Below are 72,089 nucleotides of genomic sequence, written 5' to 3'. Positions count from 1 at the left end.
TCAAAAACAATGAACTGGAAGACTGGGAAGGGTAAATGACACAGAAACCCAGCCATCTTTTGTGTGGGTGTGTGTGCATTTCAGATGTGTCCATTTCTCCTGACAGTGGACACTTTAATCAAGTGTTTGCCTAGAAGTAGATTTGCTAAATCAGGGGTATTCATATGCTTAGGTTTAGTGGATTTTACCATGTTTTTGTTCTCAAATGATGGTGTCAATTTACACACTCATCAGCCATATAGAATTCTTTATATGCTCTTGAAAATTAGGAAGTTCTGAAGCTCAGTTCAGGTGTACAGAGGGTGAATCAACAGCCTCCTTTTTGGATTTCACGCATCCTAAATTTTTAGAGCTATCAGCTGTGGTATAGTAAAGAATATATCTGTTTTTTGCCTCTGGTTCCAGGTAAGGAATTTGTAAAACCCTTGGAATTTGGGTGACAGGTGTGTCTTTATTATGCTAATGAGGGGACTCAAGGTGGGGCTCCAGTTGGCTTCTGGATGGAGGCTGGTGCCCAGAGAGACTCACCCCCGGTTAAAGCGCTGTGACTTTGGGCTAGCTCAAATTCTGGGAAGAAGGGGGGGTTTGGAGATAGAGTTCCATCACAAGTCCGATGATTTTTTTTGTTTTTGTTTTTTTTTTTTGTTTTTTTAAGTCCGATGATTTAACAAATCATGCCTACATAATTCTAGACATGGAGCTCAGCGAAACTTTCCAGTTTGTGAACATACTGTGGCTGGTATCTTAAGTTGGCACATGTACTACGTGCAGCTTATTTGATCAACGAGTAAATACACTGATTCTAACCTGAGTCTTACATTGAGCTCTTGAGTAAATCATTCTAGAAGTATAAACACCATGAGCACAGGCCAGTCTAGGTAGGGCTTGATATTCTGTATATGTAGACAAATTCTAGAAGGTTATGGCTAAACAATAGGAACACTGTGTGTAGGAAGGCTATATATCATCATAGCAAATGACACCCTCTAGGACAGTAATTTTCAGTTCAAAGCAGGTCCAGACAATGGGCCCTGGCCTCTCTAATAGGATTGAGAGGAGGCCATTGTGTCTCAGATTCTCACAATATGGAGAGGGTTCTAGTCTATAATTCATAAATACTTGGTTTGTGAGGCTTAAACTCAACAAAATATTTATGTATTCATCTCTAGGGAATCAGATTGGCCCAAGAGGAGAAAAATAATCTAAAATCTAAATGTATTAAGCATTCACCAATAAACATTCTCAAACAGCACAATATCCTGCAATATCAGGATGATACTTGAGCCTTCATTTCCTAGGAGTAATTTTGGATAAAAAGAATTACGTTGGACTTGGGGTATCTGGCTTAGTTTGATTTTAACCTCTGTTCACGGTGCAGAGTTAAGTTTTGGTCAATGGAGTGAGAAGAAATGAATGCCACAGGAAAAAGGATCTAACACATACCCAGTGTATTGAGAAAGAGAGAAAATTGAAGATCACGATAGATGGCTACCAGACTTTCTCCAGATTCAAAGTTTTACTGAAAACTTTATTTTTTTTAAATCCTAGGGCTTACGCTCACTATTTACTTCTCCCATGCACAGAATGCTTTAAAAAACTGTTTTAATAAGAAACTTCATTTTAAGGCAGGCACACAATTTTTGAAGGACTGAGCAGATCTGACTATATTATGGAAACCCCACTGTTGACTTCCAGCCAATTATGAGTAACTTCAGTACCAAATTCAGGAATGAATAGGCTCTCCATATGGCCAAAGCAAAGACCGCAGCGAAGTTGAACAGGGAAGGAAGACTATTCTAGGCAATTGCAATCGGGGAGACACACCGGCACTCAGTCTGAGCTCAACTTCACTGAAACAGAGGACAGGAGGGAGCTTTTAAGTGCTGGTGTAAGAGGCAGAACAAGTCATCTGTGTTTGCTCATTGGCTTTACCCCAAAAAAGTGACAGGAAGTAGTTTTACAATCAGGAGCAAGGCACACATGCAAATTACGCTCCTATAGTCTCACAGAACCTGGGGAGTGTCAGGTGCTATCTTCCCCGAGGTTTTATGTTCAGAAAGATGGGATACAAAACTAGCAAGAGGCTTTTTAAAAGATTTATCATCTCAGAGAGGCAGGGGGAAAAAAAAAAAAAAACTGACAAGCTTTCTACCATAAATGTTAGAGAAAAGGAAGATCAGGTGCCTATGTAAAGTTTGATAAAGCTGAGGGTAATGTGAAGACCCTCTAGGTCAATGTATTTAAACGTTTTTAAAAGGACTGAAGCTGTCCTCTAGAGGGGCAGTCTCCTAGCCAGAGTTGTACAGAAAAACATAACCAATAGGATGTGTGTACGTTCCATTATACATAGAGAAAGAGATGGATTTAAAAGAATTGGCTCATGTTATTGTGAGGGCTAGCAAGTCTGACATTTATTTGCAGGGCAGGCTGGTGACTCAGGGAAGAGCTGATGCTGCAGTTTGAGTGTCAAAAGCTGTCTGCTAGCAGAATCCCCTCTTCCTTGGGAGACCGAAGACTCTGGGTGAGGCCCACCCCCATTATGGAGGATAATCTACTCTATTCAAATTCTTCTGAATTAGATGTTAGTCACATGTAAAAAATACCTTTGTAGCAGCATCTGGACTGGTATCTTATAAAATTAATCCTCACAGGCAGTGAGCCTGGTCTACAGAAAAACCCTCTAACAGGCTAGATGGAATTTTGATAATGTCTTCCTGTAAAGTGTCTGAGAAATATTCCTATCCTCTTCTTGTTGAATAAATCCGCTACTTAATGGGGGAAAATTCAGGTGAATGTCTTCCTGTAAAGTGTCTGAGAAATATTCCTATCCTCTTCTTGTTGAATAAATCCGCTACTTAATGGGGGAAAATTCAGGTGACTTGACATAGACTAGGTTCTTGTGAGTTTTTACAGTTTTAGAGAAGCAGAGACAATCATAATTAATGAAGCTTGCTTTGAAATATATGAGTATCAGAAGAGTGCCCTCAGGCAAAGAAGATGCCACTTTTTGAGAAAGGGATCCAATTTGGGAAGTAGGAACGGTGCTTCCCTGGCCATAAAGGTAAGGAGATTCTGACCTTCTGATGATAAGCGAATATTATTCCTGTTACTGCAGGGGACCCAGCACACAATCTGGGAAGTAAAGACATTTGCAATTTACATTTTCACTGTGATATGAAAAAAAAAGAGAGAGAGATGTGGAAATACAGCTTTTTGTAGAGTTTGTCTGGACACCTACCACCCAGACTAAGAATTAGATGTAGTTAGCCTTAAAAATGATGACTTTGTATATTGTGCAGGGCTGGGTACTTTGGGAGAGTAGCAGATAGAACAGAATAGAAGGATGCATTCAAGCACTAAATAGAGATGTTAAGAAAAGCTTGCAGCAGCTGAAGTTATTATTCACCTGATGTGTTGCTATCTCTCAGATCATTGGATACACCTTAAAATGCAAATTGTTCTTTTCTAGATATTGGCGATTTTTTCTCTATATGGAGGCCAGAAGATAATTTTGGCTTTCTACCCACGGCCTTATTTTTCAACTTTCAAAATTCTGTATAGAGGTAAAGTTACCTTAATCTGGTCCCATGGGTTCCTCCTCCTCCTGGAGTCTTCATCAGCCCATACAGTCTGCTAATGACAACTTCTAATACTAAGGAAATTAAACCACTCTCTAAGACATGGATTTATGGAGATGTATTTGCTAGCATTTACTTCTCAAAAATCAACAATCTGCATAACAACATTGAAAGTCTAGTTTTCAGAGCCCATACTCTAGGTTCCTTTTTCTTATTCCACCTTTTATTTAGTTGTGTTTTTTTGAGAGGAAGAGAGAGAGAGGGTGGAGGTTGGGGGAGAGGCAGAGGGAGTGGGAGAGAGAGAATCCCAAGCAGGCTCCATGCCCAGCATGGAGCCCAACATGGGGCTCAATCTCACAACCCTCTGATCATGACCCATGGCAAAAATCAAGAGTCAGATGCTTAACGGACTAAACCAGGTGCCCCTATTTTTTTTTTTTTAATTATTGACACAAGAGTAGCTGAATATACCACTTTGGCATAAGGATTATTTTGAGTTAAAGGCAAGTGAGAAGCAGAGACAAGAAAAGCTTTCTGTCCTGTTGTTTGCCTAAAAGCAGGACATAAATTTGTGCACGTGTCCCCCTCTCCCTTCTCTACCAGGAAGGACAGATATTAATCACTGGAGAAAACTCTAGACCCCAGTCAGCTCTGAGATGGCACAAGGGGGACCTAACAAACATTACTAGGTAGCCCTTAGCTTCTCACTCAAAGTCCTTTTCCTTTGTCTTGTCACCTCTCTGAAAAGTTACGGTTCTTTTTCTTCTGATGCTATATAATCCCAAGTTCTTCGGGTTCCATCTGTGGGAGATACACATGGTAATAAACTCCTGTTTTTCCATTGTCGATCTGTCTTTTGCAGAGCCCCAGCCAGACAGCCTAGGAGCGTAGAGGAAATATTATTCAGTTTATTTGAGGGGAGAAGAAAAAAACCTTCCTTGTATGGTGTTATAGTCTTTTTCTCCCCTCCCCACCTTGAAATGCTAAATATTTCATTCATTGAGTTCATAATTCCTAGATTCTAAACCCTATCCATGGTATGGCACTTCATAAATTTAATAACGTTGTGGGATCAAGCCTGATTTTTGGGTCTTAAAACTAAAACTCAGTATGATAAAACAGAAGTAAAGCAAGTTAATGATCAGCGGGAAAAATGGACTTCAAAGGAACCAGTACTGTGTGATTTCTTGAACTGAGTGGAGGTACCCAGGTTTTTCTTGTATTAATACTTTTATACTTTACATTTTATATACGTTATATTATAAATGTATGCATACATTTGTATATACATCTAGTGTATTTCACATACATAATTTGTAAAGACATCCACTTGCAATGGCGGATTTCTGATTTAGATGGAGCATGGGCTGGTCCTCTCCCTTGAGATGCGTCATTTTTAGTCATTATGTAGTTCATGGATTTTTTGCTTTTGAAATAGACTTTCTCCAACTTAATTTCTTTGGGAATAGACACTTTTGACAATATTCTATAACTTCTCCAGGATCATCTACTAGAAACCCTTCTTTATAATTGTGTAAAAGGAAAAATCTCCCCTTACAGTACTTGCCTAAGAGATCTCAAGATAAGAACGGTGTCTCAAAAATTATTCTATCCCACCAGCCTTGTTAAAGAATTTGAGTGATCTCACTGATGCTAGGCTGGCCTTGGACCTGACGAAGGAGCATGAGGATTTGTTTTAACCAATCATAAACAGACCTTTGGATGCCTCCTGCCTATCCAGAGGAATAGCTCTCAATCCCCCCATCTAACTACTCAGTGAGATTCTTCGCAGGTATCTTCTTAAAACTGCCTTGTTTTGTACAGGCCCCGGTTGCTTTCACAGTACTTTTGAAACCTACATTCAGGATTATTACTTGAATTTATGGTTTATAGAGATGTGAAAGTATACTTACAAGAATGAAGCCAAAGTTCTATGTAGTCAGTGTTTTATCTCATATTAAGTATTGCGATTACAAAATTTCTTAGAAAAACTATCCTATCTCTGATAATTTTGTCAGCACAAATGCAGAAACTCAATTTTTTCCCCTCCTTTGATTTTTTTTTTTTGTGCTCGTGCCTAGAACACCAGCAGTTTGCAGATGAGGTTTGTATGTGTGTGTTGTTGTGCTTGGAGCTTTCAAAGAAATTCCATGCCAAAACCTTTGTTTCATCCTCTGCTGCAGAGAGTACGTATCATGAATGTATCCAACTGAGTTCAATTTTACCAAACAAGCATCTAGAACTTGGGAAGTGGTTCTCTCTGTGCCTGCTTCCCCAAGAAAGGAAATAAATTGGTCTTTTTGTGGACTCAGTGTGGCCGTGGCAGGGGCCATGAGAAAGTAGAAAGCGAGGATTGGAGTTATATTTTCCTAACAAATGGGTAATCCGTCCTCAATCCGAATTGGTTGAACACTACAACCTTCATTGTTTCCATTTCATTTAATGCCCATAAAAATGAATTCACTTTAATTCAATGGCTGTAGGCTCAGAACATTTGCAGTGTATTTGTGCTGGACGCTAAGACCGATCTGTTTGGCTTTTTATTCGCTTTCTCAGAAATAAAGCAGAGAAGGATGCTCAGAATTGCATCACAAATTATTTTCAAAATTCTTTCCACTCCAAGCTCACATACTAATTTTATACAGCTATCATCAATGCTTTTATATGGTTATGTTAACCATGTATTTTGTAATGATATTTAGTGGGTACATAATATTACATCAGTTTCCTTAAAGCATTTTGTCATTCCGGGGAGTGCAAAGTGAAGCTGTTTTTACTGAAACAAATGATTGATTAAAATTAACCTGTTGTTTAATAGGAACGGATTTTCTCCATTGCCTTTTTTCTGAGAGAGAGGGCAGCAGGAGAGGGAGAGAGTCTCAAGCAGAGCCCCGGGGGGGGGGGGGGGGGTGCTTGACCTCATGACCCTGAGATCATGACCTGAGCCAAAATGAAGAGTTGGATGTTTAACCAACTGAGCCACCCAGGCCCCCTGCCATTTATTTTAGCATAAATTCCATGTAGTGGTCAAATACTATATACTGTTCCAATGACGCATTATGAATTTTCAAATATATACATGTATTTTTCTGAATGGCTTGAGCATCATTTACATCTCTTTTCCCACAAATAAAGTCCATGACTATTTTCCTAAACACGGCTTTTCTCTTATGTAATCACAATATATCACAACCAGGATACTTAACACTGATACAAGACTCTCATATATTCCACAGTTCATATTCAAACGTTACCAACTGTTCTAATAATGTCCTTCATAATAATTTTTTCTTGGACCAAGTCCAATCCAGAATCATTCAATTGTTAGGTACCTGTTTTCAGCCTTTTTCTTTTGTGACCTTATTGAAGGACACAGGCCAGTTAATTTACAGAATGTCCTTCCACTTGTATTTGCCTGATGTTTCCTTGTGACTAGATCCAGGTTATGCATTTTTAGCAGGAATACCACAAACCTGATGCTTTGTCTTCCCACTGCATTCTTTTAGAAGATGCAGGGTGTCACCTTGTCCGTTGGTTGGTAATGCTAAGTTGTTGATCATTTCATTAGATGATGTCAACCAGTTTTCTTCCCTATAAAGTTACTATTTTTTCTCTTGTGATTAACAAGTAATTTGAGGGAGATACTTTGAGATTATATAAATGTTCTGTTCATTACTATTTTATCCACTGTATTTAGCATCTATTAATGATACTTGCCTGCATCATTACTGTGATAGTTGCAAAAAAGCAGATTTCATAATAAACCATTATTTCTATATTTATTAGTCTTCTGCTCAACATGACAGCTTTCTCTTTCCCAACATTCATTTATTTCTATCAGTATGGACTCCTATTTGCTTATTTAATTCAGTGCATGTTCTGTTACTATCGATCATTTTATGCTCAGATTGTTCCAAATTTTGCCTGCAGGGAACCCCTGCAAACTGACTCCTGACATGTCCCCATAATATTTTTTTTTTAAGATTTTATTTATTTATTTGAGAGAGACAATGAGATAGGGAGAAGCAGACTCCCTACTGAGCAGGGAGCCCGATGCGGGACTTGATCCTGGGACTCCAGGATCATGACCTGAGCTGAAGGCAGTCACTTAACCAACTGAGCCACCCAGGTGCCCCCCATAATATTTTAAAGATTTTTTTATTTATTTATTTGAGAGAGAGAGCATATGAGAGGGGGGTGGGTCAGAGGGAGAAGCAGACTCCCTGCCGAGCAGGGAGCCCGATGCGGGACTCGATCCAGGGACTCCAGGATCATGACCTGAGCCAAAGGCAGTCGCTTAACCAACTGAGCCACCCAGGCACCCCCCATAATATTTTAAACACTGATTTACTTTTTGGCACAAGATGCTCTAGGCTTATCCTGAAGTTTCTCTATCTCCTCCAAGAATCCTTGATTCCTTTAGCGGGTATTGTCCTATAGAAACCAAGGTCTGTGGGCTTGGACAAAATAGTGAAAATTTGGGGCAGTTGACCCATGACCCACATACCCCCAGCTCCGTGTGGCAAAAGCACTACTCTGTGTGGGGCACCTGAAAATACAGGATTTCCTCTTCCTGTAGCTCACAGGCTAGGACTTTACCAAAGGAGTAAGTCACTAGCATTTCTGATTTCCTATAGCTCTGGATGGCAGAAGCTATTTTCCTAGAAGGCATAGCTGAGAGGACCAGGCTCCCTTTTCCCCACATAGGATGGAAGCCCTACTCCAAGTGTAACAACCCAAGCATTATTGATCCTCATTGTCTTTGCCCCAGCTGACTCTTAAGGTAGAATTTTCATGCTGGAGGAAGAAGCCAAGCCAACTAAGTTATACTAGCCATCCAGGACCTGCTTTTAGAGCAAGATATCACACAGGATAAGGGGGCCACTGTCCTTACCCGCAGCTCCTGTACAATGTCCCAAAACGGCAGGCTCTACAGATGAGGGACTCTGCTATTCTGCCTGAGGGGACTTTGGGAAAGAATATGGAGATATCCACACTCAAAGAGATTGACAAAACAATGGAGATCCAGGTGGAGTATTTAACAGGGAGCACATAGCTCCATGATAATGGTAGCCACAGCACAATGATGGGCACTTAGAAGTTGAACAGAATCCAGGTGAGACATAGCCATTAAGAAGAGCCATCCTGGGGCACCTGGGTGGCTCAGTCGTTAAGCGTCTGCCTTCGGCTCAGGTCATGATCCCAGGGTCCTGGGATCGAGTCCCACATCGGGCTCCCTGCTCAGCAGGAAGCCTGCTTCTCCCTCTCCCACTCCCCCTGCTTGTGTTCCTGCTCTCGCTATGTCTCTCCCTGTCAAATAAATAAATAAAAAATCTTAAAAAAAAAAAAAAAGAAGAGCCATCCTGGTTTCACATTCAACTTTGAGGGTCGAGAAGGCTGCACCCACTCGGGAAATTAGAACTCAGTGTGACAGAGGTTAGTAAAAACAGTCCCAGGTCACAAAGGACAGAAGCCTCACTGTCACTAGAGGATCAAGCACAAGTTCTAACCAAACACTGGCTGAATAATAAGCAATCCAGGGGAACCTTTAGGAAACTGGGCTTAAAAATAAAATCAACCATCCCTGGTGGCCTTGGAATATCGCAGTCATGCCCAAGACTGTGCCCTTCCAGGAGTGATTGGGAGGGATTTCCAAACTGCTAATCCCTGTCTGAACATGGGGCAAAGACCTAAACTTGAGCTAGAGTAGGAGCCTCTAAGCCATACACACATAAAACGGTACAGGCTAAAATCTGGCTGGCCAAGAGAGCTTGAGCACAGACGTTGAGCAAAATGTGACTGCTGCTGACCCAGGGGTAATGTCTAAGCAGCACTGGACAAAATGCAATGCTTTTCAGACTAAAATGGAATTTAAAAATCTGAGCACAGATATTAGACGTTACAGATATATTAGACATCAAAGATGTTAAAAGGCAAAAAGTTTAAAAAATTAAAGGAAGATATGACAATGTCTCAAGAAAACAGAACTTACTGAAAAGAAATAAATGGAAACTCTGGAGTTGAAAAGTATAACACAACTTAAAAACTCACTCAAGGAAAGACAATGTTAAGAGAATGAGAAGATAGGCCCCAGGCAGGGAGAGAATGTTTGGGAAAGACACATCTGAGAAAGGACTGTTATCCAAAAAATACAAAGAACTCATACAATTCAATAAGAAAACTACCTGATTAAAAAGCAGGACAAAGATATCAACAGACATCTCACCAGAGAAGATATACAGATGGCAAGTAAACATGTGAAAAAATGTTCCATATCCTATGTCCTCAGGGAAATGCAAACAGACCTATTAGAATGCACCAAATCCAAAACACTGACCACACCAAATGCTAATGAGGATGTGGAACAACAGGAACTCTCATTCATTGCTGATGAGAATGTAAAATGGTATAGACAATTTGGGGAGAGTCTGGCAACTTCTTACAAAACTAAACATATCCTAATAATATGTTTCAACAATCCTACTCCTCGGAATTTCCCCAAAGGAGTTGAAAACTATGTCCCAACAAAAACCTGCACATGGATGTTTATAGCAGCTTTATCCGTAAGTGCCAAAACCCGGAAGCAACCAAGATGTCCTTCAGTAGGTGTGGATAAATAAACTGTGGTCCATCCAGACAACAGAATATTATTCAGTGCTAAAAGAAGCAATCAAGTCATTAAAAGACATGGAAGAACCTAAGTGCCTATGGCTCAGTGAAAGAAACCAATCTGTAAAGACATACTGTATGACTCCAACTATATGACATTCTAGAAAAGACACAGTTATGGAGACATTAAAAAGATCAGTGATTTCCAGGGATTTGGGGTGGCAGGGGTGAATAGGCAGAGCAACAGGGCACAGAGGATTTTCAGGTCAGTGAAAATCTAGGATACTATAACAATCGATACATGTCATTATACATTTTTCCAAATCCGTAGAATGTATGACACCAAGAATGAACCCTAATGTAAACTATGGACTTTGGGTGGTAATGACGTATTACTCTAGGTTCATCAGTTATAACACATCTACCGCTCTGGTGGTGGATACTGATAATGGGGAGGCTATACGCATATAGGAGTAGGTATATTGTTACCTTCCCTCGAGTAGGGAAATTGCTATACCTTCCTCTCATTTTGTTGTGAACCCAAACTGCTCTAGAAGAACATCTATTTAACATTGTACTAGAGGACCTAGTCAGAGAAAGGCAACAAAAAGTAACAAAATTAATACAGATTGAAAGAAAGATAACTCTATGCAAAGATGCCATGCTCTTTTATATATAAAGTTCTAAGGAATAACTAAAAACACTATTAAATAAACTAATTCAACAAGGTAATGGGATATTAGAATATTTTAAAAATCAATTTTAATTTCTATACACTAACAATGAACAATCCAAAATGGGATTATTAAAAACAAAAATACATTCACCCAGGGTACTATAGGAAATTGCAATATTCAATATGAGTAGCCCCTAGGCTTAGGATGTAACAAAATATTTGCTTAAGTATGGATTTTGTTATTAAGATGATGCAGATGTCTCTGAAAAGTCAGCATCTCCTATGTAAGAAACTCTGAGTAACTACTGGATGAAATCAATTTGTTGCCAGAAGGAATCACACCAGTTTGGAAGGAAAATTAACAAATATTTACACCAACAAAGACAGACAACTTGTTTGGGAGTGAGAAGACCCAACAATTTAAGCATGTAAAAAAAAGATTGTTGGAGGTTTCTTTAGAATTCATTCAATCAGAGCAATTTTGTTAAAGGAATATGCTGTAGATATGGCCGAATCACTTCGGGATCTCTAAGAAATAACTAAAAAGCAGAAGCATGACCTTATCAAAAGAATCTGTCAAAAGATACATTTGATTGTACACACATTCTGTCTCTCAATCTAAAAAAAAAAAAAAAAATCCATGTCTCTTTAATCCACTTAGAAGTTCTAACAATGGGTAGAAACCATACCCTTGATTTGATCCTCACTACATAAGCTCTATCATCCTGTCTTGAACAAAGACCTTCTGAATTTTATCTTTCACCACTTAAGGATAAAAAGCACTTGCCACTTTCAGCTCTTCGTGTCCTGAAAATGGGTTCTGTGATCTTTTACCTCCCAAATTATTTCAGACCACACACAGTTTTATCAAAAATTTCATCATAGAATAAGATGAATGGCCATTAACACAGTATTTGGTATCAATTTACCTCCAGTCTGCCTATTAACTATCTATCGGTATTGATGCCACATGAAAGCATCCCCTCCTAGTCAGAATGGGCCAGGTGTTGGAAGACATAACCCCAAATCACAGTGGCTTGGTTAAATTTTCCTCCAGTCCACACAGCAGGTGGCTCTGCCCATCAGTCATCAGAGATACAGGCCAAGGTTGGGGGGTGGGGGGCAGCCATCTTTGCAACCATTACCAAAAGGGGAAAAAACTCTCAGGAGGGTTTCACACCAACAATTAAATTCTCTGATCCGGAAGCACTTCTGCTCATGTGTCATCACAAGTCACATGACTTCAGTCAGTCACATGGGTTTTTGGAAATGGAATCCCTCCATGTGATAACCAGTATTAACGGAGGATTTCTACATTTGTGGGGGATTTATTTATCCCCATAAAAAGTCATCAGGATTTCGGAAATCATGGTTAAATTGGAAAACCATTCTTTTGGTACTAAAACAGAGTATCAGACGGAAGGGTGTGCAGAGGGGCATGGCCTGAGAAAAATTTGATACTAAACATGCTGAAACTGGGGGGAAACGTGAGTGACACGGTACAGTGGAAAAATAGATTTCAATTTCAGTTTAAAGATACCATTCTTCCTCGTTCTTCTGCCGGAGCAATCACAATATAATAATACCTACGTCATTCAGCAAAACTCCCTCTCACTTATCAAGATTAATCATAACACTTTCATTAAACTGAAATGCTTACTATCTCAAGTCTGCAATGTCTGCCACACAGAAAAAGAGCTAATAATAGAGTTAAAAGGGATATTAAAGTCAATTAGCAGCATAACTGTAAACATTATTGCTCTTATTAACTTAGCCCCAGACTTCATAAAGCAAAAATGAGCAGAATTGTAAGTCGCTCAATGACCAAGTGGTCGTGCTGGGGTTAAAAATCAGGCAGTCAACTTCAGCATCACTGGCTTTGGCTAGATGCACTAGACCCTTTGATATGCCGAAGTGAAAAACAATAATTAATTATTAATCAAAATCAAAATATCAAACACCAAAGACTTCCATTCATAATAGCAAAACACGCTGTGAAGAACAAGAAACAATTTTTAAATACTACATTTTAAAAGACCACAGTATTCATAGATAAAGAGACCAAACAAGGGCCTGCTGACCTCAGACGCATACCCAGGTGTGTGTAGACCTGGTTTCTGAAAGAGGCAGTGTTAACAAATCACTAGAAATGATGGCTTCTTATTAAATGCTAATGGGAAAACTTAACAGCCAGAGGAAAAAAGTATATATATCCCTTGCTCATAGTAGATACCGAAGTCAAGCCCAAATATTCTAACCACCTCAATGAGTAAAGCTAATCTAAAATGTCTAGGAAATAGTTAGATAATTATCCTGATGATATGAGGGTAAAGAAGATTTTCTTAAAGCAGCACAATCATAAAGGAAATCCTGCTATATCTGCACAATAAAATAAGTTATAAACAGATTCAAAATCTAAGACACAGACAAGGGGTGTCTTTAGAGCTTATTCAAGTAGAAAGTAGCCAGTAGAAAGAAATCCTAAAAATGGGTTATGCACAAAATATGTATGAGCAATTCACCTGAAAAGCAATAAACACGTGGCAAGAAAATGTTCACCCTCACCAGTAATCAGGAAAAATGCAAATTGAAGCCGATATTTCCATCTTACACAGGAGAAACTGTAGTATATTCTGAGGAAATTGATCTTAGGAGAGAATCAACAGATTGTGTTATTAATGGCCAATATGACAGGAAGAGAGAGAAATTCATATTTTGCTTTGATATTATTTATAGGCTCTTTTTTTTTTGCCTTCCTTCACTACATCAGTTTTTCCTATAAATAGTCCAGGGACAGACAGCAGAGGGGATATAATCAAAGCATGCCAGAAAGTAATGTGTGCAGCAGTCTTGAAGGAATTTAGAGGCTTATAGCATCACTGAGTTGACAGCCCCGCACAAAACATACACCTACACAAGAAACGTAGCCTGAAGTAGAGACACTCTTGGCATATCATTTAACAGGGTACTAATTAGATGAGCAACAACAAGAAACATGCCAAGAAGATGCTTTTGGAGATTTTTTAAATGCTGAATGGATAGGATAAAATGCTAAATATTCTCATTTGAAGGCAGGATGTTTGGTCATGTATTGCCCCCAAACATAGGGGTTTCACACAACACTTTATTGCTTGTCATAGTCATGTGCGTTGACTGGGCTCAATGAGACAGTGCACACTTGGGGTCTCACTGACAGTTGCCATCAAATGGTGGCTGGAACTGGAGGCTCAAATGTCAGGCATCTTGTCTGAGGATGGGTGAACGTCTGAGGGGCGGCCAAGAATCCTTACACGTTCTGGTTTTCCCCAGAGCAAGAATAAGATGGAATCTGCTGTCTTCTTGTCACTAGCCTCCCTAAGTCCGGAACATCGATTCCATTACACTCTAGTGGTCAAGCAAGTCACGAAGGATAGCCCAAATTCAAGAGGGCTGGGGATGGGGGTAAATTGCATGCCATCTCTTGATGGCAGTTTGTGGAAACAGGAGGAAAGGAGGGGCAGGTGGCTCTCTTTGGAGAGTAACCACCACCCAAGAGAACTTCAACATCCCTTCACTCCTCGGAGTTTATTCCTAATATGATTCTGAAGGATCAGCCTCTCCGTGTGTTAGCACTATGTGTGAATGGACGATTCTTCAAGCTTTTATTTATCCCCAGGCACGCATGGGCACCAGCCAGCACCAAGAGAAGTCGGAGTCATGAGTGGCCCCATGAGAAACGGATCACATTATCTCTGTCTTCCTAAAATCACTCCTTCTGTGGCAGGTTGGTCACCCGGTTTTGTCAGGGGATCATCTGAATCACTATCAATCAAATCAAGTCTAAGAAAACAAATTGATTAAATTATCTTCTAAAAATAGTTTGTGTCCGAAGAAATTTCTTCCTTGGTATTATTTCACTCATGTACCCTTCACTTTCTTTAAAGTGAGATAAAATGGTGCTTTATTTCACTGAAAAGCAATTAATAGGTCAGAGGTTTCCTTCTGATACTCATTTTCTTTTTCACCTTGTCTTCCAAGTGAATAGTTAACTATCCTGTACAGCTAATAGCATGTGGCATTAACTCTTGTCATCAATAATTCATTCTTAACTGACTTTTGGAGATACTATATAATTTCTCACTTACGCAAAAAACACCAAATTCTTCCTCAAAATCTCAGAATTTGAAGAAAACTTTTATAATTTATCACTCACTACATATATTTTATTACGTGCATGATTCAGTATTGTTGACTATAGGCCTAATGTTGTACAGCAGATCTCTAGAACTTACCTTGCATACTTGACACTTTATGCCCATTGGTTAGCAGCTTCCCATTTCTCCCTGCCCTCAGCCCCTGGCAACCACCATTCTACCATTTTTATGCACTTGACTATTTTAGACACCTCATATAAGTGGAATCATACAGTATTTTTGTCCTTCTGTGTCTGGCTTATTTCACTTAGCATAATGTCCTCCAGGTTTATCCATGTTGTTGCATATGGTAGGGGTTCCTCCTTTTTAAGGCTATCATTCCATTGTAGGTCTATACCGCACTTTATTTATGCATTCATCTGCTCATGGACTTTTAGGTTGTATCATATTGTGGCTATTGTGAATAATGCTAAAATTAACATGCGTGTGGAGGTAGCTCTTCAAGGTCTAATTTTAATTATTTGGGGTATATACTCAGAAGTGGGATCATAGGGTAGTTCTATTTTTAATTTTTGAGAAACTTCCATACGGTCTGTGTTCCATAATGGCCGCACCATTTCTCATTCCTACCAGCAGCGCACAAGGGTTCCTTTTCTCCACATCCTCACCAACATTTATCTTTTTTGATAATAACCATCCTACCTGGAGTGAGGTGATACCCCATTGTGATTTTGATTTGCATTTTCCTGATGGTGAGTGATAGTAAACATCTTTTCATATTCCTCATGGCCATTTGTATGTCTGCTTTGGAGAAATGTCTATTCAAGTCTTCTGTCCATTTGTTAATTGGCTTATTTATGATTATTTATTTATCTTGCTATTGGGTTGTAGAAGTACCTTGTATGATTTGGACCTTCACCCCATCAGAGAGGTGTTTGCAGATATTTTCTCCCATTCCATAGGTTGCGTTTTCATGGTTGATCACTGCACAGAAGCTTTTTAGTTTAATGTAGTCCCACTTGTCTGTTTGTCCTTTTGTTGCCTGTGCTTTCGGTGTCCTGTCCAAGAAACCATTGCCAACACCAAGGTCATGCATCTTTTCCCCTGTTTTCTTGTAGGAGTTTTTTAGTTTCAAGTCTTTGTTTGAATCCTGACTCTCTTTGAGTTGGTTTTCCTCTATGGTATAAAATAAGGGTGAAATATTTCATTCTTTTGCATATGGATATCCAGTTTTCCCAGCACCATTTGGCAAAGAAACTTCAGGAAAGAAGTCATTCTTATTTTTTAAATCGTAATTTCAGTTCATTCACGTCTTTTTGCTCTCAGAAACTTTCTTTTTCTCATGAAATTCAGGGATTATAATTAAAGTTTAGCCACACAGTTCAGCTTTTAGACATCTCAATCTTGCAGGACTTCTGATCTTGAGCAATTCTGAGCTCAAAATACTTTTTTTTTTTTTGCTTAATTTCTTTTTGTCGTCAATCAAGGATCTCTTCTACATTATAAAAGACTATTCTTTACTGAGAATGGTTGAGATTTAGCTCTTGTCTTTAATCCTTCCCTCTTTTATCTAAAGCTTTGTATCTCAAAGACTAAAGTAATATCCAAAATGTAAACGTGCTATAGGACACTGGGCTGTAATCCTGGCATGAAGGACAATTCAAATGATCACATCAGTCTCTTTGTATAATTAAAGCTATTTCACAAAACAAATTAATGAACTGGAAAAAAATCTTATTTCTTTATCTTTCAGCTATATTTCCTCAAGTGTAATCTGAACAATTTTCTCCAATCTCAGTGTCAAACTTTTCTCCAAAGTGGTTGTGTGAATAAAATGCTCCCATAAGCAGTGGGGTAGGGCTTCTGTTGTTTCGTGTCCTTACAAACACTTGATTTTGCCCAATTTTTAAAAGTGTAATTCTAGCATTATCTGTGATAAACAGAAATTCTTGACTCGAATGTAGTTGAACTTATTAATGATTTGCACTCCATAAATATTGGAAGAAATCTATATTTTAATGTAGGAAGAAACAAGTATCTAAAGTATCAAGAATTTTGGAGTGTTCATTTTCCAAGTGTTTATATAATTTCATACACTCTAAAGAAATGCATATGTGTGTGTATATATGTGTGTGTGTGTGTGTGTGTATATATATATATAGCATATTATCTCTATATTGTGTTATCCCTAACACTATACTATACAAGGTCTAATATCTACAGATCATGCCAAATAACTCCAGCCACTTGACTACCAATGTCCTCCATTTTAAAAAAGGCAAACCAAATTACAAGGGTAATTCTGCAACATCTTGGGGAAAAATTATTTAACTTTGCATTACAGTACTTATAAGTGTTTAGGTTGGTTGGTTTGTTTTCCATAAGAAAGTGCAGTAGGGGCACCTGGCTGGCTCAGTCAGGAGAGCATGCAACTCTTGATTTCGGGGTTGTGAGTTCGAGCCCCACATTGGGTGTGGTTAGGACTTAAAATCTGGGGTGGGGAGAAGAAAGTGCAGCAGCTTTACTTTAAAAAGTTTGCATTTAGGGACTGTCTTGTTCTGAAGGGTGATGGATGTTGTCACAGAAACAACGATAAGTACAAGAAAATACTTATCCTAAAATCTGCTCTACTTTCTCCTTGTTGTTGAGGAAATGAGTTATTTTTTAGGAGCAAGTTTTCTATTTCATGAGTATGTAGAGGATTATTGACCTTCTAAGTTTTTCACTCCCAGGAGGCATTTTTTGGGCATCTCGAGGCTTAATTTAAGTCAGTGTCCTGCATCCTAAACATTGCTGAAGACCGTGCTGTCTCCTCACAAGATTGATTTTAGAAATTGTGTGATGGAATAGAAGAGGCTATTGTTTGTGTTTGAGGGGTAAAAACACCCATGATATTTCCCAAGGCAAGTAATTATCTTCAATAATATTTATCCTTGGTGTATTCAGAGTTAACAGAAAAGCAGAGGAGTAGAGAGACGTGTAAATACCGTGTTTGTTTTCTTCTGTCTGGAAGTTTACCTCTTCTTCTTCTAATGAAATGATGCTTTGATTTTATTTAAAATATCAACCTCTTCCTATTCCTAACTCGTTCTAATTTTGTCTCCGTGACCACCTTATAAATATTTTAACAGTTGTGTCCAATGCTTAAAAATATGTATCCTAAATATGTTTGTTTTAAATGTTTATATTTAATATAATATATATTTATTTCTAAAACCAAATCTATATTTCTTTGTATTTTAAATGTACATATGTTAAAAGGCATTGGACACAATTTATTTACACATGTATCTTTTCCTGATGGTTTAAATGTTAGTTATCCAGGGGCACCTTGGTGGGTCAGTGAGTTAAGCGTCCAACTCCTGGTTTCAGCTCACATGATGATCTCAGGGTCATGGGATTGAGCCCCAAGTGGGGCTCCATACTTAGCAAAGAGTGTGCTTGAGATTCTCTCCCTCTTCCTCTGCCCCTCTCCCCGCTTGCACGCTCTCTCTCTCTCTCTCAAATAAATAAAATCTTTAGATAAAATAAAAGTTCTCCTAGTTTCTTCAAAAAGTAGGTTTATGGCAACTTTCAAAATATATAAAATATGATAAAATTAAAACAATAAAAAACTCAAGTGGGGAAATTCAGGTAAAGTTAAAACAAAGGCACAGAATACAAGATGAAATCTGGTTCACATAAAGTTGCTAGAAGGGACAGTTGAATTGACTTTGTTTACTCCACCAATCAGTATACTGAGGCAACCCTATCGCTTGGCCACATCCTAAAGATGCCATCAAAATCAGTGCTCAAAGAAAACACAATTATCCTCACTTCTGCTGAGAAAGACTTTCCCCAGGAGCATCACAGACCCTGGGTAAAGCACATGATGTTGTCAACATTTTACACTAAATCACATAGGTTTCATCTTACATGTTAAAACATCCCTCAAAATTATAATGACAATGATGGAAAACTATGTTTTAGGAAAAGTGTCCCATGATGGTGTCAGAAGGCTGGGTTCCTGGTTCCATCCTCCCCTGGGTCAATATAAGGACAGAGTTTAGAGCACCCAGGGAAATGGACAGATTAAACCAGTTCAGGTCTAAGTGTGTCATTTCACTCAACTACAATCTTTGTAAATTTCAAGGAACCAAGTTATATTTACTGATAATAGTTGGAGGGCAGGCGTTCTATTTTGCCCTTTCTAAGGATATTCTTCCAGCTAGCCACAAGTAGAATCCCATTCTTTGTCAGGAGAAGACGCTCACAAAGCCACAGGCCGTGTATAAATCAGCCTTCTACCTGCCCATGGAGGACCTGTAGGCAGAGCCCACTAGTGTCCTACACATACGCATGTGTACATGCACACACACACACGCTCGGTAGACCGAAGCCTCAGAACTCTGTCATAAAGCATAGCCTTGGAAGAGTGTAGAGCAGACTTACAAAGGCCATGAATCTCTGAATAAGGACCCAAACAATAACAAAGTCTGAAAATAAATTTCCTAGTATAACCAATACCAATTAATGTATGAAAAATCCATCCTATCCTAGGCCTGTAGCTCTTGGACTCCTGGATTTAAAAAAATCATTACATAGTATACACACACACACACACACACACACACACACACCCTTACTCTGGCTCCCACTGTCATTTAAAAATATGAAGGTTATTTTAGGGGCGCCTGGGTGGCTCAGTCTGTTGAGCATTGGACTCTTGATTTTGGCTCCGGTTGTGATCTCAGGGAGATGGGAGTGAGCCCTACCCTCAGGGATTCTCTCTCCCCCTCTGCCCCTTCCACCCTCTCTTTGCGCTCTCACTCTCTTATTCTCTAAAATAAATAAATAAAAATATGAAGTTTATTTTAATGAATCAAAAAAGTCAATTTGCTACCAGAGGATAAGTCAGTCTTAGAGAATTTTGATTTGTGAAATTTTTTTTCTAAGATGAATTTCACTTATTTGTCACAGACTAACACAAGCATTTGGACCAACGTTCAGGAAGTTCTGTCTTAGGAAACTGAATGAGTGACTTTGCTGGGTGAGGTTCAGTTAGTTGTTTGCAAGCTGCGGCCATGAAACAGATCCCGTGTCAGACACAAAGCATAGTCTGATAAACAACGAACAGATAATCCCACCAGTGACGAGGACACTTCACTTCCATCAAGTTCTGTGAATGAGCAGTTCCTGGCGCAATGAGAACTCGTAACAGTGACCCCTCATCTGCTCGGCCACCTCCTGCAGGCTTGCTGGGGAATAGCACAGTGGCAGGGAGACGTCCTGTGATGTTTCTGCCATTGCTGTTTGATCCTAACCCGACGTGCATTCAGTGATTCGACAAACTTCTTGAGGACCTACTGTTTTCCTGGGACTTTTCTAGGTGTTCCAAGTGATCTGATATTCAGTGACAAACACATTAGGAGGTGGCCTATTTATTACTTGGCTCAGTTTTCCTAACCCCTAGACTATGAATTTTTTTTTTTCCTCATTAAACATCTTAGAGAACACTCTCAGTTATATCCAACAGAAATGACATGGCTTCATCAGCAAAGAGAAAGTTACTAGGTTACCCTTACATTCTTAGTTTACAATCATTCTATCTCTATTATATCTAGCAGAAAAGCCTCAACATTATCATTTTACTTCCTATTAGCCTTGAGTTTCCCTATATTCTTACCATATTCTGAACCTCCTTTGGTAATGTCCATCAGGATGCAGGATGCAGGAAAAAAGAAGAGAGAAGACAGGATTCCCATGCTAACTTGACATTCTCCCAAAATTCCACAGAAGAATGTAAAAAATATATATACTCATATATAAAACTGTAGTTAGGGCCAGATTTTAATATCTTTACATTTTAAAAGTTCAGGGAACTCCATGAAAATTTAGATGTGGACACACCCAATGTCAGGAGGTGAATTTAATGGTCTCTTTCTCTATATACTTGATGATGATGATAGTAAGCTGAAAAATTGATGTTTTTGTTTGTTGGATTTATTTATGCATTTTTAGGAGATCGCTATTGTGTTATTCCTTACAAAATTGATAACAAATTAAATGTCAAAACATCCAGTGTGTCATAATATAGTTACGTTTTTCCCAGATAGCTTGGTCTCTTGGATATATATATATTTTAAAATCACATTAAGGATACTTCTTTGCTCACTTCCTGGAACAAATGGACATATTTTTTTTAGCCTAAATTGATCACCTACTGCTCACAATGCAACATCTGGTATTTTTTGGTTGCCAAGCCTGTGGAATCTATGCTTTTAATTATAAACTTTATATCATTTCAATGGGCATAAGTTCCCATTAGGATTCAGTTTAAATTGTATTTATACCCAAGGCTACTCCTTCCCTTCCAGTTTCCCATGTACCTTACACCACTGTGAAATGTCCTTCCCCATTTTTGTCATAGTATATCCTTTCTCCAGACTGCCAGCCTAAAGCCAGCACTGAGAAGAACCTGCTACACTTTGGTCACTACTGATCTGGAAGGTTTAATCTGATGGGCAGATCCAGATCATATTCGATCGCTTAATTATTTGGGGCCAACAGCAGTAATGATCTACTCTCTGTGTTCTGGCACAATCTCTCTTCTCTTAACTACTTCCTTCTTGACCGAGGAAGCAGTTTTACTTTTCAGACTATTTACCTCAAGTCCCGATCTGCTCATTGAATGAGCTCATCTTCAAAGCTGAATGGAAAATAACCATAAAATGAGCAGAGGGGAACGTCGGAATGCATGTGTTTTGCCTTTACACTTTTGAGATTGTGCCCATATTCATTATTTATTTCTCCATAACAACTTGCCAGAGATTTAGTGGCCAAACCAACACAGATCTATCATCTTCCAGTTTTTGTGGTTCAGGAATTTGAGCAAAGCTCAGCTAGGTCCTCCGCTTTGGGTTTCTCACAAACCTGGCAACCCTTTTGTCAGCCAGGGCTGTGGTCTCATCTGAAGTCTTGACTGGGAAAGAACTGGCTTCTGAGCTCATTTTTGCAGGCACTGGCAGGACTTTTTTCCCTTGGGCCGTTAGGTTGAAGGTCTCAGTTCCAAGCAGGCTGCTAACTAGAAGTTGCCCTTGGCATGATGGCCTCCCCACCATGGCAAGCTTGCTTCATCAAAGAGAAAGCAAGCATCTACTAATAAGATGGAAGTTAAACTGTTATGTAACTTCATCACAGAAGTGATAACCCCTCACCTTTGCTATATTCTGTGGGCTAGAAACAAATTTCTAGGCCGGCGCGCACACACAGGGAGGGGACCACATAGACTTGTACCCAGGGGCAGGGATCATCAAGGGTCACCTTAGAAGCCACCTATCACAGCATCAACATAGGAAAATAAACACTGAAGATTTCCCTGTCCACCAGCAGCCTATGGAAGCTTTGTCCATGGGCAAGTGGTTGTTCTAACAGAGAATAACATCTATTTCTATAAAGGCGGCAAGTACGGTCTGGACCTTACTCAAAACCACAAGCTTTTTTTCTGTTTGGGCAGTATTAGAGAGCTGGCTGCTGGCAGTCCAGTCTTTCTAAATTGACCTGGCTGAGGCAAGAATTAGATTTCGGGGAGACTCTTTCCACATAATGGCCTTTTAGCTATTATGTGAAAGGGTAACCATGGGCCTGTAATTTATTCCTCCCTCCTTGGGGATCTCTGAAGAAGTTTGACCCTGACCAGAATTCTTTGCAAATATCAACTGATCGAATATGCTAGCTAAAAGATAAATGAGGGTCCTGAAAGGGTTTGCTATGCACTGATTACTAATTTAGAAATAATTTTAGCATTATATCCTAGTCCATCTAGATTGTGTGTGTTAAATTATCTTGCAAATCACAGGCTGAAGCTGTGCTCAAGCATGGAAGTTATACACAGAGCCAAAACAAGACCAGGCACCTAGTGAGACTCCAGAACTCAGCCGCTTCCCTGGCTAATTTGTCATATATTCTTGACAAACTCCAAAGCCAAGGTATGCCTGGTGTGGGAAGGGACACTGAGGAAGCTGTGCTGTGTCTGCAGGTTTGGATCCTCCCAGAGGCTGTGCATGTTGTTGCTCGTCTCTCACACCTATTGGTCATTATGCATTAAGGCTGGTGCTGGGCAAGCCGAAACCATCTTTCTGAAGCAGTAGGAATGGTAAAGGCAAATGGAACTTCCGATGAGTTAAATGACCACTGGAGCAATGTACGTACGTAACAGCTTTGAGATAGAATTGGCCCACAACAAGCCGCACGTATTTAAAGTTTGGGTCAAGATAAACACTCCAGAAACCGTCACCCCCAACAAGAAGATGGATACATCTAATTGGATACTGTTGACCCAAACCATGGTAGATACTATGATTTGAGGTGCTCCCCGAATTTGGACTCCTCGTGTTATATTGCTATCTAGGGGTCAAAGAAAGACTCAAGAGACAGTAAAGCTCGGTTTCTAGGCAGGGGATCCAAAGGTGGCCGAAACGTCCATGCTACCCAAAAGAAAGCTAAGACTAAGGGGAAAGTTATAAAGAAGGAAGTAAGAAGTAATAACTGATGTAGTCGGCTAGCGTTGTTTTATTCCTTTTGAAAAGGCAGGACAAAAAAGGAAGCAATAGAGAGGATCCCTAGTAGGGTGTTGGTGGCATAATCTTGTGACCTGAGAGATGAAAAACCAACTTCAGCTCTAACTGTGACACGCACAAACCTTCAGAACCCCTTCAGATTCACTGCACCCACCCAACATGGGTGAACACAAATCCAATGATCAAGATCATGATTAGGAATGGGAAAAACTTAGAGAGTATTTACTCCCTCAGTTAAAACCATAACATTTTAAAAGGAGCACTGGGTGTTATATGAAAACAATGAATCATGAATCACTACATCAAAAACTAATGATGTTTTGTATGGTGACTAACATAACGTAATAAAATTAAATTAAAAAAATAAAATGTAGATAAAAATTTTTAAAAATAAAAATAAAAGCAAATTGAGGGTTTAGGATTTGCTCACCCAACTCTCCGAGGAGGAATCCAAGGAACTAGAAAATGATGCAGGTGGAGTGGCCTCTGGCAAATAACTAAGATATTTAGAACGAATGCTTTTGGGACCCATTGTATCATAATCCCTGTGGTGGCGGGGGGTGGGGTGGTGCAGGGCTTAAAGGTGAAACTCAGGATCAGCATGCTGTGATAGATAATACCAGATGAAAGTTAAACTCTAATGTGAAAAACCTGATGACAGAGTTTTCTCTGGTTGCATCACCTTTACTGAAACACATAACTGGGATGGATGCCATATGTAGATGGAGGATGATAACTGCCCCCCCCATTCTTAAATTGAATGTGTTCCATGTCCACCCTCAGCTTGGTTTCATCTGAAATGCTAAATGACAGTCTTTGCAATTCCCAAGCCCTCCTCTGTAGAAAATATTAAACAATATAGAATTCCCGGAGTGCAAGAGGAGATTAATGCTTTAGTTAGCATTAATGGTTGAAGCAGTCATATTGATCCCCATTAATTCTCTTTTTAACAGCCCTTTCAAGCCAAAAGGCAAAGCAGATGATTTGCAGATACTGATAGTGGACGATTGGGAATTCATCTAGGTAGAATTCATCTAGGGAATTCATCCGGTTGCCTCAGATGCACAGTAGATAGGATTAAACACACACACACACACACACACACACACAAACACACCCCTGCACCAAAAGGCAATGGGACAAAGGAGACTAGTATGCAATACAGATTTAGCTCAGGTTTTCTTTTCTATTCTTATTCCAGAAGCCAGTCAAGACCAGTTTGTGTTCATGTGTTCAGCAGTACACTGTCACAATCTAGCATGGTTGCACTTGGTCTTAATAACCATGAAGAGTAAGTTGGTAACATCAATGATGTGTAATTGCCTCCTCAGAGGAAGAAGCACAGGGGCATTTAGAGATGGAGATCCTCCATGTGCCCAGAGAGCCTGGCAGATAGATTCCATTAAAATTCAAGACTCACCCCGGTGTCTGAAAAATAACATGAGCTAGAACCACAAAGAGCTTTCCTCATCGTGTGAGAAATAATTTATGAGCTGATCTTGACCCTGCCACTAAATAGTCCTGAGACTGGAATTATGTCAACTGTCTGAGTTAATGGCAAAACCGTATCTCCCATTTGGAGATATTGTTAGTCCTAGTCACAAAGTCACCAGAAAGAAATCAGAGACCGAATTGTGCCCTGACAGAAACAAACAAAAGATTTATAAAGGGCTGACAATCAGGCATTGCCTCTTGAGCCTCTTGAGCCTCTTGAGCCTCTTGAGCCAATGCACAGATGACTGCAGAAGTGTAAGCAACTAGGACACACACAGACTAGAGCTTTTGGCAGAAATCAATAAAGCTACTCAGTGGAGAAAGCAGGGATTTGGGACTTGAAAAGGGTCCAATGCAGCTGCTCGGTGCAGCCATTTAGACACGGAACCGTAAGCTTGCTGTTGGGCATCGGTAGGAATTGCTCCTGCCACAGGTAATCTTAGGACAGCCCTGAAACCAGAAACACCCATCATGACTTGGGGGACGGATGTCAGAAAAATGTTCCAACAGAGGAAGCATCTCGGTGGAGCTCACGGACAGAGGGAAGTGGTAGCCTTAGGAGTACGTGATAGCTGAGGGTCCAAAAGCACTTCAGGGCATTTATGCATAGATTTCTTCACTGCATTCGAAGCCTTTCCTAACACCGAAACGCCCCTCCACCCCCCGCGCCAAGGTCCTTTCTGCTGTGACTGCTGGATGGTTTTAACCCCAAAATTCTCCCCCAGCCATGCGGAGTGGATACTAAGTCTACTGATTGGATTTCCTCAACTGAAAGTCATGAAGCTGTTTGGAAATCAGGTCTTACACGTCCTACAGATGGTGAATCCTTGATGGAAGAAGGAAAAATGCTGACATGGCATTTTGAGCTGCTCTACATTAGCCTGGAAACGATTTGCTAACCCAAGTAGAGACGCTAGAGGGGGCTATCCTTCAGGAGACTGGACAGGGGCGGCGATCCATCTAGAGACACGGTAATCTGAGAATACAGTCTGTATTAGACTCATCAAACATCAGTCTTGCCAGCAACTCTGGGGAAGAGCATCGGCCCTTACTCAGGGGACATCTTAATAGTAATGAAATCACATGTATTTAAGAGACAATGGTGCTAGTGGAAAAATATCACTAAAACTTATAGCTGCAAGTTACATGTGACTATCGAGCACTTGAAATGTGGCTAGTCTAAATAAGATGTGTCATACCTGTGAAAAACATAAGGTATTTCAAAGACCACACAGAAAAAGAATGTAAAACACCTCATTAATTCATTTGGATTACATGCTGAATTATTTTGGATATATTTGGAGAAACACTATATTATTTAAATAAATTTCATTTTTTTAAACTTTTTTAAGTATGCCTCCAGAAAATTTAAATTAAATGTGTGGTGTGTTATTTTATTTTTCTGAACAATACTCTTCTAGATTGCTTATTTTAAATAACCCTTTAGATTAGGGGCCTCAGCTGGGCTGAATAATGGAAAGTACACAGCAGCTAGAAGAGGACTATCAGAAGATCAAGATACATCAACTGGCAGACCCCCAGACTTGGCTCCTCCCTGTGCTAACTTGTTCCACACATGGCCAGCTCTCACCACTATAAAACCAGAATATTTCCTAATTTGGAAAAAGGGACTTAGGATATCTCTCAGTCCAAGTTTTCCTAGATGGTGATGTGGAGTATGCATCATGCCTGCCTGATGTCTTTTGTTAGTTATGATAAACCTTTACGCTAGATAGGACAGGTTTCCAGTGAATCCAACGGACAATCTGAACTTTGTATTTGCACAAGGGTTGAAACATTTGAGGGTTTTGCCATTTTTATTCAGCAAGGTTGGTCAGGCCTTGCTAATACTTGGTCTTGGAAGACAGCCTTATTAGGCCACCTGAAATCCATTCGTGTTATGGAGTATTTGAACTGTGAACGGAACATGAAATGGGTCTATGAAAAAACCAACCTTGAATTCATGTGGTTTATCTGCAGTCACCTCCTAGCACATGACCCATGATTGCCTATGTATCCTCTGACCATAGTTCTTAGATTTAGAAACCTAGTTCTCCACATAAGAGAACTGTTTCCTATATAAAAGAAGGATAATTTTTTAATTAAATAAAAAGAAATGAGATCATTCATTAAAGTTTATTTAAAAGGAAATTCTTCTAAATGGAATTGAAAGTTGACGTAATTATTTTAAAACTAAAGGATTTCTGGGTAGGTTTTCTCAGGAAGGCAAGGAGGGAAGGACTGACCTGCTTAGAAAAACACAGGCTTTAATCTCACTTTCATGATAGGAAAAGTAGACATTTGAAAAGAAACTACAAATATATATATGTGTGTGTGTGTTTTATATATTTACATATAAATATTTATAATTATCAATATAAATTTATATTATATAATTTATAATTATTAATATATTAATATACATCTACAAATATATATATTTGTAACTATAAATATGTACATTTAATTTAAACTACAAATATATATATGTTAAATTTAAGAAGACAGGCAGAATAAACTAGATGAATGATAGATCTTAGGAGAAGTTTTAGATTTTAAAAACCAAGACAGAAAAAGGGAAAAAGATGCAAATGGGTTCATATGCTCATAAAAATATATCATAAAAGTGGGGCATGTCCAGTAAGAGGGGCCCCTCCAGTAAGGGGCCAGAACCCAGGAAGCCACTGGAAGGTGGTCTCTTAGGTAATGAATATGGGGAGACTTTTACAAGTGTTTACAGAAACTTCAGACAGCTATGAGCGAGAAAGATCCATGCTCTGATATTATTAGGGAACTTTAGAGCAATGCATTATTTGTCATTGGAGATCTTTATAACATTTTTTCCTTGATATACTCAACAATTTGTAAATTGGGATTTTGAGAGAAAACAGCAAAGAGGAGACATTTAAAGGGTATGAGCCAGGGCAATAGTGGATCCAGATAAGATTCATGTTGATGCTAGTTTAATGGGACATCTCCTGGTTGGGATTATTTATATCAGTAGAATAAATGTGGTCAAGATTTATGGGACTTCATGGAAATTATAAGTGTTCCTGGCACACTGGAATTTCTTGATTTCATACCTTTATCAAAGGAAAATGTCAGGGAAAACTCTGTCCAGAGAGCAAAGAAAAAGAGAAGAAGGGGACTCATTTGCAGCAAACATGACTAGACTTTCATGTAATAGTTACTATAAACAGCAAAACTTGACCACATGTTGAACTGTTTAGACTACAACTAAGCATTCTAGAGAATATTCTTTTTTTAAAGATTTTATTTATTTGTCAGAGAGAGAGAGAGAGCACACAAACAGGAGAGCGGCAGGCAGAGGGAGAAGCAGATTCCCCACTGAGCAAGGAGCCCAATGTGGGACTCGATCTCAGGATCCTGGCATCATCATGACTTGAGCTGAAGGTGGACACTTAACCAACTGAGCCACCCAGGAGTCCCTCTAGAGAATATTCTTGAAAATGAGAAGGAAGGAAAGGAAAGACCAAGAAAAAGAGAGGGAGAGGGAGAGAGAGAAAGAAAACATTCCAGCCAGGGGATATATTCAAACTACTTAGCAACTGGTTAGAAGGAAACTTGTTTTGATTTCATACCTAGGGTAAGCACTGACCAAGGGAACAGGTGACACGCCTTGACTATGAACAGTCATCAAGGCTGTGCCCCTGCAATCAGCTAAGTATAGGCATTCTTTAAGGTAAAAATATGGACATAATGAAATTAGAATTAACTAATAATATTTACTGAATGAAGACACACACACACTTACACTGATAATTAGGAAAGTTTACAAAATCACTTTAAAAGAATGAGATGAAACACCAAGATCTGAAAATCATTCAAGTCACAAGGGGTAAAAAACAAAAGTAAATTTTCCAAAGGTCCAAGAATGTAAATCGGAATAGCTTCGTTTTCTTCACTAAAATGGAAGACTATGGAATAATATTGACAGAAACATCAGAGGGGAAGACATGGCAAAGTTATAAATGAATATGACTTCAAGGTCAAATCATAGTGGAGAGCTAAAATAGGTTATGAATTGATGTGCGACTGATTTTAATTCATGTGTGTTGTTACCTCCGACCAGTGGAATAAGGGGAATGGAAAAGAAGATTTTCCATGTTTACACTTTTTTTTTTTTTTTTACAATCAAGTCAGTTATTTAAATATAATAAATACAAAGTTATTTTAAGAGACTCAAAGAAGCAAAAAGATACACATCCACTTGTCCTGAAGAGGCACCCACTGCAGTTACACACACAGTAGAATTTAGGGCTTCTGAATCAAATCAAGGAATCCATTTGTGGTGAGAAAAGTCAATAGGGTTTCCTAGTTAAAGGAAGAAATTCAGTAAATAAAAGGAAATACCCAAGTTACAGTGCTATCAAGTGAGATGGTATTTTAAGGAAAAACCTGTTAAATATCAACTTTTAAAATGTCATTAGGTTAGTCTTTACAGATGAGACCAAATTTCCTGTCTGATGTATACACACACATACACACATGTGTGCACACACACACACACACACAGGAACTCTGGAAGAATTGACTTCTGGAAAATCATGTCAAGTAAAGTTTGAAGATAACTGGTCATTTTTTAAATTAACATGATTACTATAATCGTCCTTCATTTGATCATAAGATACTTCTGAAATATCCATAAACATTTTACCAGGTAATATAACAACAACAAAACTCAAGGAATTATCAAACAGATAGGCAAATGGATTTTTCAGGTGGTCTGTTCTTAAATCACTTTTAATTTATAATAAGATCTTCATGGCAAGAATCCAGGCTCTTATCACTGTAAAGTAAGATGGACAATAGTAGGTGTGACCGCCCACATAATAAATCTGACTTGAAACAAACGTGAGCACAAGTAAGTCATTTTCATCTTTCAAGTTGAGGGAAAGGTGGTAGGAATATTATAATTAAGAGGACTAGAGCAAAGCTTATGTATTCTGGGGCTCATCCTCAGAATCCTCTGGATTAGAAAGCTTTCAGGGGCACCTGGGTGGCTCAATTTGTTAAGCATCTGCCTTAGGCTCAGGTCATGATCCCAGGGTTCTGGGATCGAGCCCTGCATCGGGCTCCCTGCTCAGTGGGGAGCCTGCTTCTCCCTCTCCCTCTGCCCCTCCTCCCTGCTCATGCTCTCTCTCTCTCAAATGAATAGAGAATCTTAAAAAAAGAAAAAAAAAGCTTTCAGATGAACTCATTCTACAATAAGTACATTGATATTTTCAGCATTATTTGCAATTCTTGATTCAATTAAATATTCACATCCCTAAATATCTATAATCAATATTTATCTGTGTCTGTTTTATTTCTATCATTATTTAGTGTTTCTCGAAGCAAATAAACCTGTTTTTCTGTACTATTAAAATAAGTTTTGGGGCTCCTGGGTGGCTCAGTGGGTTAAGTGTCTGCCTTTGGCTCAGGTCATGATCCTGGGGTCCTGGGATCAAGCCCCAGTCAGGCTCCCTGCTCAGTGGGGAGTCAGCTTCTCCCTCTCCCTCTGCCCCTCCCCCCTGCTCATGCACACGTTCTCTCTCTCTTTCCCGCTCTCTCACTCAAATAAATAAAATATTTTTAAAAAATAAGTTTTGTGCTTTATCTTCCTGATGCCCAGTGGCTTTCCATATTAAATGTATCCTACCCACTCAACACTAATTGGTCTACTTATAACATTTTTTGTTGTGTATTTTTCTCTATTTATAAACACATTATATGATGCCAGCATTGTACTAGTTCAGAAAAATTTACAACACTCTCAGACTACAGACCAATATCCCTCATGTACATAGAAATGAAATTCCCTAACAGATTTTTAGAAAAAAGAATTTAGAAGTATATAAAATTATAATACATCATGACAACAGGCTTTCCCCCCCTCAGGAATATAAACTCTGTTAATACCTATGATAAAAATCTCAGCCAACTAGGAATAACAGAGAATTTCCTCTAGTTGCCAAAGGGCATCTACAAAAAAAAAATCTACAGATAACTTCATACTCACCAGTGAAGACTAACTGAATTTTGCTTAAGATCAGGAACAAGGCAAACATTTTTCTTTTATAACTTCTATTTAATATTGTACAGGAGGTCTTAGCCAATGCAATAAGGCAAGAAAAAATAGAACACAGAATGAAAATAAAAAGAGGAAACTCAGATTATTGTTTACATTCAGATTGCTGCTTCTCACGAAACTTCTTTTAAGATTTTATTTATTTATTTATTTATTTGACAGAGAGAGAGATAGAGAGAGCAGGAACACAAGCAGGGGGAGAGGGAGAAGCAGGCTTCCTGCCAAGCAGGGAGCTCGGTGCAGGGCTTGATCCCAGGACCCTGGGATCAGGACCTGAGCCGAAGGCAGACACTTAATGACTGAGCCACCCAGGTGCCCCAAAACATTTAATTTCTAATAAAAATTTCATGGCAAAAGAAGCTATGGTTTTTATAACTGGAAATTAAGATAGCAATAAAGACATGCTTGTGTATAGAGAAAACCCTAAGGAAGCCATTTAAAATGCACTAGAACTAATATGTGAAGTTAAGGTGAGAACAGAAGGCAAGATAAACATATATATTTCTATATATAAGCAACCAAGAATTTGAGATTGAAATTAGAAAAATACAGTTTAGGATAGCATCCAAAAACACAAAATAATTAGGAACGAATTTAAAATTGATAAAAGATCTGTACCTTGAAAACTATAAAAGGAATACTGCATAGAGAAATTAAATGAGATGAAAATAAATGGAGAGACAGAATGTTCTTATAAGTCAGAAGGCTCGGTATTGCTAAGAACTCAGTTCTCTATAAACTGATCATCAATTTAATGCAAGTCCATGCAAACACCCAACAGGATTTGTAGTAGAAATTGATGAGTAAATTCTAAAATTTACATGGATATTCGAAAGATCTCAAAAGACAAAACTTTCCTAAAAAATAAGTACAAAAATGGAGGACTCTAATTTCAAGACTTATCACAAAGCTACACTAAGATTCTTTGGTACTGGTATGAAGATAGAAAAGTAGATGAATGGAAGAAAATAGTGTCTAGAAATAGACTTATGAGTATAGTAAGAACTGATTTTCCACAAAGTTGCCCAGATAACTCAATGGGAGAAAGGTTTTTTTTCCCCCAACAAAATTTAGAATAATTGGATATCCATATTTAAAAAAAAAAAAAGGAATTTTGTTCCTTGATACAAAATTAAAATGGATATAGTTCAGTCTTTACAAGGTAAAGTTAAGAAACTTCTAGAAGAAAGCAGAATATATTCACAGCATTCATAAGCACAATGAATTTTTATATAGAACAACAGCAAGCACACATCATTAAAAATATATTTGAAAGACATGAATAGACAGAAGAATGATACTTAGATTTCCTAAAATGGTAAACCTTCAATAAGACAATAAAAAATTCTATAACTAGGTTTGTATCAAACATATATCAAGAATGCTAAAATTCAGTAACAAAGCAAACAATCTAACTTTAAAATGTGCAAAATAATTGAAATAATTCACAAGACTTTTAAGTGGCTGATAAACACATGAAAAAGTTTATCACTAGTCATCAAGAAAATGCACATTAATACAATCTCTCTAGGGTGGCTGAAATTTAGAAAGCAGTCAATAGTGTTTGCAAGTATGTAGGGCAACCAGAAATCTTGCATATTTTTTTCTAGGGGTATAAAATTAAATACAGTCTGGAAAACAGTTTGACTGTTCCTTTTACATACACTTACTCTGTGCCTCAGCAGTTTTATCTCCAAAGACTTACCCAATAAAAATGAAAACTTATGGCCACACAAAGACTTCTACTCCATTGTTCATGGCAGCCTTATTCATAATAGACCTAAACTGGCAATACTCCAAATGTGCTTCCACGGGTAAATGAACGAACAAATTATGGTTTATCCACGCAACAGAAGACTGTTTAGTAATAAAAAGGAATGGGCTACTGAGCCACACAATAACATGGATCAATCTCAAAAGCATCATGTTGGAAAAAAGGCACAGCAAAAAAGCCCACATTTTAGAATTCTGTTTATAAAATGTAGAATAACAGAAGCAAACCTATAGTAACAGCAGGGAGATCAGTACTTGCCCGGGGTCAGGAGTTGAGGGGGATGACTTTTAAAGGGCATAAAAATACATTTTAGGGTGAGGGAAATGTTTTATATTTTTATTGTGATTATTTTATGAATGTATATATTTGTCTAAACTCATTAATTGTAAAAATCTGGTTGGAAAGAGAAGCAGACAATATATCAGAGAGATTGGATAGAAAAAAATAATTCCTTTTTTCTGTCTTGGGAGTACCAAGAAGAAAAGAGACCCTATCTTCAACGCATGAACTAGTTCCTAACTATCAGTGGTTGATACTATTTGAGAAGAATCTGAAGGAAAGCTTCAACTTTCTAATAGTCTAGCAAATGTATCTTTGTGCATAGCAATTTGGAAATTTGTTATAAATCTAATATCAGATGCAAGAGTTTCACCAAAATGTATTATATTAAGAATTTGTTAATGTCTTATTTTCCTTTCTTTTATTATCAATAGTAGGTTTGTATACAGAAAAAAAAATTCTTTGTAAACTGGAAAGAAATAATGTTATTATTGCATTTCAACTTGTACCTGGTGTTTCCCAGGTTAAGTTAATTGGCATTCTGAGGTAAAGCTTCCTGTCTTTTCCTCAATTATGCCAAGTTATTTCATGCCTCAGTTCTTCCAACTCATGTTGCTTTCTGGGCCTGAAATTTTGTTCCCTCATCTCTGCTTGCCTGGCTCCTACTCATTCTTCCAGTCTTAATTTAAAAATTGCTTCTTCCAACTCACCATTCTGTTTCAATGAGGTATTCTTTATTAAACTTATGCATTACATCACAGTCTACTCCTTCAAAACATTAACATTTGGATCTTAGGTATTTACAAATAAGATTTTTTTGTTTACTATCTGTTCTCCTGCTAGTTCTATATCTCATTCCTTTCTAGTACAGAGAAATGCTCTTGCTTATTGAAACTGTTCAGTGCTTTTGGGTCCCAAAGATGGGTAAGATAGGAATTTTCATACAAAGAGAATATCCCATTGTTCATATATGCTTTATCTAAATAGGTTTTTAATGTGGCTTAATCTGGAGGTAAACTGGGAGGATTTTAAAGCAGTTGCTTTGTATTCAACTTTACAGTTCTAATTCCTAAAAGAGTGCTGGGAGGGAAAAATAACAGCAATAAACAAAATAAAACAAAACAACAAACAAAAACAAATTGGTCATCTTTGGAGAATGATAGAAAACAAGTCATTTTCTTGAAAAGTAGTTAAGCAAAGATAAAGAAGCAAGCATTTATTCTGCTTTATCTGTATGAACTGTACCACTGGGAGTCAAAGAGTAAATGATGGGAAGTGTATCTTTATAAAAATATTCCAGCAAATTAATATTTAAAAGAACTGACAATTAAAATGCCACCATTTGCAAAAATTAATGAATCTAATCACTGAGCATAAATGACTACTAACATAACCAAGAGTAAGAATGTAAATGTCACATGTCTCCTGAATAAAAAACAAAACACCACCTGCAAAGTTTTTCCAAAGGAATGGAACTTGGGTCTGATGAAGCCTTAGGTCCTGCACCAAATATTCAAAGAACTTCAGAGGACAGAAGAACATGCTGAACCACACCATGACTAGATAAAAAAATAAGGTCCAATCTGTGGAAAATCTTACAGGATAGTTGTCTTGAGTTCTTCAACAGATGAATAAATAAGCAGAAATAACTATAAAAGTCATGATCAGATCTTCTTAACCAGAAACAGTAAAAGGACTTCTTCAGGCTGAAGTGAAAAATTGGCTAGAGAGTAATTTGAATCCAAAGGAAGAAATAAACAGCAAGGAAATGGTTTCTTAAGGTACAAACTCCAACCTTTTCATGATTAAGAAAAAAAAAATTATTAGCAAGCTTACAACAGAAAGGGACCTGATGAAGGACATCTATGAAAAGCTTATAGCTAAAATCATTCTTAATAACAAATGCCGAAAGCTTTTCCTGTAAGATCACGAGCAAGACAAGAATGTCTGCTCTCACAGCTTGTATTCAACATTGTATTACAGGATTAGCTAGGGTGATTTGAAAAGAAAAAGAAACAAAAGGCGATCACTTTGGAAAGGAAGAATGAAACTATCTCTATTTGCAGATGACATAATCTTATATATAGAAATTTCTAAGAAATCCATTTTTAAAATAGAGCCAATAAATGAGTTCAGTATGTTTGGAGGTTACAGGATCAATATATAAAAATCAGTTTTATTTCTATAGGCTGGCAATAAATAATCTGAACATGAATTTAAGAAATTGACTCCATTTTCAATAGCACAAAAACAATAACAAATACATTTAACTAAAAAGTGGTAGATGTGTGGGGCACCTGGGTGGCTCAGTAGGTTAGGCATCTGCCTTCAGCTCAGGTCTTGAACCCGGGGTCCTGGGAGTGACCCCCGCATTGGGCTTCCTGCTCTGCAGGCAATCTGCTTCTCCCTCTCCCCCTCCCCCTGCTCACGCTCTTGCTCTTTCTCTCCTTCTCAAATAAATAAAATCTTAAAAAAAAAAAAGTGGAAGATGTGTATACTGAAAACTACAAAACATTGTAGAGAGAAATTAAAGAATATGTAAACAAATGTAATAAAAGACACCCCATGTTTATGGATTAAAAGACTTAATATTGTTATAATGACAATATTCCCAAAATACTCTACTCAGTACCATCACTACCAAAAATCTCAATTGTTCTTTGTGTGAACTAAGGTAATCCTAAAATTTAAATGGAAATGCAAGAGACCCAACATTGCCAAAATAATCTTAAAAATTAAGAACAAAGTTGGAAGACTGACACTTCCCAATTTCTAGACTTATGACAAAGTCATAGTAATCATGATTCTGGCAGTGCCGACATATTGATAGACACGTGATCAATGGAGTAAAATTGAGAGTCCTAAATAAACTCATACATTTTAACAAGGATGCCAAGATGCTTCGATTGGGAAAGAAGAATCTTTTCAACAGATGGTTACAGGGACAAGTAGATACCACATACAAAAAATGATCTTGGGGGGACACCTGGGTGGCTCAGTTGGCTAAGTGTTTGCCTTCAGCTCAGGTCATGATCCCAGGGGTCCAGGCTCAGAGGAGAGCCTGCTTCTCCCTCTGCCTGCCACTCCCCCTGCTTGTGCTCTGTCTCTCTCTCTCTCTCTCTGACAAATAAATAAAATCTTTAAAAAAAATCTTTAAAAAAATGATTTTTGGTCCCTACCTCATACCATATACAAAAGTTAACTTAAAAATGACAAAACTAAAATAAGTACAAAAGCTGTAAACTCTCCAAAGAAAACATACTTGTATATACTGGTAACCTCATACTTAGCAGTGATTCCCTTAGATATGACAGCAAAAGCACCAACAACCAAAGAATCGGAGTTCAACATGAATATTTTTTGTGACTTAAAGGACACTATCAAGAAAGTGAAGATACCCCACAAAATGGGATAATAATAAAAAATAGGCAAAGGATTTCAATGGAAATTTCACCAAAGAAGACATACATGTGGCCAAAAAAAAATGTGGAAATATCCTTAAAATCATTTGTGAAATGCTAATTAAAACCACAAGGGCATACTACTTTAAGATGGCTATAATAAAAAAGAAAGAAAATAATAACTGTTGGCAAAACCATGGAGAAATTAGAATTTTGATACATTGCTGGTGATGTAAAAGGGTGTATGTCTGCTTTGGAAAACAGTATGGTAGTACTTTAGATAGTGAAAGAGTTGCCATATGACTCAGCAGTTTTATCTGTAGGTATACACCCAAGAGAATTGAAAATGTATGGCCACACAAAAAAACTGTACACAAAAGTTCATAGCAGTATGGTCTGTAATAGTCAAAAAAAGGTAGAAAACCTTAAATGTCCACTTACTGATAACTGGATAAACAAAATTTGGCGTATCCATAAAATGAAGTATTCACACACAAAAAAGAGTAAAGTATTGATTTATAGGACAACATGGATGAACTTTGAAAACATTATGCTAAGTGAAAGAAGCCAACCATAAGAGGTTACATATGTATGATTCCATTTATATGATATGCCCAAAATATAACAAACCCTTTGAGACAGAAAGGATATTAGTGGTTACCAGAATCTGAAGGGAGAGGAATGAAAGGGTGTACTAACAGGTATGGAGTTTCTTTTGGGGGATGATGAAAATGTTCTAGGATTAGTAGTGATGGTTGATGGATTTATAAATCTACTGAAAACCACTAAATTCAATACCTTAAAGGTGACTTTTTGGTGTGTGAATTACATAGGTCAATAAAAAAGTTAACTAACAACTGAGTCATAACAATGGTAACATTTTTAACTTAAAACTCCTAAATAGATGTGTATTTATTCCTAATGTTTGGCAAGAGAAAGGAGTCCTTTCTAGGAATGCAGCCCAATCACTGTCCTGTGTGATTTTCTCATAATCTACATCCCTAATGCAGCTTTTAAAAGTCCTAAATTTAGGTTATTTCAAATTGAGCGAGAAAGACATTTTTTGGATCATTCTGAAGGCAGAATCTGTCTAAATATTTCCCCAGTCTTATACAGTTACCTCATCAACAGCTAATTTGACAGCTATTTTTTTTTAAATTTGGGGTGGATTCTTTTTTAATTTAAATTCAATTAACATATAGTATATTATTAGTTTCAGAGGTAGAGTTCAGTGATTCATCAGTCTTCTATAACACCCAGTGCTCATTCTATCATGTGCCCTCCTTAATGCCCATCACCCAGTTACCCCATCCCCCCACCTCCCTCCCCTCCAGCAATCCTCAGTTTGTTTCCTATGATTAAGAGTTATGGTTTGTCTCCCTCTCTGGATTCTTGGCAGCTGTTTTAAAGCTACTCTTCCTTACCAAGACTTTCTAAAGCCTTTAATTTAGTTTCAGTTGAACCACTGACTTCTACTTTCAACTTCTATTTCAGCACTTTTTTTTTTTTTTTGGTATTTAATTACAACACATAATGAGAGTAACAACTGAAGTAGCAAATACAGTTTTAAAAGGAACATAACTGATTCTTGACAAGCATGAGGCTCGGCTGGTATAAATGGAAAGGTGAGGGCAGGCAAAAGGAAGAGCTCCAGGGTCCAAGTCAATAGGTGGTGCAAAAACAATGGAGAATCCAGCTTGTTCTAGGACACTGGTAAATGGAAGTTAGCTAAAGTAATGTCTAATATACTTAAGCCTGATAGTCCCAGGTATATGGGAAGGCCATTGCATGCACAAAGAATAGCAAGGGCAATAGAATAGACTTTTGGAAACCTAAGTTAAAAAAAATTGACTAGTATTTATATACCCATGCATGGATCTGTGCCCTCAGTTGAGTGTATTCTTTAGTTCAGAGGTATAAAGAGATGGTGATCACTAAAATTTGATGAATACAGGCCTCCTCTCCCGTTAGAGATCCAGCTGTATGTCTTTGCTCTGCTCAGTACGGATTTTTAAACTCTTTGGATTCTGAGCTGAATAATTATCAGAACGCTTGACAGTAGCTACCTCTACCTAACTAAAATCAAGCAGAGGAAAGAGGAATTAAAACTGCAGTCTGCTTACGTGTTGTAACGGAGTCTTAGATAGGCAAGGACATGGCCAATAATGAACGAGAAATGGATAACAGACACAAGACTAAATGTGCTCCACATTTACTAGCTGGGTTTTGACATGGTTGCTAGAGGTGAATTTTGTGAATGACCAAACGTGTGAAACCAAGCATATCTACATTCATTGCTGATGTGACTGTGATATTAGAAATATTAGGAGTTAATATTTCCCTCTCATCTTGCTCAATAAGGCTTGGTAGAAAAGATGAACAACCAACAATAAGAACAGCTCTGTGATCTCCTCTATAAATTTATTGCCAGTCAGTACTCAAATTGTGCCAAATTGATGTCTGTTTGTGTTACCACACATACAGAATACTCATCAGGGATTATACCAAAGGATATCAGAATAGAGAGAGGCTTCAAGAAGTTGAATTGAATTACTGGAAACCCTGTTACTAAGACACATTTTTTTCCCCCTGTAAGCTTCTATTTTCTTTGCTCACAATGACATCCCCAGAGCTTCAGTGACATAATTTTCGCTGCTTTGGAAGATAATGTTCTATTTTCTATGAGTCAACTAGTTTGGGATAATTACTTAGCTGAAGTTTGCAAACAAAACTTTTAATATATTGAAAAGAAACAGATAAGACAGTCAAAGACAAGAAAGATATGTTTGTAAGATACCATTGTTTCCCTTTAGGTATTACTTTATCCTTAAATGCTTGAGGGTAAGATAGGAGTAACAACCTAGGGGCTTATGGGGCTTGCATTCATCTGTGTTATCCCATGATCCCCACCTCCTGTGTAATCTCCTCTCCTTGAGTGTGGGCCAGACCTGTGACTTCCTTCTAACCTATAGGACACAGCAACAATGACAGGCTAGATGTGATTACGTTACATAAGATTGTAACAGTTGTCTTGCCAGGAGACATATTCTCCTTTGCTGCCTTTGAAGAAGCCAGCTGCCATGTTGTGAGCTGGCCTATGGAGAGGACAATGTGACAAGCACCTGAGGGCACCTTCTGTCCACAAGCCAGAAAAAGAAAAAAAAAAATTGTACTCCTCAACCCAACAGCTTGCAAAGGGACTGAATTGTGCCAACAACCCCATGAGCTCAGAACGGGATCCTTCCCCTGTTGAACCTCGGATCAAACCAACACCCTGGCTGGCCGACTGATTGCACCTTTGTTAGCCACTGGCAGGAGGATCCAAATAGGTCATTCCTGGACTCAGGACACAGAAAATGTGAGATAATCAATGTATGTTGTTTTAAGCAATAGCTAGCTAATACACCAGGTTTCAAAATCAACATTTTACTTGGGAAGGCTGAGAAAAGTTTCTTACTATAACCTGCTGTCTCCTGTCACTTCATTAAATCCTAAATCATAACACATTGACATCTGTTGACTCATTAGGATGCTACCTATGTGAAATCCTGACTGACAAGTGGGAGCTTGCCTCCCTAGGAGGTTTCAAGACTGTATCTGAATAGTTATATAATTTATGTATAGTTCTATCTACATATGTGCATATATACAGATATATAGTTATATATATAGTTATATAATTACATATAGTTATATAATTTAAGTACACACAGTATTTAATTTGCCGTGAAGAGATTTCATCTCTTTCTTCTCTCTTACCCCAGCTATATCTAATCACCAAGTCAGGCCATTTTATATCCCAAATATTTCCAAAATCCTCCCACTTCTTTTCATTCATATTCCCAGGCCCTGGTTCAGGCACCACTATCTCCCACCTTTTGAACGTATCAGCTTCTTCTGGTCTCACCACCACTCACCGTCAACTGTTCTTCCCCTTCATTTTCACCTGTAGACTAATATTTCCTATACACATACACATCATTATGCCAACTACGTTCTTTAAATCCTTTTCAAAGCCTTTGAAGAAAGGCTCAACTATGCAGTACAACTCATATTATGCCTCAAATTTTATGGATTTCAAATGCCTAGCTAATAAAGCACATTTTGCTTTCCTAAAGGTAGGAATTGTGTGAGTCTTATTTTCAGCATACTGCATGTTTCATTCAAGCCTGAAACAAATTTGGCAGTTAGTATTTGTGGAAGGAATACATGTAGCAACAGATAACATATTAGGAAGAGGTTAGATCTTATGTGAACTGGTCTTAACACACACACACACACACACACACACACACAGAGAAAGAGAAAGAGAAAAGAAGGCGGCAAAGTGACACAAGAAATCTTTTGGAGGTGATGGATATGTTTCCTGCCTTGATTGTGGGGATGATATCATGGGTGTATGCATATATCCACACCTGTCAAAATGTACACATTACATATGTGCATTTTTTTGTATATTAAGTATAGCTCAATATGACTGAAAAAAATTTTAAGATTTTTATATATTTATTTGAGAGAGGGGCTCCTGGTTGGCTCAATGGGTTAAGCATCTGCCTTCAGCTTAGGTCATGATCTCAGCGTCCTGGGATCCAGCCCCATGTGCTTGTGCTGTCTTGCACTGTCAAATAAAATAAAACCTTAAAATATTTGGGAGACAGTGTGTGTGTGAGAGAGAGAGAACATGAGCGGGGGGAGGGGCAGAGGGAAAGGGAGAAGCAGACTCTCCAACGAGCAGGGAGCCCCATGTGGGGCTCGATCCCAGGACCCTGGGATCATGACCTGAGCCAAAGGCAGACGCTTAACCAACTGAGCCTCCCAGGTGCCCTGACTGAAAACGTTTTTCAGGGACTAAAATTTCTTTTAAAAAATAAAAGGCACTTCCTTAAAACATGTATCTCATATACAGTTTGTGCATTTATTTCCCCAAATTGGTGTCTATCAAACTCTAAACCTTTCTTACAACATCTAATAGGCATGTGTTTACACCTGCTCATACTCAGGTCTTTTTATCCATGCACTTTTATCTCCTGACATCCATGCATCAATGAGGAGAGGAATAGGTGAGAAGCAGCAGAGAACAGACACAGCCATGGACAAAGGTAGTGACAGGATCTGTCATTTACCCTGTAGTACTCTGCACTGAATAGTTTGGATGAAAATTTAGCTCCCCAGTGGTCACAGACAATTCAAAATGCACATATTTTATACATATATAACCAAGTAAATGCAAAGCTCCAAGAGTTATCTACACAGCTAGAAAGTAACAAAGTCTTCTGCCAATGCAACTGAAATAGATTGGTGAGCAAACTTTCATTAGGTTTCTCTCCAATCATGAATCTGTTCATCCCTGTGGTCTGCACGGTCTTCAGAGCTTTGGCCACAGATATTACATTTATAGACATTGCATGAATACACATGTCTCTTTGGTCATTTCCAAAGAGTGAATGATTAAATCATATCATAGAATTTTACCCAAACATTTCCATTCAGACTTTCCCCATCTCTCCACCACTACAAATGATAGGCGAAGAAAAAAATGAAAATAGTAAAAGTCATTGGTTTGCACAAGGGGATGAAGACTCTCCAGGAAATGTAAATAATGGGGCTCTTTTGTAGGCCATGGCTGGAATCGAGGCAGAGAATGTTGATGGAGTCATGAATCCACATTCCTCAGAGCTGCAAGTGTTCATTTATTAATTTTTTTAAAGATTTATTTACTTATTTTAGAGAGATAGAGTACGAGTGGGAGAGGCAGAGATAGAAGAGAGAGAGAATCTCAAGCAGACTCTACAGTGAGCATGGACTCTGATGCGGAGCTTGACCTAATGACCCTGAGATCAGGGCCTGAGCTGAAACCAAGAGTTGGATGTTTAACTGACTGAGCCACCCAGGTGCCCCCCCACAGGTTTTCATTTAAAGTAAAAGGCTCTCCACAACCTTTTCTGCACTGGTGGTTTGAGGAGCTTTGAAAATTCACTGAGTGATTGTTTTCCGTTAGCCAAATATCTATTTCTTAAGGCATGAAAATTAAGAGTATCTGAAAGAAGGCAGGGTTGTTATTCCCCTTGGTGGCTCGATGTCTGCTCTCTCACATGGTGGCCTGTAGCTGCATGTTGCTATTAAGGTTATGAAATGTGGCTGATCCAAATTAAGATGTGCTATAAATGGAAAACACACACTGAATTTTGACCCTTTAGTATGATTTTTTTTTTTAAGATTTTATTTATTTATTTGACAGAGAGAGACACAGCGAGAGAGGGAACACAAGCAGGGGGAGTGGGAGAGGGAGAAGCAGGCTTCCCGCGGAGCAGGGAGCCCAATGCGGGGCTCGATCCCAGGACCCTGGGATCATGACCTGAGCCGAAGGCAGACGCTTAACGACTGAGCCACCCAGGCGCCCCCCCTTTAGTATGATTTTTAAAAAATACTTTTTTTTTTTTTTTAAGATTTTATTTATTTATTTGACAGAGAGAGAGAGACAGCGAGAGAGGGAACACAAGCAGGGAGAGTGGGAGAGGGAGAAGCAGGCTTACGCGGAGCAGGGAGCCTGATGCGGGGCTCGATCCCAGGACCCTGGGATCATGACCTGAGCCGAAGGCAGACGCTTAACGACTGAGCCACCCAGGTGCCCCTTTAAAAAATATTTCTTTAAGTAGGCTTCATGCTCAGCATGGAGCCCAACGTGGGGCTTGAACTCATGACCCTGAGATCAAGACCTGAGCCGAGATCAAGAGTTAGACAATCAACTGGCTGAGCCACCCAGGCACCCCTAATATGATTTTTTAAATGGAAAATATCATCAATATTTTTTAAAGATTTATTCATTTGTGAGAGAGAGAGTGCAGGGGGAGGGGCAGAGGGAGAGAGAATCTTCAAGGAGACTCCCCACTGAGCGTGGAGCTCTGACATGGAAGCTCAATCCCAGGACCCTGAGATCATGGCCTGAGCCAAAACCAAGTGTTGGAATCTTAACCCACTGAGCCACCCAGGCACCCCTCATCAGTATTTTAAAAATATTTATTACATATCGAAATACCATTTGGGATGTCTCAGATTAAATAATTAAAGACACTCTCACTTGATTCTTTCCAATTTAAATGTGGTTACTGGAAATGTTTATATGACATATGTAGCCCACTTTATATTTCTATTAGTCAAGGCCACTCTGTGTTGTTACATTCTACAGTCTCCCGCCCACTATTCTTCAATAGTAAAAAGGGAGAAGCAAGCAAAGTCATTCTCGACCCTCATGTTTCTCGCAGGCAGAGAACTCATCTCCTTCATACTCCATAAATGCTGGTATACCATACCCGAAGCTATGGAGGGGATGGAGGGCCTTCAAGTGCTTCCTAGTTCCTTTAAACGTAAGTAGTAATGTCCTTTCACATGTAATTTTTAGCCCTTTTTTTTTGCTCTCAGACCCCTCTTACTTACCCTGCAAAACACAAGTGGTAGCAATATTGTTAAGGTCCATTTCCTGATCATCAGCCTATACGCACTTATGTCTATTTCACTCTAGTGTCTCAAAGTAGGTCATTTCACTGCTGACGCTTGTTGGTTGCATGCAACAGAAAACAACTTAGGATAACGTAAGCAGAAAAAGAATGCGCTGGGAGGACATTTAAGCCTACAGAAGCCTACAAACGTTTGGAGAATAAGGCTTAGTGAGGTAGTGAGAACTGAGAGAGGGGACAGGCAGTGGGCAGTGCACTAAACACCACTTCCTGGATTCGGACACCCCCACCACTGAAAAATTAATGATGTCCATGTTTCCACTGTCCCTGTAGTTGTCTCTCTCCCTGAGATCCTACATGGGAGCATATAATCCATATGGCCCAGTGCTCCATGCCCACGTCCTAACAACCACAAGAGGCTTGCACCTTGGGAAATGGATCCCTGCCCACCTCCAGGAATCACACGATGGGGCCTGCCACAAATTTGAGAAAGGTGTTCAGACTCTGGGTAATCATTTTTATTAAGAAATATCCCTACAGATCCCTTCAGAAATAGCCCTTCTTGGTACGTAACAGCAGACAGTAAGTTTGGCAGTAGGGTTGTCACAGAAATTTGAAATTGATATTTTTAGTGGAAAAGATGCCGGTGTATTGAACACAGCATGGTTTTAAAAACATCAGCTTATGAAAATAAACTGTGATTTAAATTTAACAAAAATTTCCTGAGCTTCCCCAAATTAAACTGGCCCTCTTTCAATGTGTTTCTAATGAGGATTGAATCTGAATTTCAGAACCTTTCGATTTTTTCAATCTACAGGCGTTTATTGACCTATTAGTCTTAGTTCAGCCTCTAAGAATGAAAGATCAAGAAACAGCAGATAATTTCATATAGACATTTCCATTAAAGGGGGCCATGTAGGTCTTTCTGCAGTTGTTAATGGTCTTCTGACACTCAGTAGGAGAGGATCTCATTATATTCCTGGCTTATAGGGAACTATGCCTGTAAGTAGCTATGCATTTGCTTAGGGTACTCATTTAATTGCAATTATCAAATCTTAGAAAGTCCCTTTTGCTTTACTTAAAAATATAAACCATCAAAGCAATCCATGCACATGCGAAGAATGAATCGTGCTAAGTCACAAAAAGCAAAACTCTTCTAACCAGTCATTTCCTACCCTCACCTATTTTAACTGTTTTTTAAAAATTTCTATGATTCTCAAGATTATACACATAGCTTTAAATAAAGGATTCATACTGCAATTTTAAAAAAAATCTATTATCTAGACCCAAGGCACTAAATGACAACATTCCCACTTTGTATTTCACGGTCTAGTGATTCCAGATCATCACAAACAACTGTAATTGGTGGATATAAGGTGAAATCCCAATGGGAAGAATAAAACAGACTGAGTCAGAGGTTTTCCAGGGACCATCTTCTGGTCTGATTTGGCCTTCTTCTGTCTCTTCACGCAAGGGGCAACATGTGGGGTGAACGGTCAGGATGCCTGGGCACGCATTCTGGGAGTCCTTTCAGGAGACTGGAGGGAACCACACTTTTCCCCCCAGGCCTGAGCTTTGGGGTGGCCAGGGGCCCTAACACGGTCCCTGTGGAACCAGCTAGAGCCAGAGCTCTCTCTCCTCAAATTTGCTCTCCTTTGTCTCCGGTCTGTTGGCTCAGCAACCAGAATGCAAGTGCTTACATGCAGCTCCGTTGTTTGCCCTTCAAAAACTCAAGCCAAGAGAAAAACACAAAGGAAGTGCAATGTGTATTTTGGGCACTTCATCTCGTCATGCTTTAATGTCATAAACAGGATATACCAAGCACCACGGCGTGGATGTCAAAAATCAAATCAGGGGAGGAGTCCTCCATCATGTGAAGTGAAAGCTGGAACCTCTCTGTTTTTTGTTGCTGGGTCGGGGCACACGTGTGTTTCATGGCATTCGCCCCCCAAAGATGGGCAGAGACTGTCTTCTCCTAAGCAGGCTTTGCGAGGATACTTTGAGAAATGGATACATGAAATGAAACGAAGAGTTGAGACTACCTACTTAGTTATCGAGGTGATAAAGCTCAGATAAAGGTAAAACTTCTGCCCCCTTCACACAAAACCGATTTCTTGCACTATGTCCCCATTTTAATAAATGGCCATTGCCATCCTTTGATTGCTCTGGTCAGAAACATGGAATTATCCCAGTTCTTCTTTGTTTTTGTCACAAATTACAGCCAATCCATCAATAAAACTGCTCAGCTGTACCATCAAAATATTGTTCCAAACCCAACCGCTTCTCAGCACCTCCACCATTAGCTTCTCGGCCTGCCACCATCTGTCACTGGATTTTTGCACCAACTCTTCACCCTGCTTTCCTTCACAGCTGTGTTAAAATTCCCAGCCTGATCATCACAACATCCTTGCCCTGTCCGGGTCTCACGCTGGCTCTATGTCTTCCAAATTGTGCTCCTTGCCTTTTGGCATGCCTTGTCATTGGTCATAGCCAGACACCAGCCACTGGGGAAAGGGAAATGCTGTAAACAGGTTTTGATCAGTGTGGCCATGAGGTGTGGGTGGAGGACGGTGTCCTATAGCCTGTGACGGGTCTCTGCCTCTGAGGGGGCCTGTGCCTTCGGCCTGTGTGACCCTCCCTCATTCAGTTTTCTCTCCCTGCCCTGGTGGGACAGGATGGCCAGAGAGGGCTGGACTTGGCTATTTCCCTTCTCCCCCATGGAAGCTAGCGTTGGTTACCTCCCTTCCACAGGTCTGGGGGGCTCTGGTTAAGTAGTTTGTTTTTTTTTTTTTTAGTTTTTATTTAAATTTAATTTAATTAGTAAGTTTTTATTTAAATAAATTTAAATTTATTTAAATTAGTTAACATAGAGGGTGGTGTTAGTTTCAGGTGTACAATATAGTGATTCAACACGTCCATACATCATCCGGGTGCTCACGATGACAAGTGCACCCCTTAATCCTCATTCCCTGTTTCATCGTCCCCACCCACCCACCTCCCCTCTGGTAACCATCAGTCTGTGCTCTATAGTTAAGACGGTTTCTTGCTTTGCCTCTCTCCCCGCTCCGCCCCACGTTTGTTTGGTTTCTTAAATTCCACATGAGTGACATCATATGGTATTTGTCTTCCTCTGACTTTTTCTCTCAGCATTATATTCTCTAGATCCATCCATGTTGTTGCAAATGGCAAGATTTCATTCTTTTAGTGGCTGAGTAATATTCCATTGTATGTGTACACCACATCTTCTTTATCCATTCATCAGGCGGTGGACACTTGGGCTGTTTCCATAATTCGGCTCTTGTAGAGAATGCTGCTTGGCGTGATTTTAAGCGGTTCCTTCTCCCCTCCCCGTACTGGAAGCAGGAGGGGATGTGGATACCTGGTCGAGCTCCTGAAGGTACAACCTACTAATATTGGGGGGATGCCCTTACGACTGGGCCCCCCTGGAATTTCTAACTCTGACTTGTGGGGCAATTGGTCTCAGCGCAGTCCCCTGCCGCAGCTCTGGTTCCTGCCAGGATTCCACTCCCGATCCCTGCCGGGGAAGCAGCTACTCCCTGTGTTTCCCTGTCGGCCTCTCCAGTCTTGCCCTGTGCCCTCCCCTCTCTCACGAATCCAAGATGAGCTGCTGATTCTCATGCTGTTCAGCGTTTTACTTGCTGTTAGTACACCATGGTGACTTCCAAGCTCCTTATATGCTGAACTGGAAACCGGCAGTCCCCTTGGCCAGGGATACACGTTCAAATTCCCTACTGTCTCTTTCCATGGAATGCCTGTGATAAAACACATGTGGCAACAGGCCTTGGTGATCATTCTGGGCCAAGTCGTTACTTCACCAATCTATTGCTCATGTACTGATGCTGCGAGAATTTCATAGATTTCTCCTTTCAGTTAACGAAAATACTGTGCTCTTCCTCAAAGCCAGATGCTACTCTTAATTCTGGGTGGAAAGCATGAATTCGACATGGTTTCTGTTCTCACACCACACACCATATGAGATGAAGTTCAGGGAAAATGTCTCACAACGTAACCAACCCCACCACCCGCTTGGACCGTCTTCTGAGATTGGACATGGGAGGACTGGCTGGGGTGGGGGGTTGGGTGGTAGTTTCACTTAAGAAGGAAAAAAGAGGATACTGGTAAATCTAGTACAGCTCCAACATATTTGCATACATTGCTTATAAAATAAACGTAAGACTCCAGGGCGCCTGGGTGGCTCAGTCGGTTAAGCGACTGCCTTCGGCTCAGGTCACGATCCTGGAGTCCCGGGATCGAGTCCCGCATCGGGCTCCCTGCTCGGCGGGGAGTCTGCTTCTCCCTCTGACCCTCCCCCCTCTCATGTGCTCTCTCTCATTCTCTCTCTAATAAATAAAATCTTAAAAATAAATAAATAAAAATAAACCTAAGACTCCAGACATCTACCTTCAGAGTTTGTGGTTAGACGCCATCATACCCTAATGCCAGAAAATAGGAGATAGACTTCCTAAGGTTCTTAGTTGGAGTATTTGGGGACCATCTTGAGTGGTGTCTATACACACAACAGCAAATAAGTTCTTGAGCAATTCTAGTTGGACCTTTGGTTAGGGTGTAAGAAGTTTCTGCATTCTAGCCCATGTTTGGTGGAAGCCTTAGTTGGTCCCTGAAATTTTCTTTTTAAAGGATATTAGAAAATGAAACATCTCTTTTAGAATTATCCTTACATGCTGCTTATCTTGCCGTTATCATGCAAGCTTGGGGAAAACTAGTTTACTGCATAAAGCAATGCATTTAAATGTTTGAAAGATTTCTAAATAAATAAAAGATGATGTTTTAAACATTCGTATAATGCCCTTACAGATTCAAACTTTTGTAGAGGGTGGATATTTTCTAAAGTAAATACATGACAAAACATTGTTCACAGTGTATCAGTATCAAAGTTCAAGGTAATAAAAAATGCACTCCAGACATAATTACTACCAAACACAACTCTGATTACTGTTTCTAGTATACTTCATTCATTCACATGTGCATGCATCCATTCATTCAACAAATTTACTTGTAGAGCCCTCTGTGGGTCAGCCATTACTAAGTGCCCTAAGAATTTAAAGATATGTCTAATAAATACTTGTTAAATCAATATTGGATAAGTGGAAGAAGAAAACACAGTACTTTGTCTCTGGGCTCTCTTCCAGTCCAGAGGGGAATACAGATAAGAACCAGTCCTTTAACATACACCACACAGAGGAGGAACACAGTGCCCAGATTAGGCAGTGAGAGAAAAGTTGCTAAAATAAATGGTCTCTAATATACAACCTGAAAGATCAGTATTCAAAAAAGTTCATTACTGGCCTGGTTTACGTTGGGTGATTGAGACACTTTGGGCATTTACTCCTCCCCGAGGTAAAGTGAGATGCGAAACAAGAGGGACAGAGGCGGGGGTCATCACCCCTTCTCCTGGAGCCGGGTTGCAGACGCTTTGCATGTGGGTCGACTGCTCTCTTAGGATAGGTGATTAAGAGCTTCCTTGGGGAGCTTTTCAGGCATACCTTGGGGAAGTTCAACCTTATAGCTCTACCCAGCCACTTGGAAGCTGCTTCTGGAGCTCCTTTAGATGATGGAGGCTGGAGGGTAATTTCTCTTAGGTTTTGGGTTACCTGTCTTTCTGTGCAGTATCTCGGATCTCTTTCAACTGAGGCGTTCCCGTCAGCACCCAGGGCACTCAATCATTTGTAACTGAACAAGAAATCCTTGAACCTCACGCCCACCAATTACCATCCTATCCTTCACTCCCCTTTATTGGCAATTTCTTTTTTTTTTTTTATTTTTATTTTATTTGAGAGAGAGACAGAGTGAAAGAGAGAGCACAAGAGGGGGTAGGGTCAGAGGGAGAAGCAGACTCCCCACCGAGCAGGGAGCCTGATGCGGGACTCGATCCAGGGACTCCGGGATCATGACCCGAGACGAAGGCAGCCGCCCAACGAACTGAGCCACCCAGGCGCCCCTTATTGGCAATTTCTTGAAAGTTTAGTCTACACCCAATGGTCTCCAGCTCCTCAGTGTTCATATCCCACCCCAGTTGGGCTGCCAGATTCAGACACTCATTCTGCAAAATCCATGGGCATTCTTTAACCCTTAAGCTACCAGACAGCTCACCAATCTTTGATTCCATTGCTCCCATTCTCCTCCTCCAACATTCCTCCTCTCTTGGCTTTTGGGTTGCCACCCTAGCCACAGTTCCTACTTTAACTCTGAAATACTGATGTCTCTCTTTCAAGTTTCCCTTTTCATAAATCTCGTCAATACTTAATTTCTTTCAAGACTCAGTGTAACATCTTCTCTCTTCCCTCTCTATTCCATTCCTAGACGATCGTGACCATTCCCATGGTTTTAAATACTACCCGTCTATCAGCAGCTCCTGGTTTGCATTTCCAACCTGATGAGCTCCAAGCTCACTGGGACAAATGCCTATTCAACAACTGGATATGGACATGCTCAGACAGCTCAGATGTGACATGCCCAGGACCGACACCTTGACATTCCTGATCTTCTCGTACTGGTTGCAGTAAAAAGAATTTGCATTCACCCAGATAGATTGTTCAAATTAAAAAAAAGACATTGATTCGGTTTTTGAGCAACTGTGGTGATGGTTTCAGAAATATATAGTCATCTCCAACTCATCAAGCTGTATACAATGAACACGTATAGCTTTGTGCATCAGTTATACCTCAATAAAACTGTCTAAAAACAAAAGAAAAAAAGAGTAAGCCTTTGCAGTTCTCTTACTCTCAGCTCCTACACCCAGCTAATCAGAAAAACCTTATAATTGATGTCAAAAATAATAATCACTTAATTCTCTCCTGCCTAACGCTACATTCTTAATCCAAGCTGTCCTCATCTCTTACACCTGCTCTGCCCAGCTGTACTGTGCCTCAGTCCAGTCCATTCCCACACATCCATAGACCCAAACTTAATATGTAGACCAGGAATCTCAGTCAGCTGCTTAAGCCCCACTAGGAATATCCTCTTCCGTGGATGCTGGAAGGGCTCTTTCTCTCATGTATGTATTTCTATGATGCAGTACTCTAGAGAAAGGAGAAAAATTAGTTCGTGTCTTACATAATAACATGGATAGACCTCAGACACAATATTGGGTAAAACCAGCCCAAAACAAAAGAGCCCTTACTTTATGGTTTCATTCCTAGGATGCTAACGAAAGAAGTAAAATTGACAAATGGTGGTGGAAGTCTGCATCGAGGTTACGCCTAGGTTAGTAACCACTGTAAGGAATTAGACCAGAAATGTTGTATGGCAGCCAGGGGAACGCCTTCACGTTGTGAAAACTCGCTCAACTGCATAGTTAGGATTTGTGCCTTTTTCTTTATGTACATTATGCCTCAATATAAAACTTAATTTAAAAACCATATAAAGAGTATTTGGGTCGCTCATATATATATATTTTTTTTGAGTTACTAACCATCCTGGGTATGTTAAGACTAAGAAATAGAAATGGTAGAATTTTCTCCCGGGTAATTATTGTGTATTTAGAAAAATGCCTAATTATACATTCAACCGACACACTAGAGTGATTTCGGAAAGCTTTGGCTAACACAAAAAGCGGGTGTTTGGAATGAACAATATCCTGTTGTTAGAAAAGCAAACATCCAGGCCTATGATTAAATAATGTTAATACAACATTTTCCTTTATGGTAAAGGAGAGAAATTAAAAAACATAAACAAAGTCTAGAAACACATTACAAGTTCTTTTCCGGTTGCTGGGTTGACAGGAACAGAACCACTATACTGTTTGAATGGGAAAAATAACACAGAAGAGCGATAGGAATCCACGCTTTGCAAATCAGATTTAAAACATGAATGCTCCCCTTGTATATGAGATTACTTTGCAAATGCTCGGGGCTGGTATTTATTCTCTCAGGTGCCTAGATATGAACGAGCTTGAACACTGATTTCAGTGTGAGAACTTTGGAGTTGCTCATACACGTATGTCTTTATTAGGTTGGTTTATTTTTGAGAAGTACAACAGCATGCATTCATGGGCAGAAACCATCAAAGCCAGTAAATAGGACCTAGTCTGTAATAACACACAATAATAAATTGACTTTGAATTTACAAGACAAAATGGTCACAAACTTTCAGAACACATAATGCCTGAAGCTTCTCAATCACAAATATAAGGTAAAATATAAAATAACAATTTAACAAGTAATATAAACTATAGCACTGATTGTGGTCTTTCCATGTGAGAGTCCTATTTACCTAGACAATACGAAAACACGGAAAACTAATCATTTGGATAGAGGATAAAAATTGAGTAAGCAATTAATTATAAAATTATTAATTTGAGTAAGCAGTTCATTTAAAATTTATAAATCATTCACCACCCTTGAAAGCGCAGTTTTCCTAAATCATTAAGAGTTCCATATGTTAAGGTTAGAGATAGCATTACAGCTACATTTACTATAGATGTTTCCTAGAACTTTGTCATCTTTATTACTGGAATAAAAGATGTTAAATTTCTCTATTAATGTAGCTTCCCTCTTGTCCTTTTCTTTATTATTTTTCATAAACTTTTATGATGTTTTTAGCAGAAGATCAGAATTTTTACTGATTTTCTCTACAGACTTTTCTACAGGCATTAGAGCATATTCCTAAGATCTACTTATATGCGGTTTTTAATAGGTAAGATTTTGCAATATCTTAAGGTTCCCCGTGGGGGCGGGAATCTCTAAAACAAACAGGAGTTTCATTATCAGTGTAAAAACAACTTCATTTTTCTATTCTCAAATGATTAACTCCATTTTACAGCATCTGACACACATCAGCCTGAATGATCTCTTCCGTGTAGGGATGGGGGTGCGGGCAGGGAGTGGGGCAGATGGATGTTGCAGTCAGTCATAAGCACCGAGCATGACCCCTTCAAATTCCATTTCACGACTCACTTCGTGTTCAGAGCTGAATTTGCATGAAAATCAAATTCATAAACTCAGCCACGGCTTTGATCAGGAATTTTGCGGTTGTTATTGTTCTTTTTGAATTGTTTTAAGAGTCATGGCAGATGGTAATGTTTCTTGAAATGTCTGTCGGTGCCCGTTTCCTTTCTTCTCCCACCAGAGCATGGTGCTAGGGATCTTTAGCGCCTCCCTAAGATCCGGCCCTTTGGGAACTTGAATGGCCCTGAGATGGAAGACCCTCATTGCCTCTATGAAGAAAGTAAAGCAACAACCTGAAACAGGACTCTCTAATTCCCCGTCCAGGGACCTTTCCAAGCACGCCAGGATGGTCTCCCAGAAAGTGGGCACCAAAGTCTCCCCAACATGCTGAGTAATTGCAAACTCTGCTCTAGAAACAATAAAGAGAAAATCAAGCAATTGACATCCACACTCACATGTTATTGCTATATCATGCTTTTATATAGGATAGCTACATTTATATCCACTAGACAGAAACATACTGATTTGAGAGGTGGGGTCTGGAAGGCTTGAGCACCAGGAGGATGGACCTTAGACATCCTGACGAGAGCCCCAGGGGAGGACCACCCGGGGATCACCCCGTTCCACTCATCGAGCGGTCAGTTTGCGGTTATGACATCCCAGCAGAGGAAGAGTTAAGTTTGTTGTGCTTGTTACACTTGGCAGAAAGCAGGCACTTGTTCTTATCTGACCTATGTCTCTGGAAAAGAAATAATGTAGCGGTTTCCTACCCCCCTGCAGGCATTTCAAATGCATCATGGGAAAGGACACCGGTGTTTGACTTATTATTATACAATCCAGGCCTGTCACTCAAATGTTGAGACCCTAGGACCCACCCACAAGAAAAATTGACATAAGCCCACCTTTTGGAGTTTCCAGGGCCATTGCCCCACCCCCCCTTGACTGGCTCCTCCCTTGGAGGAGTACTTCAAGAAAACTTTGCTCTGCTTTACTTTCCTTTAGCTGTCCTATAATTCTTTACTGCAGTGGCAAAAAGATTCAAGGCTTCTTTTCCATCTAACTCTTGGTAACATATCTATATATACTATATACACAATTACTTTATATTTCTTCTATGATAGGTATTTATAGATTTACCCATGCCCCGGTAGATGGTATTTATAACAATTAGCTAAAGAACTTATTGATTGTGAGGTGGGGTTCGGAAGGCAAGGAACATTTGAATCCCAGATCCACCACCTAATAGCTAGAGGACCTTGGACCTGTTGTTTAACATTTTGTAGACTTTAAAAAAAAAAAATACATATGGGATTGTTGCGTGGATTAAGTGAATAAATGTTTATAAATGTTTACCACAATGCCTGATGCATGGCAATGAAGATGTTTTCCTCGGGTTTCAGAGAAATTGTCTATGCACGCCCACAAGCGCTATGTCTCTGTGCCATGTGCGAGCAAGTGGGCCAATTGCTTCTTGTGCATAAGCATCAAACTCACATTTATCCCGGAAAGTCAGTACAACTGATACGTTGGTTACAGGGGAAGGCATGAGTCTTAGAAGAGGCTAAAAGGCTGGTTCTGCACACCATTAAGGTGACTGCTCTTATGTACCACCACGCTTATGGGAAGGTCGTTTCCATTTAAGCCACAAAAAGCCCTAATTCAAGGATTGTACATGTGTTTGTTTCAGTGGCCCAGGCTCTGAAATTAACCTCATTCTTAAAATGCCCATTTTCCTGAAGCTTTGGAAGGCATTTTAACAAGGCATTAAAATTTCTACCCTCTTACTATACAGATTTGGGCAAAAACTATCATCGTGAAATTGTACAAAAACTCTTTTAGGTCTGCTTTTTGCAGAAGACATAGTCTTTAGATCGATTTGAAAACAATGATCACCACCATAAGAAAGAGAAACGGATGCTGTTTGGAACTTGAACCACGCACCGTGTTGTGATCTGATATCTCAATAACCATTAATAAGTTTCTAGGCTAGGACCCAAGATTTCTGCTCAGTAACATAATTTAAAAAGTACCTCTTTTGCATGCAATATACAGGCAACATGCCAAGAAAAGAAACCAAAATTATCTTGATTTGTTTGCCAGCTGGTCCTTTGGATGAAATGGCCAACAATCAAAGAACCCTCATTCCTGTCCTATGGAAAAATAAAATGAATCTCTGCTTAAACACATACATTTCTGACTGTTGGAAAATTATCCTGAGAAAAAAACTAATTGCTACAGTGAAACACAATGTCCTCTCAGCCACCATCCATCTGGAAACTGAGAGAGACAAATATAAAACTGTTGGCACAAAAAAAAAAAAAAACAACAGTTGGCAGTAGGGATTTTGGATTAATATGACTATTGATACATGGCTGTTAATCACCTTTTCGTGTTGGAATTGTTTCAGTAGAGTTAGGATCCCATTCTCAGTGTAAAGTAAGTGCTTTTATTTGCTAACACTATTCTTTACATGGGGATGTCTTTTTTATATAGTAGTGTTATATGTATGCATATAACACAAACACTCATATACACGTATATGTGCACGTGCGCACACACACACACACACATATAAAGGTTCTAGGCATCTACCATACATATTGTTAAAGAACTTGAAATCCCACAATGAATAGTCTCCATGTTGCATTTATAATGAATAATTGCTGGTCATTTCCATCACATTATTTATTAGTATTGAGGATTTTCAGAAAAATAGGAGACTTGCTTTTGAAAATGGGATTTGAGGTTGGACTGAGGCAGGTGAAGTCACAGTCCTATCCACATGCAAAAAAACCCAAACAAAACAAAGCCAAAAAAAAAAAAGGGGGAACTGTTTAGCAATTTTCTAGCCACCAGTGTGTACCCACACGTTTCAGGTATTTAACAGATTTTTTTCTGAAAGGTAAGCCAATTTGAAATTTCTTGTCCCTCCATTTAACCTGAAGTTTGGAAAGGAGCAAACAGAGCCCCACTTTTGAAGATTTGCAAACATGGCAAATTCCACACCAGCAGATATTTTAAGAAGGGTAAATCTTGTGAGATAGCTTGACTAATTTTCAAATGTTCTAGAAACTACACTAGCATATGGAATGGCAACAGCCCTCACACACAAACTATGTCTTAACGTACTGGACTGACTTCTTCATTTTTTTTTTTTTTTTACATTTTGTTTTATTTTATTATGTTATGTTAATCACCATACATTACATCATTAGTTTTTGATGTAGTGTTCCGTGATTCACTATTTGCGTATAACACCCAGTGTTCCATTCAGTATGTGCCCTCCTTAATACCCATCACCAGGCTAACTGGTGCCCCCACCCCCCTCCCCTCTGGAACCCTCAGTTTGTTTCTCAGAGTCCATAGTCTCTCATGGTTCTGGACTGACTTCTTTAGAATGTCCACTTAGCTCTTAAGAATTTACTTGAACTGTAAGTGTATCCAGCTCCAAAAATTCCACTGCCTGATAACCTTGTTGGTCAACTGGGCAAAAAAAATCAAGAAGAGTAATTTGAGAAAATCTTTCATGTATAGGGAAAAAAATGATCAGAACTCTGAAATTTCTAGTGAAAAAATACAAACCCTTCTGTGAATATAGACGTAATTTCATATTCAGGCTTCTTCTCAACTTGGTACTTAATCATCTTTGTATTGTAGGGACCTGGTTGAAATCAGGTATCAGTCAGTTTTTCATTAAACTTCTATTTTATTCACGTAAAACTGTGTCGTTTGGAAAAACATAAGTGGGTTCATTATTAGCACTGATTATAACGAAGTCTGACAAGTTATGCTGACCTACAGAAATAAAATCCTAAAACTTCTATTTCATACAGAAGGAATGGAAACTCTAATTTGAAGGAATGCTCCATTTGCATCTACATGCAGCTTTATGATTTATGACAGGGAGACTTTTCATCTCAAATAGAAAGTTGACTCTCTAGGAGTTATTATATAGTGGAAATGGAATTTCCTAACCTATTTAGATGAGCCAGGTGTGCATTATCTTTCACACTGATATCTCATGGCCTTCATTCCAGTAACTACCACTGTGTTCTCTGTCTACTGCAAGAGAAGGGAGATAAACATGCTAGTCCATGAGAATGACAAAATATCTATTTATTCAGATAAAAATCTGCTGGAAGAGTAATTTAAAAATACATATAATGACTGCAGTCTTGAATTATTTTTGTATTTTGTTGTAATACATAGAAGTAACACTTTACTGACCCTGTTCCTTTTTATTAGTGATATTTCCATACACAGTCATGGGGGGGAAAGAAAAAGAGGATTCTGAACATTATTTAGCGAGGGTCCAATGCCAGGAAGGTTTATCAAGTGTCTCAATGACAACCTCCCGTACTGAGAAGCTGAAATTACTAAGTGGTCTTCTAGGACCTAAGGTTATTCTCATTATAGCAAACTACTTCACACACCAACAGACCACAGTTTTGTGGGTTTTTAATGTTTTTTTTTTTTTCTGCATGGTCATTTTTTTGAAAGACTTCACTTATTTGTTATAATGTGATTACAATAAAAGACAACTAGTATGTCAAATAAGAAAACTCTGGAAACATTATCTTAAATTACTTTCTAATATAAATTGAAATAAGTTGATTAATTTTTTTATTTTGATTTCCAAGCTCCTGTTGAGATTGGAAAATGAAAAATCACTCACACTGTAGAACTTTCTTAGTGAAAAGTCTCCCTGTCATAAATCGTACAGCAGCATGTAGATGCAAATGGAGCATTCCTTCAAATTAGGATTTCAATTCCTTTCACATTATAGCACCTGCCCATGCATGACCTTCACAGAGGTTTTTGGTTGTTTTTTTTTCCCCCCCCCAGAGTTTCCGAATGTGACAGACAGTGTAACATCAAGGAGATGCAGTGTATTTCTATAGGATTGTGTCAGTCAGCTGAGTGCATAGGATCAGCAAGTTTCAAGGTTAAAAGGCAAGGGAAAACTCACTTAGTTCAACCATATGTTCCGATGCTTGAAGCTTCCCCATGGGGAGGCTGACTCCAGAGCTGGGCTGCGTGGGCTTTTATCCTGGCTTCTCCCTACACTAGCTTTTGGCATGAGGCCAGTTACCTACCCAACAGTGCCTCCTTTTCCTGCTATGTAAGATGGCAATGATAGTAACAGAACCGCTCGACAGCATCCTCAGAAGGACTAGATGAGTTCTGTCCCATAAAACATTGAGGACAATGTTGGTACCCACCCACCCTTCCTCATTTCCCACAGTGAGAACCTAGTCTTAGCTGGGGAACCTCCAGGGAGGCTGCTATTTGGGGCCCGCACAGAATGTTGAGGAAATCTTTCTTCTGTTGAGTCCAAATACGTCTCCTTGGAGCTTCTTCTCATTCTTCTAATCCCATCCCTTAGAATCATGCAGCAAAAGCTTAATGCCAGGGGCACCTGGGTGGCTCAGCTGGTTAAGCTTCAGACTCTTGATCTCGGCTCAGGTCTCTGGGTCATGAGTTCAAGCACCTCATGGGGCTCCAAACTGGGCATGAAGCCCACTTTAAAACACACACACAGGGGCGCCTGGGTGGCTCAGTCGTTAAGCGTCTGCCTTCAGCTCAGGTCAGGATCCCAGGGTCCTGGGATCGAGCCCCGCATCAGCCTCCTTGCTCCACGGGAAGCCTGCTTTGCCCTCTCCAACTCGCCCTGCTTGTGTTCCTGCTGTCGCTATCTCTCGCTCTCTGTCAAATAAATAAATAAAATAAAAAAATAAAAATCACACACACACACACACACACGGGGATAGACATGGTGATGGTGCCCAATTCTTAAAGGTGTTGTAGGGGTCAAATGAATGTGAATGCTTAGGATTGACTTCATGGTGATGAAGTTGGGGATGATGATGGCATAGAAGATGCTGATTCTCATACTGGGTTAAATACTAGGTTACACTGGACCAACAAGCTTCTTGGTCTATCACTGAATACCATAGTTTTCACAGGACTGCTCTTACCCGTTCCCGTGGTCCTCAAATGATTTCTGTTGTGGATAAATTCTGTTCCTGTAGTTCGGACAATGAAATCAGCTTGGCAATATGCTTCACCTATTTCGCTGGTGAAAACTGTCTTGGAAAGGTTGCACATCTTGTCTGAAATTTTCCCAGATACAGAAACACGATGGCCAATTATCTAGCAATTCTGAGCAGAGACCTTTATTTTCTTAAGTTCCAGCTGCTTCTTAGCTCTCCTCTATGTTATTTACTCTTCATATGGAAAAAAGCATTCTTTGTGTACAAACTTCCTCCAAACAGCAACACATGTCTCTCCATTTTAGGCAGTATTTTTTTTTCATGGTACAGTTAACTATTTTTCCCTGAATTGTTTTTACCGTGTGTTTCCTAAGCAATACTAAAGATGTGGGTAAGACAAAGCATCACATTATCTCTGACGAAGAGAAAGTGGATAGCCTGGTCACTTCATCTCTGCTCCCACCCTTCAGCTCTTGTTAATCGGAGAACATCCATCCCCTCTCTACAAAGTAAAGGTTTCCTTCACTGAGGAAAATCTTCTATTGCACAACAGAATCTACAGAAGGAGAGGTTTGCCCAAGGCACCCCAAGCCCTCTACTCCCTTAGCATTTATTTTCTCACCAAGTTTCTTTCTGTCAAATTGCTTGCATCTCACACCTTCAACCTTCCCACCACCTAGAATTTACCCAATTATTTCATGCGCTTTGTACCATCTTCGTTATCGTACCTGATATTGGGGCGGCATGGAAAGGACACCTGCACTCCATGTACCTCCCGCTCGCATGCACACACGTGTACGCACACGCACACACACATTCTGAAATATCCTGAAAACTCTTCGTTCTTTGATTCCCAGCTCCTTTTCTCCTCTTTCAAGTAGTTCCTGTCCCCTTCTTACTGCCCCTGCGCCATACTTTCATGTATCGCACCAGATCGCACGGTCTGTTTCCCTCTGTCCCTTCTGTTTGTGAGATCTTTAACTGCACAGTCTGTTTTTTGGCTTTTTTATCTCTGCTCTAACGTGGACCCAAACTTAGAGGGAATACACCACAGCAGTTACACACGTGGAATCGGTAGCCAAACTTCGTGAACTACAATCCATTCCCCCTATGATGTAACTTGGAAGAACTTTCTAAATCCAATTCATCAGGATCTGACTCTGCATCTGTTTTGAGCAACAAATTAAAACACTTAGAATAGTATTTGGTGTTTGATGAAGATTCAGTTAGTGCCAGTTATGAAGTATTTTTAAATTAGGGGGTAATATGCACTGATAGGAATAGAACATAAATTAAAACTAAAAATTAAGTCAGCTAAGTTCTTGGGCATTTAAATTTTTATGTTAAAAAATAAAAATAGGTTAAAGTCATCATACTCCAACCTCGGTCCTATTCTCAATGATAAAAAGTTAAATGATAAATTGTTCATTATGTGAATAATGCTTAACATTTAGTAAGCATTCAACTTGTACTAATCACTAAGTATTTTTAAATAATCGAGTAACCCCATTTTACATATAAAAATGATAATGTTCCTGATATTCAAGAATAAAAATATTCAATAAATTTCCAGAGAGAAAAAGCAGCACACATCCATATTATGATACCCGAATTCTATTATTTTATCACCCCTCCTCAGGATTCTGAACATTTGGGTCTTTAGTTATAATGTTGTGTGGTTTTTTTAAAGGACTACAATTACGTTATTTTTTCTTAACACTAGGCAGCTTATTTTTAAACTTGTATTTAAACATGTATGTTTAAGTGAAAGTTCCTTAGTTTCACCTGCTTATTTTTCACCTGAAGTAAAAATAAATATAACGCTTTGTATTAAACATATGTATAAACATTTAAAGATTCACTGAGCATAAGTAACATGATTTGCTTCCTTACTCCTAGGTATGCAAATAAAGGTCTGCATTGGGAAAAAAAAACTTTTTTGGCGACCAGATGACAGACCATTCTGGCAGTTCACATTTCCTATCATTTGTATTAGCTTTAAATAATTTCATTGAAAATACAGAACACAATTTATTTTTAAAATATACTTTTTTCTATTAACCTATCATCTATTTGTGTATGTTCTCTTAAAAGCAACCAGAAGGAGTTTCACCACAAGTATACAAGAATTATTTTTGAATGGTTAGATTTCAGGAAATGATTTTTTATTTGTACATTTTGTTGTCGTTGCTTGAATTGTAGGCAATTGTCATTAAAAAATGACAGACAATAGTCTCTAAATGGAAAATTTGTAATTTTTTAAAGTTTTTTTCCCCACATCTTTTTGAAAATATCTAAAAACCAACAAAAAGTAAAATTGGATGGATCCGCTATATACATCAAATCCTTTTAAAGATCCTAAGATTGAAGTTATGTAAGCAACTTTACATCATTTTTAGAATTCATATAGCCAGTCCGCATATATTACAGAAACCCAGATGGCATTAAAAGGAAGAGGAATTTTCCACATTTTTAATGCCATTATGGTCTCCCTACCATAAAATTGAATCAAGAAATAAAAATATTCATTATGTAGTGAAAGCATTTATGTAATATATAATTGTGAAAATATTATGGAAATTGCTGGGTCGTCAAATGTAAAAGGAACTGCTGTGTTTGCGGGTCTAAAAAAAAAAAATAACCGGACCACATAAGCTCGGGCACTCTTCCTGCTTTGCCAGAGGCAAAACAATTATGGTAATCCTTTTGATAGGTGCTTACAGTAGAAAATACATTTTAAAGAATAAAGTAAATTAGCTAAACACTCCAGAGGCAGAGAATGTTGGGGTGATGTTAAGTGGCTCCGCTCTGGCTGTCATTTCAAAAAAGGGGAAGAGAGAACATTCTTTTAGTTTTTAATAGCTGGTTAACATTTGGCTCATGTGAGATTGCAGACAGAAACCATCAGCTTCATCTCATCTAACTACATCTGACTGCAGGCAAGGACAAGTGGATCGATTCTCTGTATGATGGAATGCTAAATCAGCTCCTCAACATTGGTTTGCCGAGATATTCAACCATAAATATCCACTCGCTTCCATTTCAAGCGTCTTCACTAATGCTTCTCTTCCTTCTCCCCGTTGCTTTCCTCGAGGGCTAGAGGACTTTGTAAGCATCTGCCCGCCCCACGCACCACAGAAGAAACAATCAACCAAACAAAAAGACAGTAGGCAAAGCTGAAAACAAGTAACAAAAATTAAAAATTAATTTCAAAGATTCAACTATTTCAAGGAAAATGGTACCGTGGGTCTGATCTATCCAGATAATTATTCCTTCCCTTTTTTCTGTATCATAAGTGTATAAGTCCTAATCTAGAATTGTCTGATAACCACAGACAGATGAAAACAAAAGTGAAATAGAGAAAACAAATTTTAAATGCTCTAAGTAATTCATGTGGTAGTTTCCATAAATGTCCAACATAGACCCATGTATTCATCACCAGAAGTAGACAAGCATTAGCCTCTTAGGCATCTCAACTAAGTGAGTTCAAGTCACTTCCTAACTAAATGCTTGGGCACCACACATATTCCCTATAAAGCTGTCCCCCAATTTTAGGGTGATTGTAAATCACAATGTAGGCGTTTTTAGAGGGTGATGTCCCACCTTCCATTTGGACATTGGACATCATCATAATAAATAATTATAAATAGTAATAATAAAGGTTCCAGTCTTGTTGTGATGGCAAGGACTGAATAACACATGTGGATTTCTCAGCAGAGCACCAGGAAATAAGCGTGCTGAGTGGGAACTGTTCATTCCAATTATGTTATATATATATATTCCAGTTATGTTATGTTATACATGTTATATATAAGCATCTTTTAAAGGGCTTTTAAGTCTAAACTCTACCGCTAGAGAAGGCTGAAAGCTTATTCGAACATTTAAGCACTAATTCTTAACATCTCAGGGTCCTCGCACCTTAGTCATCGCCCCTCTGATTGACAGACTGAGCTGGAGCCTCTGCAATAAAAGCAACAGAACTCCCAGGATTCCTAAGTTTAAGTAGTTTTTGTCCAAGCTTAAGAAAGAACATGACAAAGGGAAAAAGTCAGTATTTCTCATGTTCCTTCTGGATATGGAAGATCAATGGGAGCTGGTGCCCTCCACAGGGAGGATGGCAAAGCCGAGATTGTCCCACAAGATGTCTGGGCGACGCTGGACTCCCCCCCGAGGGCTGCCTGTGACATGCCCAGTACCAGCTTCCTGCTGTTACCTCAAACTGGCCCCAGCCACCTTTACCTCAAATGGCCCGAATTCCCTGGAGGACCCACTGTCCCACGTTTACCCACAAAGTACTTGGCTTGCAGAATTGGTAACTCTCTCTTGGCCTAGCAACCCCACTCCCCGAGGGCAGTTAACTAGCAGCTCCATGAGGGAGAGCACACTGGTATGCTAGAATTTCTTCCAAAAATGCTGCTTGGTGAACCCGGTGGATGCTGCAGAGCCTCTTTGGGGGCCCCTTTAGGTCAGTGCACAGAGGGAGTTAAAAACCTCGCTGGCCCTACTCTGGGTCTTCAGGGCCTCGTGGTGGTGTGCAGGCACGCCCGTTTCACCGTTGCCTTGATGACAGATGAAAGGGAAATTTTTATCTTCCTGAGCAGAGCCGTGTCTGTAGACGCTCAGCATCTGCTTGCAAGACCACCTCTCTTCCCTTGCTCTGGCTCCCACGTTCCCACAGACGCTTAGGCCCTCCCCTAGCCACGTGGAGACCAGGCAATGAGGAAATTTATGAAGAGAATTTTAAGTGGCTAACTCAGGGAAATACATATAAATGGCAAGATCTTGGTTTTTCTGACACCTGAAGCACCAAAGAAATCTCTTTAAAGACATTAAGGGGAAAAGTGTTAGATTTAAGAGAAACAACGGTAACATTTATAGGTTAATCAGATGGATGCTTCACTGGGGCTGAATTGGATCTCTAGGCTCGCCTTCTTTTAAAATTTGCTTCGTGTTAATATAAATAATAAGAATTGATAGTTATATGCTATGTTCTGCTATTTCTAAGAAAATTTGTATAGTGGAAAAGCCATTATTACCTGCCTAATGTGTTAATCTATTCTCTTGATTTCCCCACACACAGAAGTAGCCTTCACCAAATGATTAATAGTTTTTATGGTCACAATTAACTGTATTTGAAGCCATGGAGCTCAGGGGGAAATGAGCAGTCCCTAAAAGGCAGCCTTAAGGCCCATAAAGAGACAGGAACACAGTATGTATGGAGTCCACTCAGACTCCTAGCATGTGGATGAAGGCTCATTTTGTGGTTCACCATTAAAAATACAATGCTAGAGGCATTCACTTTTAAGCAAGGTTTAAAAGCGGAGGCTTGCTGGAGTCAGCTCATACCAGCTCACAAGAAAGGCAATTCTCTGCATTTCTTTTCAACTCTAAAACCACCCTGGGAGTATTTACACCAGGGAAATTGGCAAAAGCTACAAATCAGGATGCGATTTTCCCCTTCTTGTTTTCTTTTCTCTCTGAGGATCTATTTACCAACACACCCCTACTTAGAAGAGCAAATTTGAAATGTAGTTGAAACAGAGTTACTCCCAGAAAGAGATTTTGTGGGGAAAAAAAAAAAAAAAGGACTACATAAATACAACAACTACCTGGATAAATCACTGCTTGTCATCCCTTTGTCTTTCTCACTTGATTATTTTGCTACCTACCACCTGTTCTTCCTAAAAATACTATTTTCTCGGGGCGCCTGGGTGGCTCAGTTGGTTAAGCGACTGCCTTCGGCTCAGGTCATGATCCTGGAGTCCCTGGATCCAGTCCCGCATCGGGCTCCCTGCTTGGCAGGGAGTCTGCTTCGTCCTCTGACCCTATCGCCTCTTATGGGTTCTCTCTCTCTCAAATAAAAAAAAAAAACCCGGGCGCCTGGGTGGCTCAGTTGGTTGAGCGACTGCCTTCGGCTCAGGTCATGATCCTGGAGTCCCGGGATCGAGTCCCGCATCGGGCTCCCTGCTGGGCGGGGAGTCTGCTTCTCCCTCTGACCCTCCTCCCTCTCATGCTCTCTGTCTCAAATAAATAAATAAAATCTTTTAAAAAAAAAAAACCAACAATTTTCTCCAAATCCCCACTCTAAAAATTTCCTGTTGTCTATCATATTTATACTCTAATCATTCTTTTCTAAAACCTCCCATTTGCTTTTACTGATATGCACTTTTTGTCTTTGTTACTAACATCCCATAATCACTATGTACATGAGATGCAAGTTTCCCCTAGAAGGTGTAAAGTGGGTTTCTCATTAAGAGCCTCATGTATAAAAATTCAGCACATAGTGAATGGGAAAATTAGCGGTGCTGATAGAAGAAAGAAGAGTAGAGAGCTGGGGCTAGCAACAACAGTTCTAGTAAGTACCATGGGCTCCATGATCTACCCCATGCCAGATGCTGATCTTACAGCTTTTCATTTACTTTTTAAAATCCATCCTGTTAAGCACCGGGTATGGTTATAATTGTTTCCCATTTAAGAGGAGTTATGATTTATGATGATGTCACACAATCCATATGGGGCAGAACAAAGATTTGAACTCAGTCTTTATTTCTGCTTTCCCCAGCATTCTCGGTCTTTAGTGATCAGACTGGGGAGATGTGTTCACACCTGGATTGAGCATGGTTGAAGGGCAGCTTCCAGCACATGCAGGAAGGATGTGTAAACAGAGAAAAGGGGGTGCACTGCATATTGAAACATGACAAAACAGATGCTCAACTAACCACAAGAGAGAGAGAAAGAATTCCAGAGCTGCAGGCATTTATGTAAAAAGATACACTTAAAAAAATGCACTTTCTCATCTCAGTCCTGCGTGAGAGTTCGGAGTTCATCATGACTCTGTTGAACTTTCCAACATAAACGACTGAACTGTCTAATTAAAAATTGGGTTTGGGGGTGTCTGCATTGCTCAGTCAGTTAAATGTCCAACTCTTGGTTTCAGTTCAGGTCATGATCACAGGGTTGGGAGACTGAGCCCCACATTGGGCTCTGTGCTGGGTGTGGAGCCTGCTTAAGATTCTCTCTCTCCCAGAGAAAAACCATATGGTCTTCTCAATCGATGCAGAAAAAGCATTTGACAAAAAACAGCATCCTTTCCTAATTAAAACTCTTCAGAGTATAGGGATAGGGGGAAAATTCCTCAATTTCATAAAATCCATCTATGAAAAACCCACAGCGAATATCATTTTCCATGGGGAAAAGATGAGAGCATTGCCCTTAAGACCAGGAACACAACAAGGATGCCCACTCTCACCACTATCGTTCAACATAGTACTATAAGTCCTAGCAACAGCAATCAGACAATAAATTGAAATAAAATGTATTCAAACTGGCAAAGAAGTCTTTCTCTTCATGGATGACATGATACTTTATGTGGAAAATTCAAAAGACTCCACCCCCAAATTACTACAACTCATACAGCAATTTAGTAATGTGGCAGGATACAAAATCAATGCACAGAAATCTGTTGTTTTCTTATACACTAACAATGCAACTGTAGAAAGGGAAATTAGAGAATCGATTCCATTTACAATAGCACCAAAAACTGTAAGATACCTCGGAATAAACCCAACTAAAGAGGTAAAGGATCTATACTCTAGGAACTACAGAACACTCATTAAAGAAATTGAAGAAGACACAAAAAGATGGAAAAACATTTCATGTTCATGGGTTGGAAGAATAAACATTGTTAAAATGTCTATGCTGCCCAGAGAAATCTATACCTTCAACGCCATCCCGATCAAAATTCCAATGACATTTTTCAAAAAGCTGGAACAAACAATCCTAAAATTTGTATGGAATCAGAAAAGACCCCGAATAGCCAAAGAAATGTTGAAAAAGAAAAATAAAGCTGGGGGCATCACACTGCCTGAATTCAAGCTGTATTACAAAGCAGTGATCACCAAGACAGCATGGTACTGGCACAAAAACAGACCTATAGACCAATGGAACAGAATAGAGAACCCAGATATGGACCCTCAACTCTATAGTTAAATAATCTTCAACAAAGCAGGAAAAATATGCAATGGAAAAAAGACAGTCTCTTCAATAAATGGTGCTGGGAAAATTGGACAGCTATATACAGAAGAATGAAACTCGACCATTCTCTAACACCATACACAAAGATAAACTCTAAATGGATGAAAGACTTCAATGTGAGACAGGAATCCATCAAAATCCTAGAGGAGAACACAGGCAGTAACCTCTTCAACCTCAGCCACAGCAACTTCCTGAAAGACATGTCTCTAAAGGCAAGGGAAACAAAAGCAAAAATGAACTATTGGGATTTCATCAAGATAAAAAAGCTTCTACACAGCAAAGGAAACAGTCAACAAAACTAAAACACGACCCACAGAATGGGAGAAGATATTTGCAAACGACATATCAGATAAAGGGCTGGTATCCAAGATCTATAAAGAACTTCTCAAACTCAACACCCAAAAAACAAACAATCCAATCAAGAAGTGGGCAGAAGACATGAACAGACACTTCTCCAAAGAAGACATACAAATGGCCAAAAGACACATGAAAAAATGTTCATCACTAGCCATCAGGGAAATACAAATAAAAACCACAATGAGATACCACCTTACACCAGTTAGAATGGCAAAAATTGACAAGGTAAGAAACAACAAATGTTGGAGAGGTTGTAGAGAAAGGGGAACCCTCTTACACTGTTGGTGGGAATGCAAGTTGGTACAGCCACTTTGAAAAACAGTGTGGAGGTGCCTCAAAAAATTAATAATAGAATTACCCAATGACCCAGCAATTGCACTCCTGGGTATTTACCCCAAAGACACAGATGTAGTGAAAAGAAGGGCCATATGCACCCCAATGTTCATAGCAGCAATGTCCGCAATAGCCAAACTGTGGAAAGAGCCGAGATGCCCTTCAACGGATGAATGGATAAAGAAGATGTGGTCCATATAGACAATGGAATATTACTCAGCCATCAGAAAGGATGAATACCCAACTTTTACATCAACATGGATGGGACTGGAGGAGATTATGCTAAGTGAAATAAGTCAACCAGAGAAAGTCAATTATCATATGGTTTCATTTATTTGTAGAACATAAGGAATAGCATGGAGGACATTAGGAGAAGGAAGGGAAAAATGAAGGCAGAGAATCGGAGGGGGAGACGAACCATGAGAGACTATGGACTCCAAGAAACAAACTGAGGGTTTTAGAGGGGAAGTGGTTGGGGGGATGGGTTAGCCTGGTGATGGGTATTAAAGAGGGCACATACTGCATGGAGCACTGGGTGTTATACACAAACAATGAATCATGGAACACTACATCAAAAACTAATGATGTACTGTATGGTGACTAACATAACATATTAAAATTAAATTTAAAAAAAAGATTCACTCTCTCCCTCTGCCCAGCCCCCCTACACCCTCTCTCTAAAAATAAGCTAAGTCTTCTTTAAAAAATGGGTTTAGCATTGAGCTCAATGGCAGGAAAAAGATGCCCCCGAGAATGGACAGCTAATGGCCTAATTAGACATTTGGATCCCCATAATAAATCATTTATTTGGAATTTTATTTCATATAATAGGTATCTATGATTTGGTCATTATTGGTGATCCCCAGAGAATAGATGTACCTACAGAGCTGTTAGAATTGTCTGAGGGCGCCTGGGTGGCTCAGTCGGTTAAGCATCTGCCTTCGGCTCAGGTCATGATCCCAGGGTCCTGGGATCGAGTCCCGCATCGGGCTCCCTGCTCTCTGGGGAGCCTGCTTCTCCCTTTCCTCCCCACTTGTGCTCTCTCTCACTATCTCTGTCTCTCTCTCTCAAATAAATAAAATCTAAAAAAAATTAAAAAAAAAAAAAAAGAATTGTCTGGGATGGGAAAGCTCTAAGCCAGGATCTAGACCAGTCTACATTCCCAGTCTCAAATTGGGATCGCATTCTCCATGGAGCACCTCGTCAAGCCTGGGCTAAATATCTCAAGGTATATGGACTTTCAGAGTCCTAATACTTAGAACACTACTGCTTGTCTCCCTTAAACTGTAACATGCATCAAGGCAAGAGAGAGAGTGGTCTTAAAGATCACTCTATCTGTGGTACTTAGGATAGTGCCTCAATAAACCAGTTTTGAATAAATGGATGATTGAATGAATGAGGATCATAGTGGCCACAAAAGGTCCTGTCCATCACTTCTCTTTTTTAAGATTTTATTTATTTATTTGACAGAGAGAGGGAACAAGCAGGGGGAGTAGCGGGCAGAGGGAGAAGCAGGCTCCCCGCTGAGTAAGGAGCCTGACATGGGACTCGATCCCAGGACCCTGCAATCATGGCCTGAGCCAAAGGCAGATGCTTAACTGACTGAGCCACCCAAGCGTCCCTCTGTCCGTCATTCTGCGGCAAAACCCAGTGTGGGTAATCTCCCTGACCTCTTTATAATTCTAATTTCAATACCACCACTAATCACAAAGAGGCAAGTTTAAATAATATATAAATTGTTTAAAAAATACTTTTATTATCCTGGCCATTTATAACCATAGGTATCTTTCGACAAATAATGGTATAAATTATTGATAGATGTTCAGTACAATCTCAGCCAGAGTAAAAACAGATCAAGTGTTATAAATGAATTAGTGGTTTTAGAAAATGAATTTTCCCTAATTCCATTCTATTCTTTCTGACCCCAAAATTTCACCCCATCTTACCTCTCTGGCCTCCAATAAGAGACACTTCACATAGCATTGTTCACCCACATAAATGCTGCAAATCACTTCCACAGAAAGGCAGCACAATTATTAGGGTACATAAGTAATCAGTGGTAGTGATCTCTTTTTGATTATACAGATCAAGCAGAAAAAAAGTAATAATTGGTATGTTAAAATCCTACTAATGTAACAATTCCTCACTGCAAACTTGTACTTGTCTTCAATCAGCAGATTTGAACAAAAAAAGTAGAGGGGTGGATAGTTGGCTAGATGGTGCATAGAGGTAAGGAGCAGAGAGTGGTCCACACAAAGTAAAATTTGGCCCTGGATATTTTGAGTTAGATTACATAGCCATCATAAAGAAATTCACAAGGCTGGTAATGGTATGCAGTAAAATTGATATACGTACAAATATTCCACTATGAAACAAATTTGTTGCATAACTACACAGGAAACGTCTTAATGAAAATACTTTCAGTAAGACATAATTAAAAAGAAGGAAGATAATTTTACATCACTCTGGAATATCAATCAATGAAATAAATTGCATTAATGAAAGTAGCTCAAGAAAATATTTCTCTTGACAAATTCTGTCAACACTGGTATAATTATTATGATTGTATTTATAAATATAGATGCAAGTTTCAGGAACTAAGCGATCACTTCATGCAGAGACACGTAATAACTGTATTCCTATTCTTAGAGACAACCCTAACTTTGCTTCATTTTAGTGGAGGACAGCAATATTCTTCACTATTCTGATCTGTAGCCATAAAGTATGTGTACATACTTGGCCAATACATACTGGGCTATCTAAAACTATTAAAGAGCACTTGTACCCCAGTGTATTACATAATTTATGTGGCAGTTGTTTAAATTTAATGCCAATTATCTTATTGAAAGGTTATTTAATATGTGGTCTTTTCCACTTTAGTGGAAGTAGTAGATTTTGATAGCATCCATCTTTAGTCAATTAATGATAGCACAGAAGGTAACAAGTTGTCCTTGAGGAATAACTCAGATTAGTTCGTAAAAGCACTCAGTCACTCAGTCCATAGATCTAATATTTCAGAAGTTGATTTTGTAAATTTACTTAGAGAACCACACAATCTTAGCACTCTCCTCAGGGATCTCAGAAGCTGCTGGGTTCTGTGCCGTGCTCCTTAAAACCTGATTTACTGGTGACTATCAGCAACATTTTCAACTCACACAAATAACCTCAACATGAATCATAGTTCATATATGTAATGCTGTGTAAGACCTATCCAAAAAGTGTTGAAATACTTTAAACCTAATTCATTTTACAGGTAAGTTGAATGAAGCAATTTGCTTCAACTCACCTAATTTTTTTTTTAATATTTTATTTTTTTAATCTCTACACCCAACGTGGGGCTTGAACTCACAACCCAGAACGAGATCAAGAGCTGCATGCCCTACCAACTGAGCCATCCAGGTGCCCCTTGACTCACCTCATCATTTAAGGACAGAATACTGGAATTCAAATATAATGACTCTCAGTCATGAACTCACTTCAGGAAAACTAATTACTTATGTTTTAAGCTTATAACCTTTTTAATTTTCAATCCATTTGCCAATAACTGCTACTTGACAGATTTATAAATCTTGTTAATCTCAATCTTTTTTTTAAGATTTTATTTATTTATTTGTGAGAGAGAGAGAGAGAGAGAGCACATGAGAGAGGCAGAGGGAGAAGCAGGCTCCCGGCTGAGCAAGGAGCCCGATGCGGGACTTGATCCCAAGGTCCTGGGATCATGACCTGAGCCTAAGGCAGACACTTAGCCAACTGAGCCACCCAGGCGTCCCATAATCTCAATCTTCTGTATTCCATAGCACACCTCCAGATGATGTCACTGTGGAATTCAGAATGGAGTAGCAACTCTTCATGTGCAAGATGTATCTTTAAAAATGAGAAATTGGGGCACCTGCGTGGCTCAGTTGCTTAAACATCTAACTCGATTTCGGCTCAGATCATGGGATCCTTGCTCAGCAGAAATCTGCTGGAGATTCTCTCTTTCTCTCTCTCTCTAACCCTCCCCCCCCCCACTCAAGCACTCTCTCAAATAAATCTTTAAAAGTGAGAAATCATTGAAAGTATTTGATGTGTCTACTATACCATGACTATTTGCATTTTGTAAGAAATTAATTGACCCTCTGTATCATTTCCTTTTCTCACATAATTCAAAAAAAGAATTTCTCAGAGTAAGCAGGTCAATTATATCAGGTTGTAGAAACTCAACACTGAATGTCCTAAGTCATTCGAAGTCATAAGTCATGCCCACCAATTTCTTCTTCACTGTATAGAGGTGTTTGCACTTCACTTATTTGGAAGACTATTGTTTGATCTAGGCTCCATAGTGCTGTCAAAGAAAAACATTCGGATCAGCCCCAAGTGTTTTTACTAAAATGTTAACTCCTGAATTATGGGAAAACG

Source organism: Neomonachus schauinslandi, chromosome 16, assembly GCF_002201575.2.
Source record: "Neomonachus schauinslandi chromosome 16, ASM220157v2, whole genome shotgun sequence".
NCBI lineage: Eukaryota > Metazoa > Chordata > Mammalia > Carnivora > Phocidae > Neomonachus > Neomonachus schauinslandi.
Note: the sequence above shows the minus strand (reverse complement) of the source record.